General features: G+C 39.3%; 1 protein-coding gene across 1 annotated transcript; it reads left to right on the top strand.

Annotated features, from left to right (window-relative positions):
• The first annotated feature begins 39329 nt into the window (after positions 1-39329).
• On the top strand, positions 39330-47342 carry slitrk5 (SLIT and NTRK like family member 5). The gene is made up of 2 exons (XM_080876866.1): positions 39330-40221; positions 42169-47342. The coding sequence occupies exon 2, from the start codon at positions 42227-42229 to the stop codon at positions 44852-44854; it is 2628 nt and encodes an 875-aa protein (XP_080732992.1). The 5' UTR covers positions 39330-40221; positions 42169-42226; the 3' UTR covers positions 44855-47342.
• The last annotated feature ends 24747 nt before the right edge of the window (positions 47343-72089 follow it).

Raw genomic sequence — 72089 nt, 5'->3', positions numbered from 1 at the left:
ACTAAAATATGACTATGTATCATTCTGTTACCATTTAAAACAGCAGCTACAATTGTTTTTGTGCCAGCTGAGGTTTTCTTAGGTGATGCAGATTTTATTTTGATATCAGCAGAGCTAACCTTTGGAAGCTATACTCATAAAGGATTATGGGAAATGAATGAAAAAAAAAAAAGGGGTCCATGACAAGGGGAATGTCCTTTCTTCCACTATTATGACGACAGAACTCATTATATTAGGATGATAGCTCGGTGATGAATATAAGAATCAAATGTCAAACAGTGTCCAAGAATAACCCTACAGTTGCAAATTATCGTTCTGGGGGTTACTCCACAGATTGCTGAGGACCTTTGAATGTGCTGTCAAAAACAATTAATCACTTGACAGTTTAGCAGCACCAAATGGCACTATGAGGAAGATGTAATTATAAATGTAATGTGCACAGTGATTAGGTATCCAAGGTTTAAAATGATGCTAAGTTAGAAATAAAATGAACACCACCCACAAGCCAAATGCTAATAGATTTTGGCCGTGTTGAGTGAATCTCTTAATGAACTGAATGCATAAATGTGTCTGTCCAGAGTGTTTTTAGGAGGCATCTGAAAAAAATGGGTCCACTGTTTTATAGCTTTGTTCTCTGGCAGAGCCGACCAAATTTCTGACACATAGAGCAAAAGGACACAATCTAACACTGGTTGTAGGCCATGTGCTATTAAATTCTTCCCTGACTGGTATAAAATTTAATGGATAGGCACGATCACGTAAGCTCTTATGCCATCATGCTGCTGGTCATTATGCCTTGAAGTAATTAAGTCATCATAAAATCATTAATCATTATCTCAGCGAGAGGGGAAAAGTGGTTGCCAATTTATGCTACATCTAAGGGATTTGTGACATTAATGCAGTTCAGTTAACAGAGCTTAAGTCAAGAAAATAACTCAAGTATTTTTCAGTTGGTGTCTCTGATTACTTAGACTATTTTGCACATGAGCAATCTTTAATCTCTTAACAACATTCAACAGGTCACCAGTGAATTGGTGTAGGGTCAGGGTTAGGTTTGGGCCACATGCTAAAAAGCGAAGATACTACTGTTCAGACTCTTCCGATTATCTTAGAATTACAGTTGTTCGCTTATAAGATCACCACATCTACGAGTGAGGTTTAGGGTTGTGCTTCAGCCGTATGTTAAATCACCTACCATTCAGAAACTACAAGATGTTACTTTCACATGAAGTCCCTTTTGTGAAAAGCTTTTCCATTGTGGAGTTCAAACAGGTGAAAATTTAATAAGGGTAAAACACTATCCCTAACTCCAGTGGGGGTTATGTGGCTAAAATAAACATTTATTGTTCTCAGTGGCATGCAAGTTTTCGGAACAATGTTGCCTATGTGTATTTCATACACTGCCATATAGGGATACATTGGATTCATAACCACTGTGTCTTTTTAAATTCTGTATATGGAATGTTGTACTTGAGACCTATTAAACTCTGTTCCACTCGGATGCTAAACCAAATTAGCTGAGGTCTTGATCTCCACTCAGAGTAACGTGTTACCATTTACTTGCTCGATTAGTATTCTGTTAGAATGTAGATGCTATAATCAGAAATGCGCAGGAGCATTAAGGGAGCGAATGAGTGAGAGATTCCATGAATGAGCAAACTCTCACCGTGTATGAAGAGAAAACTTGGAGGGAGGGTTATATAGGAGAGGGATAAATCTCAGCAGAAACCCCTCTCCAATAAAGCTCCATTTTTTTCCTCTGTTCTTTATAAATAGAACAATTCAATGAAATCCCACTGAGACATTGGATAAATCAATTTTCTACCATTGTATCCAACGCATCTTCAGTCTTTTCTGCCACAAGCTTTTATTGCTCTGGCAGTTTTTTAAATCTCTTTATGAAGATGAATTAACATCATTATTAAAAGATTGTGAGAACATTTTTATAGTCTATTAATGAACTTTTTTTGGGGGGGGGGGAATAGAGTGGCAGAAGAGTTGAAGCATGAAATCAGGAAGTGCCCTTTCTGCACCTTCCTTTTCTTGTAGACGGGGAAAAAAATTCCAAGAAACTCACAGAATGTGAGACATCAAAGTAAATGTATAGGAAGAAAATTATTCTGAGAAACTGAAAAAAGCACAATCAGACTTTCCATGCTGTCTGATGTGATTTGCTTCTTATCATCAGAAAGCAAGACGGCAATTTTGTTTCCCAGGCTGTCGACTGTCTTAGAACTGCTGTGAATGGGTGAGTGGACCTGCCAAAGAGTCTTTGGTAGCCTGTCAGTTACAGTGACTGGGGCTGCCCAAAAAGCACATAGCCTGCCCAGCGCTTTTGATTAGACCACCACAACCAGCCAGCAATTCACATTCTCGACAAAAGAGAACTATGCAGGTTTTAATCTAATAGTGAGCTGGGGAAAAACTTTAAAGAAATAAAAAATGTCTTAAAAAGAATCCCAACTGCTTTGGCTAGACGTCTTAAGCCCTTTTGAAATTAATTTATAATTAAAAGCCTGACTTGCCAAAAGTTGATAATAGCCACTAGCAGGAGCTTCTATTTAAGTGAGGGAGAAGTCCTTTTGAAGTTTCCATGGCAGACAGTTGAGTCGGGCTCTGGAAGCCGATCTTTGGACTGCAGGTTCAGGTTTCATCAACACAGTGGAAAGCTGTTCCTATTTTAAGACAGCAGGTTATGGAAGTTTTATCAAAGAGTTGAGTCAAAGTCGATGAAACAAGAAAAGTCAATGAAATGAAACAGCAACACTGATCTTTATAGATTCATTTCTCTAACTTCTCCTCATTCCATATCTGCAATTGTAATATTATAGCTCTCTCTAGAGAGCTGTGAACAATCTTGTTTCATTTTAAGCAGCAAGTCTTTATCACCGGAACGAGCGTACACTCTTTCTACTGACCTTAAAGCTTATTTTCCAACCTCTGCTTGTTCACCTGTAAATTAATCCACAGATATCAAGGCCCAAACTTTAAAAATAACACTGATGTATTGAATGTTCATTTGCCTCTTTATATGGCACTCAGTTTCCCATACTCAAGAACCCATAAAATAAGATACGACCTATTGTTGTTGTCTTTGTCCTCATCCTTAGATTTTCTGTAAGACAAAGCGCTCTTCGTATGAGTGTCATCCATTTGCCCTCAGTCAAGGCCCCTTCTTATCTTTCCCAGCTCTTTCTCCTTCATATCCTTGGACGCACTCTTTTGCTCTGTCTTCAGATCTGTTTCTGACCCTTAATCTCCTTGTTCTGCCCTAAGAGCTTGTCATCTCACTAAGCACTGCTAACTCTAGCATGGCTTACATGACCGAAAAGGGCAATATATGGCTCTGACTTGATGAAATTGTATTGATCCAGTTAGTAAATCTAGTCCGCTGAAGAGTCTTGATGACAGTCTGGACGCTTGCATTCTTAAGTCCAGTGCAGATTTAATTGAAAAAAAGGGTGAGAGTGAAAGCTAGTAAATCATTTTCCTACTTGTGCAACCACAGCATAAAGACCAACAAAATAAAGTGAGTGCTCTTTGATACAAACGTTATGGCTTCTGCGCTGTCCTTTGCCAACGTTAAATTTATCTTAATTATCACTAATATGAGGTCTGCTCCCTCATCCTCTATTGCCCAGTGAGTCACTTGGCACGCATTATCGCCATCAATACCTGCTGTGTGGGAATATTTTGAATGTTCCACACATTTTCAGATATCTTTCTGTACAGAGAAGAACGCTGCATTATCCACTTAGTAGTAAAACTCTAGAAAACTGCTGCTGCCATCCCCCCCCCCCCCCCCCAAAAAAATAAAAATGCTTAAATGCAAAGAATATAAGCTTTTAGAAGTGAGGAACGTAATTCATGCATGGCAGAATGTGATAGCCGCAACAAGTGCAATATCATGACAATCCAATGTTTTTTTTACTAGCTGTATCACTCCAGTGAATTACTGAGATTGCACAACATTACACTTTTTGATTGAGCACCTACGGGACTGTTTTTGTGTTAAACTGTGTATGTGCATATACAAAGCCATAGAAGTGCACATAAATATATGGTCACATAATGAGAGTAATAAATTCAAAAAATTAATTGACATTGGAGACTTGCACAAATCACAAACGAGTATTGTTTTTATTCCCTCCTTAATGTTACAGTTTACTTTCAATTTCAAAGTTGTGTCATTTGCAGAGGAAAGGCAAATGACAACATCCACGATGATGAAAGATCTTTCCAACATATAATTTTGCTTGACAGTCTTTCCCCTGGCTACAGGAACTTTTAAAGCATTAGTCACTTCAGAGTCGGCAGTGTGGCAGAGACAGTGTGTGGGAGAGAAATGAAAGACAAAGATGTGCTGGGGGAGAGATGGCTGCATGGGCTTACATCTATGTTTCCATAACACACAGGCATGATACCACCAAAGGAACATATCCAAATGTACACAGCATTTATTAAAATCACCCACACACTGATAAAAATTTTAAAATCCTTTACTGGCAGCCTGTGTATAGACATTCATTTTATCTTATGTACTGGTAGTTTAATGCTGCCCTTTGTGAGCAAAGCTGGGTCTATTCAAATTCAGAAAATCACTACTCGAGTCAGTGTCACTCAAATAAACTGCTCGGGTTTCTTTTATTTTGACCTTCTCTCCAGTAATCCTAGATTTATTACAGTGTGCTGTGAAATTTATCACAACACTTCCCAATAAGAAGCTGGAGAGAGGTTGCCACTTTCATTCTCTCATTATTGTTCTGAGATTTGAATGATGTATTGTTTTTAGCATGCTAACAGCACTGGCTCTAGGGTTGTCAGTGTTATTCCGACTGTCTCTGGCCCGGTCTACACTTTGATTCTGACTGAAATATCTCGGCAAGTACTAGATGAATCACCAGCTGCCATTTTGTACACACTTCCATGCGTTCCCAGGAGAGTAAACTGTGACTGCATTGATCCACTGGCTTTTTATCTAATGCCACCCACAGGTTGACATGTCTGGCTTTTAGTGACATATCTTGACAAGAACTGGATATATTGTCCCTGAGAGAATGAATCCTGATGACTTTGTTGATCCGCTGACATTTGATGGTGGTTTGCACCTGCTAAACATCAGCATCGTAACATTGCCATTGTGAACGCGTAAGACATTATCATAGGCTTGCGAACATTGTCACGAGGAGTACTTTAGCACTGATATTTTGTGATATTGGGGCAAGAATCCTGCTTTAACCCTCTATAGTATATTATCACCAATAATTACAAGTAGCTCTAACCCTATGTTAACAGAAATTATTTGGCACCAAAGCTACTTGTGTAGCTTTACTTGTGTAAAGATTATGTCTAGTGTTTACACTGACATAGTAATAGCAGTGTAAACTGGGGACATTTAGAAGCTTCCCAGTTAAAGCTTTACCTGCTGCTATGCTAGTTATTAAGAGGCAGACGTTAGCATATTTGGACAAGAGGGTTGAGTGGAAGCTTGGCTAGCAAGAAAGACACAGAATACGGTAAGTAGTGCTATAGTAAAAGTCTAATAAAAAACTAGAAATGCATTTACCAGATCTGGAGCAGATATTTCTTGAATGATCTGTACCATGCAGCAAATAACGCAGCAAATCAGATCCCTAAATAACGACAGTTCCACACTTCCACTTCCGCACTGGCTTAATTTTACTACTTACTCTGCATGTTGAAAAATTAATCTTAAAATAATTAATAGTAGGGGTATTTGGTTCGACTTTTATTGCTACTAATGTGCAGAGATGGGCAGTAACGCGTTACTTGTAACGCGTTACTGTAATCTGATTACTTTTTTCAAGTAACGAGTAAAGTAAGGGATTACTATTGCAAAATCGGTAATTAGATTACCGTTAATTTCCCGTAGGAACGCTGCGTTACTGCATTACTAAAACCGTGATTTTTTTGCGAGAATGTCTCATGACAGTGACGTAAGCGAGTGCGCCGTTGGTTACAACAGCTGTGTGCAGGTCAACAGTGGATCACATATCGATTGTGGGAGAGAGTATGAGTGTGCAGCGTTTAAAGCGTGGAAGTACTGACCTTACTTTGAGTTTGATTCCATAAAAAGTGACAAAAACATTAGCGTCCGTTGTGCGTGGGAAGAAAACTTTTTACAGCGAAAAAAACCCCTAAACTTCCAAGCAAGCACCGAGTGCGCAACGACGTAATGGGAAACTCACAGAGAAACTCGCGGATTCTTCAACTGACCGCGGCACACCTGCACCAGGGTAAACCTCCGCCTACCCCCAGTCCTGCTTTACAGGTGAAAATAGAGCAACAGGACCGCTGAGTCTTTGACTTTATTTATTTTCTGTTGTGTTTTACTTGCATCTATTTGAAAGAGTGAGTGTAAACACAAAAAATATTTTATTTTATGTGCTGGAATGTGCAGAAAATAGGTTTAAATGTTAAACTGATTTATTCAAGTCAGAGAATATAATAAAATTTCTGCTTGATGCATAAAGTTAAAAGATTAAAACTGATGAAACAAGTTAAAAAAAAGAGACTTTTCCATTTGATTACATTTTGTATGATGGATTATGTAGAAAAAGTAGAATTGGGCTGAAAGATCTATCGCTTTATCACCTCTTCAGGTTGTAAATCGTGTTTTTAAAAAGTAACTAAGTAACTAAGTAATTAATTACTTTTGAAAATAAGTAATCAGTAAAGTAACGGGATTACTTTTTTGGGGAAGTAATCAGTAATTAGTTACTGAATACTTTTTTCAAGTAACTTGACCAACACTGCTAATGTGATTAAATATGATTCCAAGAGGTCCTGAGCAACTTGCACACATCTCAGAGACATCACTGAACTCTTCCAAAACAACAGTATTTGATGCCAAAGGAATGCAAATAGTTTTATGAGCATTATGCTAGCAATTAGCTTAAAGCAACATCAAGACTTATTTTTACCAGTTTTGCTAGCTAAATCTGTTTTAACAAGCACTGGTCATCTCGACAGCATTGTCATCTGATCCAGCTGTTCTAGAAGCAGAACAGAAATTACTTTAGTTTCGCAGCACATTAGCAACACAACAGCTACTTTATAATACATTAGGAGAGCTAGCATTAGATGCATGTTAAGGCCCGGTTTGTAGCTGTAATGCTCCCTCTGTGGCGCCTCATAACATGCACAAAGTACACTATCAATCTTTCCTCCCTTTACAGAGCATGGCTCAATCACCCTCCTGACAAGTGCAGCCATCTCTCATTTGGACACCCATGTTATCCAACTGGCAGTGCTCACATTACAGGCGTGCCTACTCCTTTCTCTGTCTGCTTGATGTGAACCTGCTGCCGCCACACAATAGCAACTTTCTGTGGGCTGCAGGACTTGTCTACAGGGGGATTTTTAGCTGAGGCTCCCTCTAATCGGGCTAATTCTGAATCACCCTGGCCATTCCAAAGGGTGCGTTCATCGTGCTGTATTAATCTTTGGGTGAACTGATGCTGAACTCTTTATCAGCTAGGGGAGAAGGGTGTATAATTGCCTTCGAGAGGAGATGGGGAGAAAAGGAGAGGCGAGGCGATCCCACCTCCCTCTTTGAATGTCTCGCTTATGCTCAACAAATATCCTGCTGCTGTTTGCCAACATCTTCTTTTTTTGACAATGTGAGAGAGAAAAATAATGTTCACTGGACAACTACTTGTCATATGCAACATCTGACATCAGCTATCATCATCACGACCTTCATCGTGATCACTAACATATCAAGTTTTAATGAGCAATATCTAGCTCTTTGTTTGCCTGCTACCTGATAAGAAAACAGGATCAACTTGATGTTTTTGTGCGTTACATTTCCTGGTGAAAAGGCCCATGAAATTTACATCCTATAGGTAGCATGTATACATGGTAACTCTCAAGCAAAACTGCTGAGCAAAATGCTTTCTGCTGATTTTGGTTACGCGTCTCCTAAAAGCCTCACTTCCATGTAGAGTGAAGGAGGGGAGCGAGGTGGAGGAGGTTCGTAGAGTTCTGTGGTAACCTAAATAATTACACGGCCTGTTCTCCCAGAGTGATTAATTATATCTGCAGAAAGGGATTTCTTATTTTAGAGCCCTCCACAGACAAGGGCTGGTGGGGAGAAAGACATGAAGAAGGGGAAAAAAAGAAGACAAAATACAAGGAGGCCCTTATCAAACCTTTCTTGACAGATTTAGGCTGTATGCGAGACTTGCAGAGTAATATCTTTTTTCCCTCCTTTCTGGTCAGCTTGCAAGAGCTGTACTGAGAACATGAAGGATTTAAAGTGAATCAGTGTTTCACAGTGAGCATAATTAACTGCATTTGAGGATCTTGACAGGATACTGGGAAAAATTTTATAGCATAAATGCCTATAGCATTTGAGAAGGATTAGAACGTCTCATGCCCATTACTTCACATAATTTCCTCATTTTTCCTTATCTGTATGTACCAGAGTGGCCCTTCCCCAAAGTTTGTGAACATACATGTCTCAGTTGGCTGGGAGGGTTTTCCCCACTGGCTGACTCCCTGCAGCCTGCTTTGTCACATTGCAGACCAGTATTTAAATTTGTTATGATGCAGCTTAACATGGCATTGCGCTGCATCTTTGGTCGGGAGGTCAAAGAAGGCTGAAAATCTCATAAGACCTTATCCTCATTGGCTCACTATGTGTTCCATATGGAAAACTCAGATTTGGATGCTATTGTGAATAGAGCTAAATCTGTGAACCACTTTAAAGAGAAAATGAGTGAAAGTAAAGGTAAACAACAGTCAACAGCTGAACACGATCATGATATGATATCTGACAAAGCCCATTCAGATGGACTCAAGAATGCCTTTATATTTCAAATGTGTTCATTTGCGTTACCGTTATTTTGAAACCAGATGACTTTTGGCTTATTAATGCTACAGTCACTATAGCGAAAACAGTTGTTGGAGATTGCAGCATGATCAAAATTAATGCACGTGTGTGCAATAAACTTGCAATCTCATTGAATTTGAAATGGTTGCTTTGAAGATGGGAACCTGGACTCGCCTCTTCAGGTTTTTGGGGGATGTTGCTAACTCCGGGTCCGATAAAAGGCACCACAGTAGATGTGCTCGGTGCGAGGTCTCGCAGCAAGCTATCAAATACGGCGCATTTCTCGGCTTTGAAAAAAACGCTATGCGTCGCCAGGTGTTTCGTCGGATTTTAGGTGTTACCTCCTTTGACAGTGTCACAGTATCAGCTTAAAGTACTTGTTGCAGGCTGCTGAGTTTGCATCCTTTGCTGTGAAGTACAGCCAGACTTTTGACCGCTTCGCCTTGGGTATTTTTAATCTGTAGCTCTGCTCTAAAAGAACGTACTGACCTGGACCCGCCTACTATCCTCGGAAACATAAAATGATTGGCTAGAATCTAAAGTGTATCACAGCTCAGGATAAAATAAAGCACCGAATTTTGCGCTGCTCTTCGGTCTGGTTACTACCGTGATGGCACCAGTTCTGACAGATTTATGAGTGAACTTGACTTCTCATTCACTGCCAGCCATTTTCAAATCAGGTAACTCCCCACTGCCAGGGTTTTTGAGCATTTTTACTCATTTTTGAAGAGCCACAGAAAGCTGTGTGTTATGATCATATAAACGCTGAACCTACCAAAATGAAGAACAGACTCTCTTCTTTCATCCAAAAAAAAAGCTTGTTTCTACCATTTTCCATTCTTTAGTAATCAGCTGTAGAAGAGAGGTGGGTTCCACCAAAAATGCCTGTTTTGACCAAAAAAAGGGAGAAAACGAGCTTTTTGTGAAAAATACATTTCAAGCAGAAAAGTGCCTTTGACACTAATATTTCTTGCTTTGTGACACCTCTAACATATAAAATAGTTTTTCACTTCTATAAAACAGAAATAACACTGAGAAAGGTTATGTTTTATCAAAACAATTTATTTACAAATATATGAAAAAATAAAATTCACTGACAAGCTGCCCGAGGTTGTATTCTAGCCCCTCCCATTGAAAAACGTAATTGACGTCTATAGACGTCAATGGCAGTCAACGTAAGTTTTTCAATTGACGTCTATAGACGTCAATGGCAGTGAATGAGTTAAGTGACTTACAGGTTTCTTTGAAAAATACTTTCTTATATCCAGGTTCTTTTTGCTGCCATCCTCCTCTCCTCCTTGCAGTTCCTGCAGCGCAGGTTTGCCGCTGCTAAAACTAAACAGAGCTCGCTGAAAGGCACAGCCAATCACATTGGCCATATTTGTCACATCACGTAGGACTCCAATAGAGAACGTAATTTAACTCTTTCTGCACCGCTAGGTGAATGAGACGTTGACAGATCGTTTTTTGTTTTTTTTTTCAATTCTATCGGTTTTGTTTTTCTTATCAAATTATTGGTGGGGAAAATTCAATAATCGCTGGATATTGGTCCCTATTGGATATTGGACATGTCCCTTCCGTCCATGCAAAATCTACGGCCTTGCTATATATATATGTATATGTATGTGTGTATATATATATATATATATATATATATATATATATATATATGTGTGTATATATATATATATATATATGTGTGTATATATATATATATATGTATATGTATGTATATGTATATGTATATATATATATATATATATATATATATATATATATATATATATATATATGTGTGTATGTATATATATATATATATATATATGTATATATGTATATGTATATGTGTATATATATATATATATATATATATATATATATATATATATATATATATATATCCTGTCGACAACGCCATCCACAGCGACCTCCCTGAATCCACAGCGACCTCCCTGAACAGGGTCCAGTAACCATCACAGTGGCAGATATCCAAGAAAGGGTCTCCAGTATGAAGAGTTGGACAGCACCAGGGCCCGACATGGTTCACGCCTACTGGCTGAAGAAGCTGACTGCACTCCACGAGCGTCTGGCAGCACAAATGAACCAGCTGCTAGTTAACGAGAGACACCCGGAATGGCTAACTGAAGGCCGGACGGTCCTGATCCCCAAGGACCCCAAGAAGGGACCGGTCCCCTCCAACTACCGACCAATAACCTGCCTCAGTACTACATGGAAGCTCCTGTCAGGCATCATATCGGCTAAGATGAACAGGCACATGGGTCAATGGGGATGTGGCGTACAACACTAGAGGCCAACTCCAAGCCCATAGCACAAGTCACCATCAAGTGCGGGATCTACCAAGGAGATACTCTGTCCCCACTGCTGTTCTGCATAGGCCTGAACCTCAGTGAGATCATTAACAAGACTGGCTACGGATACCGACTACGGAACGGAGCAGTTGTCAGCCACCTCCTGTACATGGATGACATCAAGCTGTATGCCAAGAGTGAACGAGACATCGATTCACTGATCCACACTACCAGGCTATACAGCAATGACATTGGAATGTCGTTTGGACTGGAGAAGTGTAGCCGGATGGTAACAAAGAGAGGGAAGGTAGTCAGAACTGAGGGGATTGAACTACCAGAAGGCAACATTGCAGACATAGAGGACAGTTACAAGTACTTGGGGATCCCGCAGGCGAATGGGAACCATGAAGAGGCCGCTAGAAAAGCTGCAACCACCAAGTACCTGCAGAGGGTCAGGCAAGTCCTGAGGAGTCAGCTGAATGGTAAGAACAAGATCCGGGCCATCAACACGTACGCCCTGCCCGTGATCAGGTACCCTGCTGGGGTAATAGGCTGGCCAAAGGAGGAGATAGAAGCCACTGACATAAAGACAAGAAAGCTCCTTACCATGCATGGAGGGTTTCACCCCAAGTCCAGCACCCTGAGGCTGTACGCTAAGCGGAAGGAAGGGGGCCGGGGACTGGTGAGTGTCAGCACCACAGTCCAGGATGAGACAAGGAACATCCAAGAATAGATTGGGAAGATGGCCCCAACTGACCGAGTGCTCAGTGAATACCTCAGGCAGCAGAAACCCAAGAAAGAGGAGGGAGACGAGGAACCATCATGGAAGGACAGGCCCCTGCACGGTATGTACCACCGGCAGATAGAGGAGGTGGCTGATATCCAGAAATCCTACCAGTGGCTGGACAAAGCTGGACTGAAAGACAGCACAGAGGCACTAGTCATGGCAGCACAAGAACAAGCTCTGAGTACAAGATCCATAGAGGCTGGGGTCTATCACACCAGGCAAGACCCCAGGTACAGGCTGTGTAAAGATGCCCCAGAGACAATCCAGCACATAACAGCAGGGTGCAAGATGCTAGCAGGCAAGGCATACATGGAACGCCATAACCAAGTGGCCGGCATAGTGTACAGGAACATCTGTGCCGAGTATAACCTGGAAGTCCCGAGGTCAAGATGGGAGATGCCCCCAAGGGTGGTGGAGAATGACCGAGCTAAGATCCTGTGGGACTTCCAGATACAGACGGACAAAATGGTGGTGGCTAACCAACCGGACATAGTGGTGGTAGACAAACAGAAGAAGACGGCCGTAGTGATCGATGTAGCGGTTCCGAATGACAGCAATATCAGGAAGAAGGAACACGAGAAGCTGGAGAAATACCAAGGGCTCAGAGAAGAGCTCGAGAGGATGTGGAGGGTGAAGGTAATGGTGGTCCCCGTGGTAATCGGAGCACTAGGTGCGGTGACTCCCAAGCTAGGCGAGTGGCTCCAGCAGATCCCGGGAATAACATCGGAGATCTCTGTCCAGAAGAGCGCAGTCCTGGGAACAGCTAAGATACTGCGCAGGACCCTCAAGCTCCCAGGCCTCTGGTAGAGGACCCGAGCTTGAAGGATAAACCGCCCGCAGGGGCGTGCTGGGTGTTTTATATATATATATATATATTAGAGATGGACCGATCCGATATTACGTATCGGTATCGGTCCAATACTGACCTAAATTACTGGATCGGATATCGGAGAAAAATAAAAAATGTAATCCGATCCATTAAATATCACGAAAGCACCTCACAAAACTTGCAACACGCCGTAACTCACCTCAGAACGTTAGCACGTCGGAGCAGTATGCATCACGTGATAGAGCGGCTGTGGCATGCGGGACCTGTCGGTGGTCTGGATAGCATGTGGAGCTTCGCTAGCAACCCAGCATTTCATCTCCGACAAAGTTATCCCGAGAGAAGTAAAGCAAGTGTGTAAGTTCATCTCTGAATGTTTGTAAAGCATTCCTGCGTTAAGCTTAACAAGCGATATATGGAGCGACTGCCTCCTCTTGCTGCTACTTCAATCATGAAACTGCTTAACGATCAGCTGATCGGCTTTTCTGTCGCGAGTCCATCTCTCTAGTTTGCTTTTGGCCCACTTTGCACCAGAAAGAGGAAACCAGCGGCTGAACAGCAGCAGCACGTTTAAGCTTGATAAGCTGTTGTTAGAATTTATTTAATATTACTTTCTACACCAGGATCTTTTTCTACGCAGCTGACGGCTGTAACTGTGCAGGGGCGGATCTAGCAAAGTTTAGCCAGGGGGGCCGATAGGGCATGAACAGGGAAAAGGGGCACAAAGACACACTTTTCTTTATTCTCATTTAAAATGTCTAGCTTTTAATAAATAATTATCCGAATCTTACACCCAAAGTTTTAATTTGATGTAAAAGGAATAGAAGTCCATTACTGTATATAGTAACTATTAAGTCTACGGTAATATATATACCCTAGTAAGCTATAGTACTTTTTCCTTTGGGAAGGTACCATCTGTGCAGTCTGCAATTTTGCTGAAGAAAGATGTTGAATCTATTTAATATTTCTTGAAAAATAATTGATTTCTGTGCATTTTTTTTCACACTGCATCAAATTAAGGTTGATTACGTCGATTAAGCATCATGAGGTGGAGCGTAAGGGGTGGTTCCCTATTTTTTATTTATTTATTTTTGTTGTTGCTGGGAGTTGGAACCCTATTAGTTAGGTTGCTTAATATTTACGCTAAGTACTCTTTAAAATACCAGAATAGGGAGGATTGTCACGGTGTGGCATGGCACACCGTGGAAGGAGTGGGGAAGGAGGACCCAGGCGCGGAGCTCAAAGTTCAAGCAGTGCGTTTATTTACAGAGGGTGATATCAAACAACAATAAATCCCCGTGTTTTTCCCCAGACTCCCGTGTCGTGTCCTCCAAGTGCTCTCTGCTCCCGTGTCTGCACTCCCGGTGCTCGCTGCTCCTTAAGCCTTCCACGCTCCTCCTGCGGGAAACAATAGCGGCAGTAGTCAGGACACTGAACAATGGCAGGCATACACTACACGACCAAAACCTAAACTGGGTAACTAACGTGGAGTCCCAAGCAATGATCCCGCGTCGGTGGGAGCTCCAAGACTCTCTTAAGTAGCTCCCCCGACGAGGCCTGATCAGCAGCAGGTGTGTGGCTTCGGGTGTGGCCAGTCCCCTTGCAGGGCCACACCCTCCAGGCCTGAAGGTGGCTGAGCTCCATCCTCCAAGCATCCCCGCAGACATAAACACACACACTCACATCTACAATCATGGAGGAGAGCAGCAGCAATACCAAAATACATATAATAATAATAATAATATAATACATGACTGCTCAGGGATCCTGGGTCGCCCAGTCCCAGGACCCTGACAAGGATGGTGTAGGTTTAAGTTTATTAGATTGATCAGTATTGCTGAACTATGAAACATTTTTTTTTGCATACAAGTATAACAGAATAGCTTTAGTGTAGTTGTTGTTTTAAACTTGAGTATGAACTTATACAAAATTCAGCAAGATATTTAAAAAAAAAACAGTTTTGTTGATTAAAAAACACTATATCGGATTCATATCGGTATCGGCAGATATCCAAATTTATGATATCGGTATCGTATCGGACATAAAAAAGTGGTATCGTGCCATCTCTAATATATATATATATGTATATGTATGTATGTATGTTTGTATGTCTTAACACTTTTAGTTAACTTTGAGCACTTCCGCTCAAACATATTTAGATCCTTGTTAGTTATGTACCTTTTCTTTCTTTCTTTCTAGCATTAATTACTTCAAAGAAAACATTAGTTGAGCTATGCTGTTCACCCCTGCTTGTGCTACTTGTAGCCCAGACTGGGAACTGCTGGTTTAAAAATTAGATCTTGGCATCTGACCAGGTGGGACAAAAATAAACAAAATGAGCACAAGGGTTTTTTTTCTTTCTTTTTCCCCTCACAGAGGAGGTGAATCAAGTTCAAATGTACTTAAAAGTCAGACCAAACACACATAAAACAAATGAGATTAATATTGCTGAGTAAAAAAAGAATTCCCTGATGCCCCCTAGAGAATCTAAAGCTTTCCAAAAATGCACAAAACCAATAAGTGCTGAATTATTTAACATTGGTACCATACCTGAAAGGGGAGCAAGGAGCTAATTAAATATATGTGCATTACAAGAACTCCAGTCTTATATTTTGTACACCTCACATGTAGTTTTGCGCTTTACTAAGGAGGGTGGAGTAGTAAAATCATAAATTCCAATATATTACGAACACATTTTATTCTCATTCATCACAGCAAAGACAAGGGAGGTTAGGCACATGAGTGCAAATCACTGCTCAGTGGAACTGAACATACTGTAGATCTCCATATTCTGGCTGTGTGCTGATCTGCCTGGCAAAGGCCAGTTCAGCACCGTCCCTCCTCAGCTATCCTAAATGGCACATAATCTCTGAAATTCTCTTAACCTTTTCATGGTTTCAAGGAGCACTGATGAAACGTTCAACCTGCCCATTATCTCATGAATCTGTCAGTGGTTCTCTTACTTACTCAACTCTTTGCAGGTTTTGTCTGGTAAGCCAAAATGGCTCACGGTTCAGAAACAACAGAACGTTTCTCCTCCTGCCCAATGGGCCATTCTGGCTCAGAGATGGCTTACTTGACTCTTTTCTTATTCATCTCTGCTAAGGAGGTGAAGGAGCTGCTTGTGCTGAGTATGCAGCAAAAATGAAAGGCCAAATTTAAGTGATCAGAGTATTAGAAAATGTTCAGCTCTTTTACTATGAGTCAAGCATTATTGAGTTATATAACTTTTTCCAAAAGAGCCTCTGTTTTTGATATGGGGACACATCATCATCTTTTAGTCATTTGTACTTTATTGCTCACTGTAAATCATTGTAGTTTTCCTCCTTGTAGAAATCTTTTTTAATCACCAGAAACTTAATTAAAAAATAAAAACATATGCTAACTTGTCAGATTGTCATCTTTGTCCTCAAAGGCTAAATTACGGTACTTCTTAGCAGTTGTTCAGCTGCGCCATAATTCAGACTCAAAGGAAGACGTTCATCCTCTGTTGCTTTTCTGAGGTGCACAAAGTACATCTGCTGAATCCTGACACCTCAGAGGTGGAAATGACATTTACATCAAATCTACTACTTACTGTGTGGCTTGGAGATTATTCATGTATATGTCAGTGAAGTAGAAAAAAAGAATAACATTTCTTCTCACCTCATTTACCTTTGCGTTATAACTGTTACATGAGGGTGAGCAGTTGGTTATATGAGAGCAGTAGTGTGACTTAATGCAGCTATGCCATTGGAATTGAGTCAAGTGAGTATCTGCCAACACATTTCTTTGGTCAATTTCAAACGGTTGTTGTTCACTATTAGGGTTATGCTACTGGCTTCTCTCAAAACATTCACCCCCTAACAAGACGCTCTTGGCGGTGTTTGATTGTCATTTAGTCTTCACTTTCAAATAAATGAAAAGTGCTTTTGATTATATTCTTGCATTGGCCCTGGCCAAGAATCCTCCATCTGGTCTTTGTGTGAGAATTAGACTGTGAAGATGCAAAGTTGGATTAGACCTCCTTACTGCCAAGCATCCAAGGGCCTTACAAATAAAAGGCTGTCATGCTTCAATTTTCTCTTGACAGATATAAACTTGAAGATTGAAAAGTTGTGAATGCACAGTGCATTTCCTATTGCATGATTAGGCAATACAATTAAGAGTATAGTCCAATAAATTGCCAAGTCTCATCCAAACCAAGCGTTAGCAGACATTAGCTATCCCATTAGGACTGAGCAACACCTGCGCAAAATACTAATCCAAACTCATGATTTAATAGAACCTACCATAAACAGAGGCTGCCAAATAGATAAAGATGTCCAAACTACTGGTTTGTCAATGAATATAACCTTTAATATCTTAATCAAAGAGTAATGAGCAATATAGTCATAATTCCTGCAATTTATGCCAGAAGATTACAGTATATATAATATAAGTGCTATTGTTCATTCTTGCTCTCAAGTCTTGAAATGATAGACCAGGTGCTGAGCCAGTGGCAGTATGTCAATTTCCCATTGGTCTCTCATCAAAGACTGGAGTTATATTCACAATGTCCATGGGCAAAACAACCAGGAAAAGCTGCTGGCCTCTCACCTCGATAACCTCCAGCCATTATTAACAGGAAACACTCATGCCCATGAAATGGAAACACACTACAGTTTCCAACACTATCCAAACCAAGTAAGCAACATTTGAAAGTTTTGGCTAGAAGATGACAATAATGTAAAGAATGGTTGCAAACAAGTGAGAAGTGACAGACATTTATGACATTTGAGATTAAAAGACAGAGATAGCTTTACTTTAGTACATGTACATGTTAATGCATTGTGAAATGTTTTCACATTTCACAATGCAAGCACTGATTGATGGAAGGGTGCTGTCTAAAGCTTCCTCTGCTTTATTGTCCTTATTAACTCTAACTGCCACCATAATTTAGTAATTTAGTAAAGCGCTATACAAATACAGACCATTTACCAAAAGAATATCTTGTTAAATGCACTTTTAACTAGCAATAAACCTGATTTTGTTTCCCAAGCAGAGCAGTTTTCCACAGCTGGACACTAAAAAGGATATAGGAATGAAGCACACTAGCTTTGCTTTGCCAGCCCTAAAACTACATCTATCTTTTATGTCAAGTCTATGAAAAAATACCTATATTGAGGTGGGCAGATCGATCCAAATATTAGTAGTATTGATGGGTTGCTGGTTTAGCTCAGTTGGATGAATAGGCGACCATATGCCGCATGGCTGAGAGCGGCCGGGCCAGGTTCAAGCCTGACCCGTGGCTCTTTACTGGATGTCTCCCTCTCTCTTTCTCTCCGCCTCCCTGTCAGTCTTCTCTGTATCTGTCTAATAATAATAGTAAAAAAATATTAGTAGTGTTGATGCCAGTGCTGGTTCTGGATTGATACTAGTGTGATAGGATTAATACTTTGTTCCTAACTTCCAAGTTAACTATATAGCCCACTGAATTGCATTAAATAATAAAATATATGTATCAAAAATATACCTCAAACATGAACTAATAGAAATGTACCTTTGTGTGTTGACTGTCATGTCTATTTTACTTTTACTATTTTTGGGGGTCTGTTTGACAGAAAGTGCTTTACAGACAGGTACAAATACTTTTATCTCTCCAAAAAACTTCAAACTTGGAAAAACTGAAAGCTGTGTTTCATTGGAAAATAAAAATCTCAGTAGTGTAGTGGTCATTAAAATGTGTTCAGAGTTTACAGATTGATGATGATTAATGGTGCAAATCAAGGCACACTGCTCTGCCCTACAAAGCTGCCTTTATAGGGTAAAATTATCAGTACTCTGATTGGTATCTGCCTTGTTTCTGTGTTTATACTTGGATCTAATTGTATTTATTTATCATCAAGAAGACTTGGTGAAAAGCTTTAAAAGACCAACAGCACGAAATAACCCCCCCCCCCCCCCAGAAAACACTTAGTGCCATTTAGTAGGACTCCTAGTGGTAAGACAAGAACACAGACCCAGGATTGCAGGGATACATGCTTTTGTACTTATCCACACTCTCCTGGCTTTGTGATGCAACACCTCATCCGGCTCAATGGAAAACTGTGAGTGAGTCAGACATGTGCGCAGACTGTGAACCAGACCCTGGAGAGTGTTGCGAAATAAGCGTGTGAGATAAAACACAGAATAGAAGTTTTACAATAACTGAGGGTCAAGCAGGGCATGCTTTGTTGGCAGAATGAAAAAAAGAAGAAAGAATATCTGAATTTGAAAGGGACCTCCCTTTCATTTTGTCTGTCTCCTCCTTGGCTGATATGACTGAATGAAATCTGTCAGCAGCTCTTTTTACGGAAAAATAAAGCCCACAAAGGTTTATACGTGACATGCTTCCTTAATGATTTTAATGTTTTTTTTATTTATTTATTTGCCCCACTTAAGCTTTTAAAGCACATTCCTCCCAGGCGGCCTTGAGACGCAATTGCCGTTAACATTCTGTAATAATTGTCCATCACTGAAAAATCCCCCCCCCACACACACACACACTCACTTAAAGAATGAAAATTGCACTCTTTAAGCATGGAGTGCGTCCTTTCTCACTCTCTCAAAGATTTTTTTTTTTTGTAATTTATTTTTATTTTTTTGCCTTTGAATTTGCCACCAAGGCTTTGAATGCCAAAGGAACACTTTTAATTCATCAGTGGGGTGGTGGTAGGGGTGCTGGAGTGGGGGTGGGGTACACTGAAGGCTGTTCTGGATCATTGGACAGACAGCGTCTGAAGTTTGAAAGGCAGAGAGGGAGAGTGAGGAGCGAGAGGCGGAGAAAAGGAGTGACTTGGTAATTTAAAAAGTCTTCCTTGTAGCACGAATAAAGGACTCTGCAAGCAGTAGAATCCAAAGACCTCCACCATTTAATTATCAAGTAATTGTAAAGTGCATAACAACAGAGAGCTGAAAGCAGGAGACAAGGGAAGTGAGACTGTTCCATGAAAATGTAATTAGCTGAATATCATTTCTCCTTGCTATCAACCACTGCAGAATTTAAGAGGGACAAATAAAGGAAAAAAGAAAACAACAACAACAAGCTCCCTTTAAGATAAAACTAAATGTACTGTCACAGTTTAGATCTTCAGTGACTTGGATCAATATGTAATTACCTCTGGGAGGAAGAAACACCTTCTCCCTCACATCTTTTTACTCTCTCTTTAACCCCTCTTTATTCCCATGGAAGGAAACAAAACAGCAGCTGTCAGTGACTGTCAGTGTGTCCAAACTGCACAACACACATGCGTCTTTTCTTTTTTCTATTTCAATTAAGAATTCGAATAGTCTAAAGAAAAATATATTTATCTGTTCTTATTGGTGATACTTTTCGTTTCCCTGTGATAACTCAGGTGGATAAAAGTGGTTGCCTGCAGGCGAGATTGAAAAATGAAGCGTGTATAGTAAGGGGGGGTGGGGGGTGGTGTCACTTGTCGTAGTTTAAGGAACAGATAGAGGTGGAGGTGGAGGGACATGCACTCCACTCACTCTTAGTAACAACAGCCCTTGCCCTGCGGCACATCCCTTATCCGCAGACCAACAGCTCCCGTTCAAGGAGACAAACTGGTACTACTATAGTGGTAGAGTTATTGCTTTAAGAATGAATTTAAGTGAATTCCACAGGACAATCATGAATTTTTTCACTGACATGTCCTAAAATGTGTTATTTCGGCATCTTTCAAATTAACATCAAAGACAGATAATTTGGTCACAGTAAATCCTATCTTCTTAAATATGCATTTGCAGACTATATGTTATAAATTTGGTGGTAACAAGAAATATTATCCTCTCTGGAATATATGTTTCATCATCTAAATGAGAAAAAGCATTTAATCAAGCATAGGCTTAGCAGCAGCAGATCGCCTGATCTCGATCCTGTCTCCAAATGTCTTACACAAGGAACACTGTTTAAGCTGCTTTAGCACGCACTTAGTTCCCATGGATCTGCAAGCTGCTGTGCAAGCCACTTCCACTCCAGCTCCCCGTTTTCATGCTTTATATGGCTTAGTAAGCATGATTTTTGTTTTTATTAATGTTTTTGATGTTCTATGCTAATCTCCCTCTGAAAAACAACAACAATAAAAAAAACTTTGTAACAATGTCTTTTATTTAAATGCTAAAAAGCTGTTTTTCACTGAGCTGTTAAGTTGAAAGTATTTGACCAAACAACAAATTATGGAATGGAGGATATTTTATGATGGACTAGACAGAACTGTGATTTAAAAGTGTTTGGCAAAATCATTCAGTGCTCTCAACCTCTCATTTGCTTTGCATTTTATACAACACTTGCTAACAGGCTTGTGTTTTCTGTATCTGCTAGCTAGTGGTTACATGGTGTCTGTGTATTTTTTTAGCCATTTGGACTGAAGGGTTTGACTAATGAGGCATCCTTTTTACTGCCTGGAGACTGAGCCATTATTATGTAGTTGTTAATGTTACTTCCCTTTACCCCCAAAGAGCTGGGGGCATAACATAAACATGTCAATGATGCTAGATTAGCCTACTGTGAGCAACAGATACTTGATTTTAGCTTTCCTGAACAAGCAAATGAATTTTTGAGAACTGTAGGGTTTTGTTTGATTGTTTGTTTGTTTTTTTAAGACCTTGCTGGTTCCACAAAAGTCATTCTTTGCCATGATATTCAATTGGTTAACAGCCTAGTCATTGGCGCTTTGTCATTTATTACTTACTATCAGACATCAAACCCAAGTCAAGTCAGTGAAATTTGCAGGCTGTCATCCTAATCTCTGAGAACTTCGACTAGAAGCATTCTTTGTTTCACTCAGATGACTGAGGTTGCTGCTTTTCACTGAGAACAAAGTCTTGCTTGAGTTCATACAATACAAATCAAGAAAAGCGACATGAAACAGATACTGTATTGTTTGCAAATTCATAATGATGATCCTGCTTTGTTTTGTATTATAAATCCACCAAGCACAAAATCACTGTTCACAGTTCAGATCAGGCCAAGATGATGAAAAGAGAAAACCTGGACCAAAAAGGTTTTTGTAAGTGAATCTGTAGAATGACAATGAACACCTTGATCTTGTTTGGATGGCTGGGAGTCTGTTGTCTGGTCCACTTTTAGCAGTGATGGTTTTGTTGTTACCTTATTCGACCGTTCTCTGCAGTGGACTTTGTTGGTTTCCCTTTGGTTACATGTAGGTTTTCCCACGATGTTCTTCCCCTTGCTTGTCTTCACACTCAAAAATACACCGTAGGCTAGACATAAATATCGAATGGACGACCCTGTTCTGCTTTAAAATCTCCTCATTTTTAAAACTTACTGTATCAAAAAATTGGAGCTTTACTGGGATTTTTATAAATGGTAAAATTCATTGTGTGGTTAAAAAATCCTTACTTTTAAACTGACACATTGTACCATATTTTTATTGGGCAGCTTTTTCTCCAATGTATTTGTCTTTGTCTTTAAATCATGTTTCTATCACTGTGTTTATACACCACTTTATATTTAATCTTTAGTCTTTATTTTCATATTGTCGCACTATTAAGTTAGTATGTAGACTTCATCTCCCTTTGTGTCAGCCTTCGAAAGGCTAACCAGTGGTCACTGCCGACCCCACAGTGACTTCAGTTATACTTCCTGCAGTGCAGTTTGTCTGACCCTTATGTGGCCAAACAGCAGTCCAGAGGTCATTGTATTTTTTCTGTTTTTGTCTGACTACACATTGTGTGTGACATAAAATAGCCAAACCAGCTACTGGTCTTGGAACATCATGACAGCCCTGTCCTCCACCTAGCTTCCAGAATAAACAGCTGCTCCAGCCTGATTGTGTCCAGACAACAGGGACCGAAAGCTACATACTTCGTCTATAGTGAGTCCAAGACTATGCTCTCCCCAGTGGACATTTAATGTGCATTCACTAACTGTTGCTTTCACTGAGAGAGAGCAGAAATGAGGGAGCATAAATGGAGTAGCTCTACCAGTTTAATAAAGTAAGAATGGATTTTGAGAGATCCCATATTAATAATATGAATAATACTCCTGGATTTACCAGATTTTGCCCTGGGGGGTTGATGTTCTTTGATTAGTTCTGCAGTTTGCAAACTGTTAGACAGACATATTATCAAGCCCATTGTAGTCTCTTAAAATAAAACACTTTATGAAAGTTTCAAGGTCATTAGTGTTGACTAGGGCTTTAGAGTAAAGCAAATTTCACTAAATCAGGCAGTATATACTGATATGATATTACATATATACACTGATATGATAAGATTTTAAAAAGATGACGAAAGTAATCTGGTCTCTTTCACTTATAGAAGCATAAATTGAGTCCTGGTGCAACATATGCATTCATTTTATCTCAAGTGTTTGAAGGGGTAACAGGGTACTCTGTTACGTTCCACCACTGTGCATGATCTGGCCTTCAAAGTACTGCACTACATATGCCTGATGGTTAACAAAAAAATGTGGGCTACATGCAAAACATTCATCAAATATCATGTGATGATGACACTTTTGCTGCATGCCTTTTGCAATGTGTGCCGTTAATTTCAAATTCAAAGCTGAGCAGATCAACGCTACTGTGGGTTATTTTGTGTAGGTAAGTAAGTAAAGTTTCTTTTTTTAGCACTTTTCATAGACAAGCAGTCACAAAGCGCTATACACAAAAGGCTAAAATAAACAGAACGTTAGGTACCAAAATAGACAATGTATACAAAAAGTGAAACACAGGTAGGTAACAGGTAGTTTAAGATAAAAAATAATTAATCAATTAAATAAATAAAATAAAATACATGCATGATTTTTTTTAAGTTATAAAGAAATAAAATAAATAAATTATTATGAATAAATTATTAGCCATAATTCTTCGTTCTGTTACTTATACAACACTGTGGAAGCAGGGGAAGAACAGGGCGAAGTAATTATATGCTAATAGAATTCGAAAACAAAAAAAAAGCAAAAAACAAATACAAAAAATAAAACAGGTTGACGGCGACCTCACAACACAAACAGGACGCACACACACACACACACACGCACACACACACAAACACGCACACACACACTCTCACACACACACACATGTTAAAAAAATAAAAATATGAAAGCTGACAACACTGTTTCTTCAACAAAGCTTGTCATTGATGTTACCATTGAAACACTAGGCTAAATATATATGACATTGTTTGCTGAAGTATGTCTGGGGGATGCACTGCTGTATATATATATATATATTGACAAAGCTGTATAAATTATTCATGCCAGATAATCTGTTTGTTGCTGCAGAACGGAGAATTCTTGTATATAAGTATTATCTGGCTTAAAGATTCCTTATCATTGCTAGACTTATGCGCTTGCATGTATTTGACAAAAAATGGAAACATTTGGGAAGATGTGAATTGAGGTTTTCTACCAGGAATCCAGTTAAAGCTGATGGAATGTCTATTTGAGCCACCATAAAGCCAAGGATGGAGAATCAAGCCATCCTTAATAGGTTTTCCACTGTTCACTGATTGTCTGTTTGTGAGTTTTAAAGACCACTGTGCTAAGATATGGACTTGACTAGAACACAACTACACAGATAGATATTCATAGAGACTAACAATGACTAGTATCTAAGGTTACTTTGAGTCAGCATATAAATGCCACATTGGTAGACCAATGGACAAAATGTGGAATTGAATGTTATTTATGTGCGATCACTGGCCAACACATTTTTCGAATGCTAGCAAAGCTATGAATACACATTAAAGGTATATATCAGATATGATGGACTGAAAAAAGTAGGATAAGGCCATTATGAGGATATATGTTGACTTTTTTGTTCCTGTTTAATCTCTGTGGCATTCAGGGACTAGGTTAACAGACATTTGTGAAACATAAACTGACCAACACTTGTGAAAACAAAAAAGGGGATAATCTTGTGTCTATTGTTCCAATTTGTTACGGCCCTAGCAGGGCCTCTCTCTCTCTCCTGAGGGTGCCTGTGTGGGCGTGTCCCACTACCTCCTGCCTGAGGTGCCACCTTTCCCTCCTGTACAGCTGACTCCCATCAGCAATTAAGGGTATTTAAGCCCAGAGCAGGGTGAGCTCTGGGCCAGAGTGCCATTTTGTGTGGGTACAGCTAGTGAGCTGTGTAGTGTGTTGTCCAGCTAGTGAGCTGTGTAGTGTGTTGTCCAGCTAGTGAGCTGTGTAGTGTGTTGTCCAGCTAGTGAGCTGTGTAGTGTGGTTGTCCAGCTAGTGAGCTGCGCTTTCCTTTTGACTTTTTGCTTTATTTGACCAACGCCTGAGTTTTGTTTGTGTTTTGTTGGTGTTTTATGGTGATAACGGCTTGTCCGTCTCTCTTAGTTGAGCTACTTTAATAAAACTCTTTAATTTAACCCTTTTGCCTCCTTGACTCCTTTTTCTGACCTGGACACCTTTTGTTACTTCCCCCTCACCGCCTAGACCCCTCAGGGGAACGTAACACAATTGCATACACCTTGGATGTATTTTTTTTTTCTAAAGCAAATTAAATATTGTTGATCTCTCAAATTCCACTGGCACTGCAGAGACATTCATAAAGGTGCTTTAAGTTTTTATTTTAGGATACTAGAATTCACAGTTCAAGAATATTTATATGGTAATAGGCCTTGGCGCAGCTCCTCAGTTCATCAACTCTGAAACAAGCCTTTCTTTTAGCTCATCTCTGTGTAAGGCCACCATCCCCTTAAATCAAATTTTGGCTGCTCCTTGCAAAAAGACCGGTTGGTACAGCAGGTCGTTGGGACTTAAACATTGGATGTTTTTAATATTTAATCCAGAATTTTTTATTTTTGTTTACATCAAAAAGGGCCAAGAGTAGAAGAAACAGCTCAAAAATGAATGTTTAGAGCAACGTGAAACCTTAGGCTCACAAGATTGCACTTTAATAAAAAAAAAAAAAAAAACCTTACCCATGTTAGATGTGAGCATCCACTGTTGCAACAATACAGAGATGAGAGAAATGTTAGTTCTGCTTTAAAGACCAGCAAAGTCTGCATATGGAGAATGGAGAGGCTGAGTAAAGCCAGTTTGTGGTTCATCCATTTTCACACTCTTTAAACTTTTGATTTTAATCATTGGTTAGGTTTTGACATCGAAAGTACTTGTTAAGGATTAACCACTAAAGCTGAAAAACAAGACATGTGGAAAAAATGATAATCATAATAAATAACATGTTCAATAGGGAATAGGAAAACACAAACTTATTTAATTCCACCACTTTCCCTCTATTTAGTAACTAATAATCATATTTTTTTTCTTCCTGACCTATCCTATCACAAATCCTTTCTTCCAATTTTTTTTATATGGATTTGGTTTTATAAACCCAGAAAAACTGAAATTACTTGGTTAATTTTAGGAAAATGTTGGGATTTAGGTTATAATATCCTCTTTCACTACATTAACCGAATCACTTTGTCATTAAATATCATTGCTTGTAAAGGATACCTTGGAGTCACGTTCAAGGCAAGCTCTCAAAGGTCACATTGTTTCTATCATCGGCACAACATTGGCTTTAAAAAAAACAGCTGTATTTGACAGTTTAGTTCTTAGCAAAAATGAAAAAGTAGTTTGAGATCCACATGTATATAGGACAAAATTGCACAGTTTTCCATAGACAAAGGCTCATGTCTGTTAAAGAAAACAGTGTATGATACAAAGCCACTAATGTACTGAATGTGCAAAATTTCTTTTTCTAGGACATAGGAGTTTTATTTTGTTTGCAGTCGCCTTCTAGGCCATCCGGGAGTCCACAAGGGGCCAAACAAATCCAGAGTCCACATACATAGGCATACTGATGCACACAAATACACACAACCATACATAGTAGCTTGGTTCCAGTATGAAGCAAGTCAGCAAGTCAGTGCACCTAGGGGATAGCTTTAGCCACCAGCCACCAGGCCCAAATCCACTGACTGATCCAGTGCCCAGACTGTCAGGCCCTGCCCAGCCACCGCACAATCTTTCAGCCTTCACTAGCTGCTGCGAAGCCTCTGGTACTTCACACTGCGTCAGTAAAGACAGCACTGGGGTGAAAAAACAAAGGGATAAAAAGAGAAAGAAGGAAGTGCTGTGATGCACACAAAACCTTTAACGTTACTTGAGAGATTTAAGGTGGAATACTTGGAACAGACAGATCTGATGGAACATCAAGCTGGTTAATCATTAAAGCATATGGAAAAAAGTGGTTTGGCACCTGAATCGTCTCTGAATTCAACAACACAGTTGCTTTTGTTGTTAGTCTAGCTTGAATAGTGGAGCACTGAAACACTGCTAATTGTTAGGAAGTACTGTTTTTGAGTTCATGTCAAAAGGTTGGAGCCAACAGCTTCCTTTTGTGCTGTCTCCCTATTAGAGGGAAATGTCAAAGCATCAAGGGTGCTGAAATATTGAGGCAGAGAGAGCTGGAAACCAAAAGACGCCTGTGTCACTTCATCTGACTTCTGATTCGACGCATATGAAAGAAGGAGGCTAACTGAATTGATTTGTACATGCTGATATTCTCATTCGTATTTTTTGAATAAACTGTAATTATCTTGACTATTTGAATAGAGGGCAAATGGTTCCTCTAGTGACTTGCAGATCCATTATTGCCTGCCTAATTGGCTTGGCAAGCCTTGCCCCCTCTTTCCCTCGCCTGTTCACTCAAAGATTAAAATCCAGCAGTGATTTTTAATTTGAAATGGAAGAAAGTGCAGTCAAGATGATTAGCCACAACTTAAAAAAAAGACAGCCTTGTTTTAGGTAATACACCTCATATGCTGCGCACCAATGAATGTGGCCCCTGAATTAGCAGCATGGCACCAATTATTTATTTCTTAAGAACCACAATTTATAATTTTTTACTTTGTTTCTCACTTTGTTATTTGTGAAATAATTGCACACATCACAGCGTAACATTCAAAAAACCTGAAATTTTGCAATCTTTATTAATCATTTGTAAAGTATTTGCAAGTGAGCAAAGATGGAGCATGTGGAAAAAAAATGCTCAGTCAATGGCTGTTTTGATAATGAGGAATAAAAATAGACACTGCCAGCTTTTTAAAGCCCCACGTGGCTTTGCATCTACCTCTTTCACCAGTTCTTTTTCTTCAGGTGTTCAAAAATTTATCCTACATTCTCTATTACTCAGGGTAAAGTCGATAGATATTGTTACCCTTATAATAATGTTTAAAAGTGTTCTTAATATTTTGTCCTCCCCATGCAGGAGTTTGCTAGTGTCCTCCATGCAAGCTACTGACGATTGTAGCAACATGTTAGCAACCACTGCAATCGAAAGAAGCTTTTTGATGTAGTACCATGTACCTCTTTGTCACCAATTTTACACTAGTGACTGACAGCAACCTTCAACAACCACCACACACTTTCCCCTAGTGAATAGCAGTATCCACAGGGTCAACCCATATGGAAAAGATACATATAAATCTTATAAAGTTTTTATCTGTCTTGTGTGAAACTTGTATGAAAAGCATAAAAGAGTGAAAACAGATATAAGATCCCTTGAAAAATTATATAAATGAAACTTGTATGTTTTGGATACTTACTAAAACAATATATGAAAGTAATGAGAAAGTGGCCACTTTCATGAGTAAATCATATAAGTTTTTACTATTTATTTCAATATGGGAGTGTACAGTTTCAATGGCTAAGTGAATGAAGCTTTAGTGATGGATTTTATCTTGACTGCTAGCACCCTCCAGCAACCACTTGCTAACCACTCATGGAATACATATTTTGTTTGGCAACTGGTAGTTGATGGTTGCTGACCAGTTTCAGTCTCTAGGCCTGACTGACTTGAATCTAAGCAATACCAGAATGAGACAGGTGGTAGTTTGCTGTTGCTAGTAGGTGGACTAAAGCTGACCAAAGTCCAAAGAATCACAGTTTAATTATATTTAAGCATTTATTTATGTATATTTTTCCTTCATAAATAAATAGTTCTAACCCTAGGCAGATTGTCTCTTTCTGTTTCTGGGAATTTGCTGTAGAAATTATCATGACACCAGATTCAGCTAAATGTAAAAACTGTAAATCATACTGAAATGTTTAAAATCATGAAGAAGAGAAATTGGTGCATGGCGCGGAAGGTATGCCTATCCCTACACTAAGGTTTTACCATTTGATAGCAAGTTGTCTTGTACCCCCTCCTACTTCTACCCTCCAGATAAAGGAACAGAGTGTGTTGCTTTACTATCAACAAGCAGCCAGGCTGTCCTTGAGGAATCCAAAGAAGCAGAAGAGAAGATGCCAAACAGAAAAAGGTCGTCATGTTCCAAAAAAGGCCTCACCTAACCTGATCCCTCCAGGTCTTCACATAATAGTGGAAAATGCAAATAACGCAGTGTTGAATTTCAATTTAAAATAAAAATGAAACATTGTAACATAAAAACAAAGTTTATCTCTGGGTTTAAACAGCAAAGGCAGATTTATTTAAATGACTAGCTCTACAGTGTGGTGCCTCATCTTATTGCCACTCTTCAGTGTCACTTGTTCATGTCTCTGTTTTATTGTTGGACTTTTTTAGTCACTTAGTCTTCATTCATTTCAGTTAGTTTTACTTTCTTATATCCTGCCCTCGTGTGTTGCCCTGTGTCCTGCTAGCTCCTTGTGTATTATTCCTGTGTTCCACATATAAGATGTAAGTCCACTGGTTCCAAATGTGAACATTGTGACATACGGATGAAATGACAACTGCCTTTCCATCAGCTTCACTGTAACAGCCAAGTAATGAGGGCTGTATGTAATGATCAGACAGATCTTAAACCATTCTAGCAAGTGAAGCAACTATAAATGTGAGTGAAGACAACACATATATGCACGGTATGCATACGAGTGCATTGCTTTTTAGTTGGACAGGTAGATGTGTGTAGAATACGTTTAAAAAAAAATAGGGAGCCACAATCTGACTATGTTTTTATCTGCGGTAAAAAAAAAAATGAAAAAAAAAAAAAGAAGGAAGAAGAACATTCTCCCTGCACAGGGTGAAATATTTACTTTACTAAGATATATTTGCTTTGCAAATTCCAACCATATCTTACCCTGACTGGTAGTGGCTCTGATAATTTCCCTTTTAACTTGTCTGTACCTGCTAAAAATGACCAGCTCCCAGGGAGTTTTTTAACACACCGCTGTGCAGACTTAGAGTTTATATAGTGTATTTGCTGGACTGGAAATACTGCTCCTCGTAGCTACCCTTTCAGAGTGAAATAATAATGATCCAAGCATCTTAAAAGCACAGACGTGGATTTAGCTTGCTAATGACTGATTTCTTGACAGAATGATTAACTGACTGACTAGACAGTTAAACTTACAAAGGCATAGTTTGTTGCCTGTGCATCAAACCCTAAAGTGCTCCCATAACCTTAAATGCCTTCATGCTTGCTGACTCCAGTCAAATGAATGGACTAGACTTGGTTATGGTTCACTGCTTTTGTTCCTCTGTGCGGGGAGCTAATAAGTCAATCCCATCCACTCCCTGATACATGGAGGATGCACTTATCGCATTGTCAGCAGCTCATTTCATTAAAGCCTCTGGTTAAGTTTGCATGTTACCGATTCAACATTTTTAAATTACCTTGCTAAGGCCGGCTCGTGCCAAGTCACGGGGAAAAACAAAGGAAAGGGCTCCCTGTGCAACCCTACCATGCTGCTTTGGCCATCAATCATGTCTGTCAGAGCAGCTGTGCTCCCGCTCTTTGGTGGGAACTCACACCAGAGCTCTACATCATCCGGAGCTGTGATGAATGCTCAGGCTTTAGCTCCAATGCCTTTCATTAGAGACCGTGCCATCGACAGGTAACGTTGCCACAGAATAAGTGCAAATGATATCAACTGTCATAATGGCACTGAAAATATTTCATTTGACTGAAGCCAATTTTAATGCAGTTATTACCACTATAAGAGGAAAAAACTATCACTACATGACATTTAACAATTTCTAATACTTTCCCCACCTTGTTAGGAGAAGAAGGCCCACAGATATATAAGGATAAAAAAATTACATCAGCTTCTGAAAAGTAATGCCTGAAGTTATGCTACATCAGTTTGAAAATGACCAATAAGAAAATCTGTTTTGTGGAGTTTTCCAGTTTTTTTCTCATTCTTTCTTGTAGAATTTATAAATCTAGTTTGACCCCATGACGAAAAAAACATGCTCAAGACACAAAGGTGAAAGTCTGATATATCAATGTGAGCATAAAAGGAAATTACTGTAGATTACAGCGGGTTCAGGAGTCCCCCTTTTTTTCTTAGAAAAACATTTTTTTGTCCTCAGAAAATCCATCTGAACATGCCTATTTAATATCATATAATTTAACAATATGTACTGAGACCATATTTGCTACTTTTAGAAGCAAAACAACGTTTTTAAGTTTCTGAGACTCAGTCTCGTGTTGCTTGAAGTGGTTCGGTACTCTAACCCATTATTTTGCCAAGGTGAACTTACAGAAAAGGATGTGTGAGGCAATGTTCATTACCACTCAGTAAAAGAAAACACACACAGTTGTAACCTGTTTTTTCTGAGGTCCATTATTGAATCTTGTGCTTCAGTGTGAGCCCTACACTGTTACGTGGAAGCCATATCTCCAGATGCATGTTTCTGGAGAGAGGAGGTCTGTCGGCTATTGAATCGACTTGCTGAATTATCAACTTCTCAAGCAGTTTGTTTGTTTAGTGACCTGACTCATGAAACAGAATTTCCTCACCCTTGTGGTTGGAGGTATTCTGTGATATCAGGTGGATATTCTCAAACAGCAGAACAGCTATGGCGTTTTATATTGCCTAGACCACATCACTGAACCTAGACACAGTACTCTCATATTAGACATCAGTTCTGTCTGGAACTATGAAAAGTTTGGATTCCTTTACAGTACTGTGCAAATTTGTGGTTCAAAACATCAGTAGGAGAACGTCAGCTCAGCTCAGAGGTACAAGAGTCTACAGCAATCAGTAAAACATGGCGGAGGTGGTGTCTTGTACTTTGAAGGCGATGTTGGGGATTAGAATTAATAGAAAAAAGAGTTCCAACTGTGCTATGGAAAAAAAAAATATGTAGTGGTCGTGACAAATTAGCATGATTTTTTTCTTGGAGATAAAATGTAACTATTTAAAATAACTGGCTACCTGAGAATTAAGAGTTATCCTTGAGTTTTTAAAGCCAGTACTATTTCTGATAGTACTGCTATGTAATTTTCACTCTTATTTATTGCATGCAAACTGCAGTTCTTGCCGCCATCACATCAAAAGCATCAATATAAAGTTTATCAGCTGTAAAACTGTTCAAGGACAGCTTCTAAAATGTCTTCAATTAATATATTTCAGTAAGAAACATCAAGAGGCATTTTGTGGGCTAGCCACACATTATTAATGTTAATATGTTTTTTGTATATGTTAAATATAGCTTCCAAAAAGCAGAAAATGGGCTTGTACTGTAGCTTTGATGGCAGTTGCATTAAATGTGGCACAGCAAGGACTGAAACCATTTAGTGGTGTGATTGGTGGAGTGACACTAGCAGAAAGCAACAAAACGCTTTTGCTTCCACATCCTATCCATCCAAGCTTGTCTCATTAGCCTTCGTTCCATTACAGGGCCAAAAACTACATCCAAGGTTGTTTATGTAAAGCAATTTCTGGACTGCATCTTGTTATCAGCAGAGGAGATGTGCCAGTTGGATTGTACTGTCAAAGTGAAATTGTTTTTTTAATTTCACATTATCAGGTTTTTGAATGGATCCTGGCCCCGAAGACCTGTTCTAGACCTACTGGGTTATAACGGAAATTGCTAGCAGCACCAATTGGCCTCTGGACATGCAAGTCAGATGAGACTTCATAAGTTAATCATACCACAATCCATATCAGGCTCTCTGCCGACAAAATAATTTGATTTCTATTAAGGGAAACAGTCAGAATTGCCTTAAAATAATGTAAGCCTAAATGATGAGGTTGCTTTAATGTTAAGCATCTCACTCGTTTAATTTACAGCTATATTGCACATAAATGCAGTATTTTATTACTTAGTGTTTGTCTGATGTCATGTACTGCATTAACAAATCTCCAGACCCAGAAAAGGAAATTATTCAGAGTTAACATCCACTTGTATACACTGACAAACAAGTCAGCACATTAAAACACTGACTGAAATCTTTTTCTTTAAATGGAAGGGGATAAAATGTAAAATGTCAAATTGGAAAGAACAACCAATAGTGTATATCCCCAAAGAGATGTTTTCTTTTAGGCACATTTCATTATTTCCTCTACCCACTGCTTTTGGCTCATAGCCTGACTACCAGAAGGCTTTTTCTCTGATATCACAGACAGCCAAGTCCAGAACACAGTAAGACTGAAGTGTGTGAAGTGCATAAAAACACAATGAATTTATGATTATTGTGATCAGCACTTCTTTGAATAACCCCCTCTTTTTTTGGTCCAATGAAACAAAAAGTTCAGTCTTGTTTCCTGGAAAGAAATATGCAAAGCTCAGTCGTTATAAATCTATGTCAAATTAAATATAAGGTAGCAACATTTCTTCCCATTTTCCTGAAAGATTGCCACACCGTGTCAAAGATGGCATTTCAACATTCAAACTGAGATCTTTTTCTGTTTTTGTTAGAAATAAACTTTCATTTTGAAGGTTGTGGACATTCAGTGTTGTGAAACACATTAGAAAAAAGTCTAATATCCATTTGGATTAATTACTAGTATGATTTGTTATAAAAAAAAAAGACCAATATTTCAAAAGTAAAGATAGGGAGGGTTTCACCTCTCTGTAAAAGACATTCTGCCTGGCAAATGTTTTAATAATTTATGCCTCAAAGGTTTAAATTCTCATCTAAGATTAAAGATGATTATGTCCCTCCCAACAACATGATATCTTTGGCTTTTGAAAAGTTCTCTCCAAAGTCCTGTCAATCAGGGTCCCAAAACAGCAACATAAATACAAAACCAAGAAATATTTTTATTCTTACTTTCCTCTATCATATAGAGTTATGGATAGTTCTCTAGGACTAGCTTGTGCTTTGACCTTATAAGATTAAGAATATCATTAAACTATTTTTGGAAATGATGACTGCTGCATACTCCAGCTAAAGAGAAGACTGAGAACCCAGCCTGTTTTCAGCACATAGTTCAACTCTATCAAGCATTATGTGGTGACAACACCAGCATGAGTAACCTGCATAACTGTGAAGGCACCATTAATGCTGAAAGATATGTATACAAGTGTTTAAGCACTCTATAGAGAGGAAAGGCAATACAATGCTAAACCCTATTCTGTTCTTTACTTCAGCATGGATAACAGGACCTAAACTGCCATACATGTAGTCTGGACTTGTTAGCCATTGAATTTATTCTGGCACATTGTGAAAATAAAAAAAATAAAAAATTAAATTAAAACTACATCTACTAACAATGGCAAATTTTTGATGTCAAATTGAGCTTCTTAGTTATCAAATGTTTACATAAGAAAGAAGAAATGAAATGACACCACGTAACTGGAACATGTTGCTTACACTATTAAACTGATCAAATTGTTTGATTTTTATCATTTTAAATATAAAAAATTATGTCAGCACAGCTTTGATTCCAAGAATCAAAGCCATCATTATGCCCTGACCTACAATATTACCAAAGTGTTTTAATCTGTATCTACTACCAGAATATCTGATAATACATTAACTTGGCAGGAGTTACAAATGTTCTTATTAACCAGATGTAGTTCATTAGTCTGGGGTGTGCATTCACAGTCTAAATATGGGCAGCAGCAACACAAGATGATATCCAATGCTGTGCTAAGATTTAAGTTTCCAAATCTTTGTTCCATGTGAACCCACTAATGAAAATAATGTAAACACATGAAAAAATTATGATATGGCATCTTTTCTTAAACATTATTCATTATTTATTCCTTGTGAATCAATATTTCAAGCATTTGTGGGCATCTAATGAGCAAAATTATGTTGATTTTTTTTTTGCATTTTTCTGTACCATTTTCAAATAGATATTAAATATATTAAATGTGTTTCTATAACTATTTACAGCATGCTGACTATACACAATAGCGTGAACTTTAATTTGCATTTGATATCTTGCCTATTTATTCCAAACCTATATTACAGTACAATGTGCTTTATGCTGCAGATCTATGGTAATAGCTTTTATGTTTGTATGAACCCCATTAGCCTGTGTCAAGCAGCGATTAACAGCCACACACACAGATGGTAACATATGTGTTTGCCCACAGAAATGTTCCCTGACACACGCCGGTGTGTGCTGATGAAAATGTGATCATATTTAAAGATACGTCCACACACATACTGTGACCACCATACTTTATTGAAGCTATCTAGCACTCTCCCTCTATCTAGCTCTCCCATCAGCGATACACAAAGTCATTTAAGGCAAAAAATAATTTAGGACAGCTACACCCCCTTGCTATGATGCCATGATGCCTCTCAGGGGAGCCTGCCATAGTCCTTTCCAGAGGGAGGAAGCAAAAACCCTGCCGCATTAGTTTTTTTTCCATCGTTGTATTCCAGCTGGGGTTCCATAGATACTGATTTGTCTATCCCCACAGGATAGACCACTCTTAATACGATTACAGAGCTAGAGACTTTAAGATAATTCAAAGCATCTCCACGGTTAATTCTGAGAAGGCGGCATGGATGCCACATCCGCTTATTGTCGTTCCCTGCATGCTAAAGAGAGCATAAGAGTTGACTTATTACCACACAATACTGACTAAGTGGGAAATCTCTTTGGACATGGCGACCCACCATATGCTAGATTTAATTCGATTTTCTTTTTAGGCTTTAGTTAAGTGCTTCTAAAGTTTCTTGTTCCACAGCAAGAGGGTAAGAGGGCAGCTGTGGCTTTGACTTGAATTGCTTCTTCAAGAAAGGGCAAATAAGCCACGAGTTTGCTAAAATACAGAACACTTATAGCGACACAGCAGCATTAGCGTATTGGGTGCAAAACTGGATTAAACCTAATCCTAGAGTAAATTCATTTCTTTCAATGCAGATCTCTTGCAAATGTGTGATTTCTAGGACTAGGAGCTTAATCCAAAGAAGGGTCCATAAAGAGATGTGATGTGTTTGCTTTAGCTGAATTGTCTGCTACATTTTTAATACCCACTTAATCTAAGGTTAAAGGTTGTCTTAATGAGGAATTTGCCCTGCCATATCAATAGATGTTATAAGATGTTATGGTGATGGCTTTTAAAAATGCAGGTAGTTCATAAACACTTTATATAAAAGAGAAACACGGTCAGCTTGATGTCACCCAGTGGATTTGGGTTTTTAAGTCTCAGTGTTTGCATTATTACTGCTTCCATGTTATTGTTTGAGGAGCAAGAGGTCACTGTATTTAGAGCACAGGATGGCATGCTATAGGTTGTTAGCAAAATGGGTGCAGGGCACAAACACTGATGACAAGCAGATAAATATCAATATTTTTTCCTTTTACTCTGAATGCTTTTGATGGGCTGTACCTCTAATATGAAAAAGCATAACCTGCTTTAACCTTGTTCTTGAGTCTGAGGGGCAACTTTACTTAAAAAATTAACATTTAGTTGTATTCAGCATTAAAAATGTCCTTTTCAAGCCAGACATGTTACTCTACCTTTAACTAAAAGGAAATAAAAATATAATTAGGGTATTTCTGCATCGACCTTCCAATGGGTGCTGGTAAAGCCTAGCTGTCTGGAATTTGTATGGTGGCCTTAAGAGGTCAAATTCACTCAAGCTTAAGAAAAGACTAGCAGACAGAAAACCATTGCAAAAGCACACAAAATACAGCATAAGTTGAATAAAACATAACAGAAATAACAAAAAAATACTGTAAAAGGCATCAAAAAAACAAACAAAACAAAAGTGAAGTGTTTTTGGGGACACAGAAGTGACAAGCTAACAGTAACAGTAAGGCTACGTCCACACTATTGCGTTTTCGTTCCATTTTGGCCTCCCGTCCACACTGAGACGCCGTTTTCGCTCATGAAAAACGCAGCGTTTTGAAAACGCATACATTTGAAAACGGTGCTTTTGCGTCGCAGTGTGGACAGCGAAAACGGAGACTTTCTAAAACGAGGACGCATGTTACTCATATGATGCAGTCATGTGACCAATTAAACTAAGATAGCGGGGGGCATTATACAGCAGTTGTTTTGTTTGCTCTCAATTTTGACAGCCCTATTAAAGATTAACATCAGTCTGTACATGCTCCAGATAACTTTTCTTCAAATTCTTTAACTCTCACTCACTTTTGCAACTTTGTACTTTTGTGTTACTCGCAGCAACAACTCCACCTCATTGTTAGTCCATTTAAAAAACTTGGTGCTTCTCCTCAACATTTTGCCGTGATGTTTCAAAGAGCTGGAAAGTAAATAAACGGCAGACAGAAATGAGGCAGGCGGAATCTTCTTGCATTTCACGCATGCGCAATACTGGAATGTAAGCATTTTCGGCCATTTCAATGTGGACGCACAACTCTGTGACAACGACTGAAAACGCTAGTGTGGACGTCGAGCGTTTTCAGACAAAAACGCTGTTTTCAAATCTATCTAGTGTGGACGTAGCCTAAATGTGTATTTTCAGTATTATATGTAACAAACCATGTTACTATGCATTGTTTTCCGCCTCACTGATGAACACTGCTTCTCTTAAACGTGTCTGTCTCACAGCAGTCCTTCTTTAGCTTTGGTTTCTGTCACTTCTGCAGCTGGTCCATCATGTTATTGTGTCCCCACAAACACTTCTTTTTTGTTTTGAGTTTTTAATTATGACTTTTACAGCATTTATTTTCAATTTTTTGTGATTTCTGTTCTGTTTTATTCAACTTTTGTTGTACTTAGTGTGCTTTTGCTGTGTTTTTCTACTTGCTGGAATTTTCACGAGTTGCAGTTCATTTGACCTCTCTGACCCACCGTAAATTTACCTTTAGAGACTATAATTCCACTGTAAGAAACCTCGGAGTGTTCCTGGATGGCTCTTTTAAACTCGAGAAACAGGTGTCCACTGTGGTAAAAAACAGCTTTTACCAGTTGCGTCAGATTTCCAAAGCAAAGCCGTTCCTTCCTTTAAAGGACCTTGAAAAGCTTATCCACGCATTTATTACATCCAGATTGGACTACTGTAACTCCCTATACTCGGGCCTCCAACACTCCTCTCTTTGCCGGCTCCGGTTAATTCAAAATGCAGCTGCGCGTCTTTTAACAGGTACGAGAATTCATGAACACATAACTCCAATTTTAGCCAAATTACATTGGCTCCCTGTTAAATATCGTATAGATTTTAAAATTCTTTTGTTCACTTTTAATATTTTGAATAATTTAGCGCCCAGTTATCTTTCTGATTTACTCCATTCATACAATCCCAACAGAGCACTTTGATCGTCCAACCACAGGCTCCTAGCACAACCTAGGACTCGAATGAAGTCGAGAGGCGACCGGGCCTTTGCATCCGTGGCACCCAGACTCTGGAATAACCTCCCCGTTCATATTCGCACTGCCGAGTCTATCCAGTCTTTTAAATTACGTCTTAAAACTTATTTTACTTTGGCTTTTGATTCTGTCTAGTTGGCTGTTTTAGCTTGTTGCGTTGTTACCTATTGTCTGTTGTCCTCTTTTATTGTTTGTTTTAACTGTCTCATGTTTTTATTGACTGTGAAGCACTATGGTCAACACTGTTGTTTTAATATGTGCTATATAAATAAATTTTGATTTGATTTGATTTATAATTGTTCATGTATACATAAACACTTACAGCTGCCCTCTTACAAAAAACTTTAGAAGGCTGTAAAGATGTTAAAGTTGGGCCTTTTTAACATGGGGGTCTATGGGGGTTGACTCACTTTTGAAGCAAGCCTCAAGTGGCATTTGTGGTACTGCAGTTTTGGACTTTTCTGCTTTGAGTTCACTATAACTGGCTGGTTGATCAAGTCCAGTACAAGGAGGCAAGGGGATAACAATGTGCAGCTAATACATTCCTGAAGTGCCAAGAATTCATATTGATGGCGCCTCAAAGAATGTTCTTTTCAGCAGTTCAGGATGGGTGTCAGCCATCTTCTCCCAACTTCTCAAAAACAGGAAATCAAGGGGGGTACTGTGGCCATTTAATGACAAATGAAGAGCTCCCACTGTGTCCAGCTGTGACTTTCAAAAGCGTGGAGGAAGGCTTGGTGGATAACAGCTAAATGGCTGCTGAGTGACAAATCAAATGGTTGTTGCAGCTAAATCAAAAGACAGCGAGTTACAAAGTGCAGCCTGAGAATGCAAGTCCTGCCAAGAAACCTTTTTCATCATTATGCTGCCCTCTACGGGTCTTCTTCCTCCAGCCTCCCTCTTTTTCCACCCCCCCATCCCCAACACACACACACACACACACACACACACACACACACACACACACACATCATCATCATCACCCCTCCCCAGCACCACCAGCCCGCCTCCTCCACATTACCACAGCTTGCACCCCCCCCCCCCCCTCCCCCCCTTCCTAAACCACCCCCCTTAAAGACTATTGCGCGCATTAAATTGCTTTTCATTTCCGTGCTGTGACAGTCTCTGAGATCGGGGGGGATTTATGCATTTTCACGAGTGACTTTCACTGCCATGCTACGGTAATTATTTCATAATACGTCCTTCGCTGCAGGGCACGGGCTGGTTTGCACCAACCAACCGAGATCAAGTTCCACTAGTTGACAACGCTGGGTGGAAAGATGAAGCGCGCGCGTACATAGGATATCCTATGAGCAGGAGCAACAGAACTGCAGAAAACAGAAGAAGAAGAAGGAGAAGAGGAGGAAAGGGGGGGGGGGATCGGATTCTCGCATCCGAGGAGGCAACTGGAGGAACATTGATCTCCGGTCGATTTGGACGCACTGGCAATTGAAATAAAGAGACCTTGGGCAGATCTATACATAAACTGGTAGGAGCCGCACCGCTGGCAGCAGACAGGGGTGGGGGGGATTCGTGCCTCTCTCTGAGCCGCTTCCTTCGTCAGTGCGCATGGATGAAAGTCACAGTTAAAATGCATGCGGCAAGTCCTGTCTGATGTGGGATTACCGCGTTTTTATTCGCCCCCCTCGCCTCCCGACCATGTTCCAACTTTGGTTTTGGCTCTTTTTCCGAGATGACACTGCTAATTTCAGTCGGCGCTGGGAGAGCACCGGAGCCCGTTTCGCCGCGCAGGCTGTCACATCATCGGCGTGAATGAGAACGTTACCCGCGCTCGTCCATGCCTGGTTTATGGAGCTAAACACCGCGGAGACTTGACTTGATTTTTTTTCTTTCCTCTTTCTTTTCTTTTCTTTTCCTCCTTTTTCTTTTATTTTTTTAACCATCCGGCTGAAGGGCGGACAGTGAAATCACGAAATCCATGTTTTCACTGAGGCTGGGGGGAAAAGACCGGACACAGCCGTGATTGTCAGCATGTTTTGGCGTTTACCGGAATCAGCACGGTAAGAAAACCCTGATTTATTTTCTTGCCCCCCCCCCCCCCTTTCTTTTGGTTTAACTGCTTGTCTCAGCTGAGACGTTATGCCTTTTTAACGTGTTCTTTTTTTTATTGGGAGGAGGAGGGGTGAGTGTGTGTGTGTGTGTGTGTGTGTGTGTGTGTGTGTGTGTGTGTGTGTGTGGAGGGGGGGGGGGGGGGATCTCTCCGTGGTGCTGAAACCTGCTTCCACCCTCAGTCACATTACTGAAGTTGATCCCGGATTTAAAGGTGCTTTTAAGAAAGGTGTCTGCGGCCGCTGTGCCAGTAACAAGCACAGAGCCCGCATTTCTGCGCTCCAGTTAGAGCATCCCGTTTTTTTAAAAAAGCCTGCTGCATCCGCACACGGATGCTCTGCAAAGACAAGGCGCGCTGATGCACTGGCGTTCCAAGTTATATCTCCATTATTTCCGTGAGCCTGGCTTTTAGAAACAAATATTTATTTATTTATTTATTTGAAATGGTGTTAAACTGAAACATTTCAAACATTTTGATTGACACCTCAGTGGTGGAGTAGGCTACCTGTGTGCGTGCGTTAAAATTGCGCTTATTTATTTTATTTTGATTTTTGGGAGGAGGGGGGGAATTTATGGAGCGATGTGTGGGCTTTTGTGCTCTTTTAAGGAACGCACACAGACCCAAATGTGTGCGTCTGCTGTGCACGCGCGTGTGTGTGCACGCGCGCGTCTGAGGCGGAGAGAGAGAGGGAGAGAGAAAGAGAGAGAGATCTGTAACCTTCTATATAGCAGATGCCATACATAATACTTGATTATAGAATTATCTACTCCACGTCAAAATGTAGTTTGGATCAGAGATCCTCCGCGAGATTTGCCTTTGATCAACTCCTCTCCTTTCTTTCTTTTCAATCTTTCTTTTCTTTTTTTTCCTCTTTTTTCCGCCCGTGGGCAGCAGCAGCAGCAGAAGGAGAAGAAGAAGAAGAAGAAGGGCTGCGACTGTCGCCTTGTAGGCTCATATTCACATTTTCTATGGCAGGTCGGATATATATATGTGTATCCATTTTTCTACAGAGATGAGGACTGTCTGCTTGTCCCTGTCGATTGGTATCAGGGAACCGGCATTTTATTTTTATTCGCACCGAGGACGGTTTTTAATCATAGCACAGGAATAAACACCCCCCCCCCCCTCACCCCCCCGTCTTTCATCCTCATGTTGTGGAGGTGGAGAGAAGGGATCCGACAGTTTCCCCAAGTCGTCGGGTATGAGGGGTGAGTGAGGTATCTTTGTAGTTCGGAGATAGGAGTTCATCCTCGAGGTTTTAATGTGAGTTTGAATCGTCAAAGGAAAAGACAAACAAACAAACATTTACACATACAAATAATAATAATAATAATAATAATAATAATAATAATAATAATAACAGAGACCGTAAATGCAACAATCACCCATCTCACAAGGAATGAGACTCGAGATTACCTGACAAGAAGTGTCGTTTGTCGTTTTTCCACTGTCATCTGTTAACAAATACTGGAATCTCCGAGTCTGCAAACGGTGGATGGCGATAGCTTCTTCTTTTTCTTCTTCTTATTCTAACAAGATGGATTGGAATTCAGGCGAGCTATCAAAAAATGCGCAGTGACCGTCCAATAGCGGATACTTGTGTTACTTTAAATACAACATTCTTTATGCATGTAGTTGTTAAACACGCAACTTGTTTTCTGCCACTTTCAAAATCAAAATGATGCCGACATAACACATCTGCATATTGGAAAAATATGTGTGCGTGTGTGTGCGTGTGTGTGTGTGTGTGTGTGTGTGTGCGTGTGTATGTGTGTGAATACATCTAATGTTTGCTCTTTTAGGCTCTTCTGAGTGAGCAAATTTGCATTTCTGTAAATATTGCACCTGTGCCCATGATGTGTAAAACACAACTCGTCCTTTTCTCTCCCCTCCTTAGATGACACCTCATACTGGTACTGCACTTGAGTGAGCTGGGGCATCCTCTCCCAGGAAAAATGCATATCTGGATCCTAAAAATAATACTTCTGATTGCATCATCTCTGAGGCTGGTTGAGATGTATGACAATTATGGGGAGATCTGCCGAAACCTGTGCACGTGCGAGGAGAAGGAAGGGATCCTGACGGTGAGCTGCGAGAACCGGGGGATCATCAGGCTGACGGAGATCAGCCCTGTCCAGTACTCCATGTACCACCTCCTGCTCACGGGGAACCTCCTGAAGAAGCTGTCGGTCGATGATTTCATCAATTACACCGGGGTGACCATCCTGCACTTGGGGAACAATGATATCTCTGAGATAGAGTCGGGTGCCTTCAATGGACTCCAGGGATTAAAAAGGTTGCACCTGAATAACAACAAGATAGAAGTTCTGAGAGATGAAACCTTTAAAGGACTTGAGAGCTTGGAATACCTACAGATTGATTATAATTTCATCACAAACATAGAGTCCAACGCCCTGAGCAAACTACACCAACTAACAGTGATGATTCTGAACGACAACCTGCTCTCTGCCCTTCCTCCCAACATCTTCCGGAATGTCCCCCTTACGCACTTGGATCTGAGAGGGAACCGCTTAAAAATGTTCCCCTATATTGGCCTCCTAGAGCACATGGACAAAGTTGTGGAATTACAACTGGAGGAGAATCCGTGGAATTGCTCCTGCGAGCTCATTGCTCTGAAGGCTTGGCTGGAGAGTATAGCTTACACAGCTCTGGTGGGAGAAGTGGTGTGCGAGACGCCATTCAGGCTCCATGGAAGAGACCTGGATGAGGTGTCAAAGCAGGAACTCTGCCCACGAAGACCCCTAGAAGACACAGTCAGGCCTGCGCCGCCTAGCAGCACTAATGGATACTATCAGACCACACCAGCCGCTGTCACAGCCTCTGCCACCTCCTCGGCTGTTTTAAGGTCTTCTTCCAGGCCTACCAAGGGCACACGGCAATTGAACAGAACCAGGTTAAAGCCCACCTCCCGAATACCAGGCGGCAATCCATACAACTATGGCCCCATCATTGCTTTTCAGACCAAATCTCCTGTGCCTTTGGACTGCCCCACTGCTTGCACATGTAATCTGCAGATATCTGAAATTGGGTTAAATGTCAACTGCCAAGAGAGAAAGATTGAAAGCATTTCTGACCTAAAACCCAAGCCATACAATCCTAAAAAAATGTATCTCACTGGAAATTACATCCCTGTGGTGCGGAGATCAGATTTTGTCGACGCCACTGGATTGGATTTGCTTCACCTGGGAAACAACAGGATAACTCTGATCCACGACCGGGCTTTTGGGGATTTAACCAACCTGCGTAGGCTGTATTTGAATGGTAATCTCATGGACAGGCTCACAGGAGAAATGTTTTTTGGTTTGCAGAACTTACAATATCTTTATTTAGAGTACAACAAAATCAAGGAGGTCGATGCGGGCACTTTCCGCTATCTCCCTAATCTGCAGCTGCTTTTCCTGAACAACAACCTCCTGAAAACTTTACCTGTGGGCATCTTTTCCAGCCTCTCCCTGTCTAGGCTTAATCTGCGTAACAACCATTTCCAAAACCTCCCCGTGAGTGGTGTTTTGGATCAGCTCAAGCTGCTGTTGCAGATAGATCTGTTTGAGAACCCCTGGGAATGCTCCTGCGACATAGTGGGGATGAAGATATGGCTCGAGCAGCTCAGTGCAGGCACTGTGGTTAATGAGGTCGTGTGCAAGACGCCAAAACGCCACACAGGAATGGACCTGCGTTCTGTCCCGTCAGAGCAGCTCTGCCCAGATTACTCCGAAGCCTATGTCTCGCCAACTCCACCTACGGAGGAGCCCATGGACGAACACGTTGTCACCACAGGTGCTACTCGGAGGTTGGAACCCCCTGGCAGCACCGTCCCCCTCTCCGTCCTCATCCTCAGCCTCCTGCTTGTTTTCATCATGTCTGTCTTTGTGGCTGCGGGGCTCTTTGTTGTGGTCATGAAAAAGCGTAAAAAGTCACAGAGTGACCGTACTAGCACTAACAACTCCGACGTCAGCTCTTTTAACCTGCAGTACAGCCTCTACAGCAACCGCTCTGGACCTAAAGTTAAGGCCCCGGCTGGTCATGTATATGAATATATCCCCCATCCAATGGGCCATATGTGCAAAAATCCCATTTACAGGTCAAGGGAGGGGAACACAGTGGAGGATTACCGTGACCTCCATGAGCTCAAGGTCACATACAGGAGTACCCCAGATGATGAGAGGGACAGTAGTACAATGAGGAGCCCTTCATACAGTGTTAGCACCATCGAGCCACGTGAAAACCCTTCCCCTGTGCAGGATGCAGACCATTTCTTCAGAGGGATCCTTGAACCCGATAAGCAGTCACCCCACCAGTCCATCCCGTCAATCCCAGCAGGGGCCAATTTAGAGTACAAGTATACGGGTCCCGTGTCGTACACGTACAACCCAAATTTTGATGTCAGACGTCAGTTCTTGCACCCGGAGAGAATAAGAGAAACAGTGCTCTATGGCACAGCACCCAGTACTGTTTATGTCGAGCCCAACAGGAATGAGTATTTGGAGCTAAAAGCTAAACTGCAGTCTGAGCCTGATTACCTCGAAGTTCTTGAGAAACAGACCACCTTTAGCCAGTTCTGAGCAACAGAGTCGTGAGCATAATGAAGCATTTTCTCTCTCGACCCTCCTTGAAACAGTGGCTCAGTTTCTAGGGTGCCTTGGCACAAATACAAACAAGCGAAAGAGAAAGAGTTGAAACGGGGTGTGCCGAACAATCTTATTCTTATTTCAGAAACATGACATTACAGGAATGGATACAGCTTTCTCGAGACATGGATGAACAAAATTGCTTAACTGATGATGCAAAATCTATTTTTCTATGGTGAAGATTGAATAACACACAAAAATGTAAGTGTACAGGTAAATCTTACCCAACTTCATTTTCAGGAATATAACCATACATACGATATATTGTGAATCAGAAAAAGAAATGTTTATAAAAATCACACCTGGACATACAAGAAAAAACAAACAAACAACAAAAAAAAAAACCCAACACATTGTACAGCAGATCATCAAAACTGTGTAGGACTATTTTCTGCTGTAGTCTGTAAGTAAGTATTTATTGATATAATCTGCCATGTCTTTTCAAAACTTTTGATTCTTCATCAGTATTACCTGTGTCATCATACTCCATCATCCTCCGGAAAAAGGCTTATGTTTCTAGTTTCATTTACTGTAGCTCTGCATTGTAAAAGTGGCTTTTCTTTTTCCTTTTTCCTTTTTTGTTTTTCTTTTCTTTTGTTTCTCGGAAAGTGGCACACCCCAATGTCCAAAACAGACTGCGTCATTTGAAGAAGATGAAAAAAAAAAAAAAAAAAGAAGTGTCTTTGTATGCTTTCTGCACTTTTTGGAAATGGAAGGCAAGTTAGCCTTCAATGAGCTCTCATAAAGGAGATTATTATATTAAAAATGAATATGGCTATTCATTCTTAATATGTAGGATTGATATGTTATCAAAACAAAAATTCATAAATGATATTTGAAGTATTAATTATGTTGTGTAATACTGGCATTTTAATCAATGTAACACCTATTTTTATACGAGCATTGGCAAATTCTCTATCGATTATGGGTTTCTTTTGTTTTGATTGCTTTGCACTTATTGCACTATATTGACCAAACTATGTTATTGTCATCAAATAAACATGATGTCAGGTTCATATAATGTGCTTATGCGGAAACTGAAGGTGGAATGAGGCCATTTGGGTTTTTGGTTCAGCATGTGGGTTTTAGATGTGAAATCAAGAGAGTTTTCCAACAGCTAAAAGTTGTTTTATGCCATAATCAGTTAACAATATATCGGCTGACCAGATCAGACTATGGTGGGCACTCAGTTAAAGAAGATAAAGACAGTGTATACGTGCTCCACTTAAAGTGGAGGTTGCGTCGTCAGTGAGAATTGAAATCAATGGGTATTAATCAATGACCATTATGTAAGGCTGGCCTTCTGCAATTATACCGCGACAACATAATCCAGATTGTCGTCTGTCAATGGATGAGCAGGTGTTTTATATAAACATCATTTAACATCTTCGCAAAGTCAGCGGGTATGAAACATAAAGATGTGCTGGATTATGTTTTTGGTGTCGAAACGTAATAGGTTTGTTTGATATGCAAACAGTTTTGTAAGTCAAGAAGTTTAAAAATATAAGAAAACATGTTCAAAATCTGCTTTTTTTCTCCGGTCTTTCAAGTGCTTGTTTGTTAATTGACTTTTCACTTGACCCACTTAAATTCAATATGCAAAGTAGATCTATAAAAATGCAGAGGATGCACTGTGCCACCATTTTCAGTGTGCAGCAAGCGTCACCATTTAGGAATTCAGTGTTCCAGAACTGAGATGGGCACGGATCTTTCTGGAGAGGAATCAAAAGAATGGAAGAAGTGTGTGTGTGTCTGTCTGTGTGTGTGTGTGGCGGGGGTGGCGGGTGGCTGTGCCACATCAGACACCTTAATGCGACACTTAATTCTGACCTCAAAAGGAATAAATATGAATTTATATTATTTTAAATTCATAACCCGGTATTTAACTGTACTGAGTTTTCTATGCGGTGCCAGCTGCCTTTTCTCAATGACAAAAAAGGGAAAAAATCCAATGCTCTGGGTCCTCTTCTTTTGTTGGAGCTTTTCATAGAAGCCCAGAATGAGAACAGAAGGCACCATTTGGGAGATGAGGAGTCCTGGAACTGAGTGTAACTGTGGATGTGTCATACATGTAGCAGGGGATGTGAATCATAGCCAAGAAGTGCATGCAGTTGCCCAGTATTAGTGGCCTATGGGATGTCGCAGTACTGACAATTTTTGACATTATTTATTTTTCTGATGCCAATGTTGAAAGAGGAAATCATTTATAGTTTACTGAGGTTCAACAAGGATCTGAGCAGTGCGTTGACAAATTGTTTAAAATGCGGGCAGATGGCTCTTTTTCTTTTTATCTGTTTTATTATTATTATAATACTCATAGTATTGTATTTTTCAGGATGATTTGGCTACGTTCAAGAGAAAAAAGAAAAAAAAACCAAAAAAAAAAAAAAACGCTTTAGCACAATTACATAATCACTGAATCATGTATTCCAAATGGGCTTGTTAATACCATATGCGTGCATATGCACATCTCTCTAGCCCAAACTCCCAGTGTGGACGTTCATCACTCTGTCCTGGCGTAATTGGGGGATGGATGCACTGAGAATCCCACTGCAGGAGGCTTTAATGTGCACGTGTGTGTGCGTACTGATAGAGGGGAATGGCGGGGGGGGGGGACTACTTCCAGTTGAAATAATGCTTTTAACCAGCCAATGGCCTCTAGGTACACAAATGGATGCATCAAGGAAGGACAAAGAGTTTATTATTATTATCCTTTCCCGGATTATTTAGTCTATAGCCTTCTATCAGGCTTTTATATAGTGCATTCAGCGGCTGTGGAAGTTTTTCAGCAATAATCCCTCACACAAACAGTACGATTTCTGCAGTGGTCAATATTTGTATTCAGATGAGGAATGAAGCTCTAAGGTGAAATATCTCCAAACTTGTTGCTTCATGCTACACACGAGCCCCCATGATTTATGGCTAAAACTCACCGTGTGGAATCTGATGCAGGGCTGATGCAACACAAGGCGTGATGTAGGTGCAGATGTAGCTGTCACAGAGGCCTCACTCTTTTGCTTTGCTTGCAGCAAGGAAAGTTCAGAAGACACTGGTTAAGTTTGTTTAAAATATTTTTTTTCCTCAGAAAACTAAAAGCAGAGGGAGAGACACTCTCCTTCTGCTTTCACACCATTTGAGAGTTAATCAATGTTGAATCAGAGTGGGACAGCGCGTGAAACCCGTCCAAGCTGCGTGAAGTTGTTGGCTCATCATTCTGCTATTTTCGGTACATGGACTTTTAGTTGGAGGCAATTATTTTCTAACAGTGTATGAAAATACCCGGCTGATTAAACATTTTCTGGATTTGATTTAGCAGACTTATGCTAAGATTATATTTCATAGCTGATCAGATGGCACTGGCAGAGTTTTGTGTTTATGGTAAATAAAATCAGCTTGATGCTACACATACACAGGGCCACGTTTACCTACTACAGAGCCCAGGGGCAAAAGAAAGCTCAAGGCCCCCTTCAGTTCCAGTTCCTCTTTGTGTACTGCACATGTATCATGTTGCCTTTTAAGTGTCCATAATGCAAAATATGTACTGTTTAGTTTGCTTCTGAACAATTTTATTGACTAAATCATATAAACAGAAATTAAAGTATTCAAGTACATTAAAGCCAGGACTTCAATAAACAGTAAAAACTTTGATTATGCATTATTAGTTGTTGTGCATAAGAATAATTTTTCAAGATGTTTTATATATTTACATGTAAGCAACAAAAAATTCAAAGCATTCCACAAATTCAGGATTTAATACAAAGTAAAATGAAAGCATTGGCTTTAAGCCCTCGTACTTTTTATTGTTTTTAAGTCTTTTTTTTATTTGAAATGAATCAAATTTACAACAAAGCAATTGTCAAAAACAATGAAGACAGTCTTGATTATACATAATTGCTTATACATAAGCAATGTGTGTAGATTCACATACATAACAAAAACAGTGTTCAGTAGAAATATTAGGTTTCAGTCCTTTTACCTGTCGTATACTTTCATTTTGAATTAAATTTACCACAAAGTAATTGTGAAAAGTTATAAAGACTGTCTTGCTTATGTGTTAATGAGCTCTTATGCAAATGAATGGCTTGTCAAAATGTGTTGTGTTAAAAAAAGCAAAAAAAGATGTATTTGCTTTTTTATTTTTATTTTTTTTGTTAGGCCAAAACGGTGTAGAAAATTTAAATGAATATGTAGCAAATGGTGTTTTAAAAATATTTAATATTTGAATGGCTAATGCTGAATCATTTTGTTTCAAATCCTGAGAGCTCTAACAACACAAATTCACATCAACTTTTTTGATGATACATTTGATGATTTCCTTCTTTCTTTAACATTTTTTTCATAAGGCTTTTAATTTGAAGGATTGTATTATTGAATTGCTGGCCTGATGAAAAAAACATTGAGAAAAGTGATTAAAAATAAGTGTTATTTTGATGAAATTATTATTTTTGTTTCTTATCATATGAAATGGGGGTTTCAAACTCATGTCCACATTGTTTTTTTAAACAAAATTAGCAAAAAATTATTCAGTTAATCAATCATTACGTCTCTTTTTTCACATTAATGTAATGTACATGTCATTACAGGTACATTACATTTAAAGGTTTTGTGCCTTTATAAAATGTAAAATTTTCACAAATAAACAGTAGTATTATTTGCTTTTATTATTTAAACAGTCACTAGATCTGAAGGCCATCCAGTTGGCCTGAATTGGCCCCCCTGGAAGGCCACATATGGCGCCAAAGCCATGTGTTTGATACCCCTGCAAGTGCTTCATTATTTTAAGCTTGTATGCATTGTCTCTCTTTTAGTTTACCACCTAACACTGCAACAACATGTTTAAATGATAATTAGGCCAATGCGCGGCTGCCCGCTCTATACGGAGACAAATAGAGAGGGTGGACATTTTCCATATACTCGGGCGAGGCCTCGCCTACCCCCTGCTGAAGATACCTCATCCTCAGCGCTGCCTCACTGCATTCCTGCCACTCGGTCTCCCTGATGATGTGAGCAATTGAGTTCAAGGAGATCTGGGTAATTGAGAGGGCAGGGATGGCATCTGACAGGCACCGATGGCTCCAATGATTACTTTAATCAGAGTGGTTAATGGAATTCCTTCAGGCATGTAGAAATGCTCAAATGTTCATCAGCATTGAACCGATTTTTACCCCCACTACTACACCTCCTCTTCTACCTCACATTGCTATAATTACTGATCAGTTTTCTTTCCTCTTTATGCCTTTAGTTGCTGTTTAACACTCAGCAGGTGATGAGGTGTTTGTTCCTGTGGTCTTGTGTGAATCCACAATGGAAGTCACTGGGATGCTTTATGGTCAGAATGCATTATGGATGAAGTGTTTCTAACATTGGTAAATGTGTTAACATTAAAAGGGTCAGTCAAGCACCCAAACACAGTGAAATCTGTATACAGACAAGCGTGTGCTCATAAAAATACAGAGCACTTTAGGCTTGTGTATAATGACTGCTCAAAATGAGACGTTTATGTCTTATTATCCAAATAAAATAATTGTTCTGTTCCATGAACACTTTACCAACTTTCAGGGCTAATCAGCCTCTAAGTTAACAGCCTTACTGTCTAGCCTGTGCTGAATAAACTTTAAGAAACGATCCATTGCACAGTCTGGATCCAGACTCCGATGCCATCTGCCAAACAAACCAGGCTACTTGTTGTTTAAATTCTGTTTATATAATTGGTTTGAGAACATTTTTTCACCCTTTTGTGATATGCATGCTGGCAAAATGTGACAGATATATTTATATAATTTTGAATTGATTTGTTGGTTCTTCTGTCCATCTGCAAACTGTCTGGCTATGTAATGTTTGTAAGAAATGAACAATGATTTTCCTTTGGGGCGTGGTAAAATCACAATGTTTTCCTTGCACGCTTTCTTTTTAAAATAGCTAACGACATGAAAGGCCAGAAATATTATACCAACTGTCACTTGAACAATGTGTTAACTTGTTTTATGTTGTGTTTACTAGCAAAGCAAGCAGCTGTACTAATTAGCAGAACTTCACCTTACATAATTTTTCATCCAAAAGATTATGGTATTCAATTTAGGATGTTACTACATATACATACACTTATTACTACCAGATTAGGCTCATTTTGCCTTTAAAACTTCCATAATTCTTCATGGCACAGCTTTGACAAGGTGTTAATGTTCCTCTGAGATTTTGGTCCATTATCATATGATAACACATAGCACCACACAGTTGCTGCAGATTTGTCATCTGCTGATTTGTGAATCTGCAATTTCCCCACATCCCAACGGTGTTCTGCGGAGGCCATTTGAGGAAAATCAACTCATTGTTATGTTCAACAAACCGATTTGTGATGATTTGAGTTTTGTTACCATTTGGTGCATTCTCCTGCTGGAAGCAGCCGTGAGAAGATGGTCATAAAGTGATGAACATGGTCAGCAAGCCTACTCAGGTAGGCTGTTTCACTGATGTTGTTTATGCCAAATTCTGAGACTAGCATTTGAAAGTCACAGCAAAAAAAGAAATTGTAAGTCTTCTCAATCTACTGTTGTCCAGTGTTGGTGAGCTGGTTGAACAGTAACATCGGTGTCCTGTTTTTAGCTGTCAGGAGTAGTGTCCCATCTGCTTCAAGTCTCGATGCGTTGCGCATTCAGAAATGCTCCTCTGCATACCTTGGATGTAAAAAGTGGTTATTTGGGTTACTGTAGCCTTCCTATACGCTCAAGCAGTTTGGCTGTTGTCCTCTGATCTCGACAAGACATTTTAAACAGCTGCTCACTGGATATTTTCTCTTTTTCTGACCATTTTCTGTAAACCCTAGAAATAGGGTCAACATCAACTAGCTGCAATGTCATTGACTGATTAGATATATGCATTAACAAACAGTTGAACATGTGTGACTAATCAAGTCTATATAAAGTAAAAATATAGGAAATGAAGCTTGAATTCGTGGAATCACAGTCAGAATATACTGACAGGCCTCTGTTTTTCTTTGGAAGATTAAAATCTGTGCCCACATCATGTGCTTCAGGTTCTGCCTGAATGTTATTTCCACCAACATGTCCCTAAGGAATAATGCATAATATCCTCTCTGCAATGTTTTGTTTGAACATGATTACTCATGAGCACAAATAACATCCCACTAAAGGAAATAAGATCCCAAGGCTATAACCTAAAGGCTATAATGACAGGGATGAAACTACAGAGCACAGATTTCTACGGGTTCATTCAATCATGTCAAAATTCCATCAGGATAGTCTGACTTTCATTCCCTGTAGTCAGATTTTAGGCCAAGCATTCAAGTTTGATTTCATGTGTTTTGGAATTAGGTCTTTATTTATGTATGCATAGTTTATTTATATAGAATACTTTACTATTGTAATCCTGTGTGTGCATGTATGTCTGCGTGTGTGCACATGCATTAATGTCATCATGTGACATGGCATGACATAGCAGTAAATCCCTCTTTTGCTTAAAAAACAACATAATGGAAGTCATTCTTATTCTGCTGTTACCATTAGAGGCACCCCCACCCCTCTCAATTCAATGTGAAAGGTAATCCTGAATACAGAGTGGCTTGCAATTATGCTGAGAGCCAGTGTGGCATATGTACAATACTCTAAATAGAGTACCATATATTGTTCCCATGCTGTGAGGGGAAAAAAAAGAAAAATCGAGGGATAAGCTGACACAAATGGAGTTTGATACTTACCAACAGATATGTGTGATCAAAGCTTTTAAAGAGCTGCCTTTATATCACTGACTATGTGTATTTGAAGAGATACGAAGATGTTGTTTCATGTTTTATTTAGTCATTTTTTGCACCCTTTTTTTTCTCATGGTTTCATTTTCTTTCCATAACACGCCTGCCTCCCCCTTCCTTCCGTCGTTTACCCTATCCTCCTTTTCAGTTCCCACCGGGCAGCCTGGTTGTATTCATCAGGCCTCCCGTTTTGTTTGTTTGTTTATGGCGGCTGCACCCGTTGATCCAGAGCTGCAGTAACCCTGTTGTTTGATAAATGGCAACCATAGCATTACTGACTCCCCAGCCGAGCCTGGTGATGCCTGGCCAAAAAAACAACAGGTTGATGTATGGCTTCCTTCAGAGTGTCAAGTCATTTAAGTAGAGTCAGTCCAGGTACTGTGCTTCTATATACATCTGTGTCTGTGGGTGAACACCTTGGAATCTTGCCCTGTCCTGGTCTGGCTCATGTGTGTCATCAGCTTGAAAATTTACTGACAAACAAAAAAAAAGAAGGCCTATCTGTGATCAACAAAGCATGAGAAATGCATGTTTGTCAGGTTATTGTTAGGGAATTTTGTCATGCAAGTTGACAGCAGCGGGAAACAAGGTCAAGCCAGGGGACATCACTGTTATGATCTAGACTTGTTTTTCCATCCGGTTTGGAATTGCTTGAGATGTTTGAGAGGATGAAAGGGTTACTCAAGTGACTTTAAAGTTTTCCCTGAAGACTTGTGAGAAAGATTTAAAAAAGAAATCTGTCAAAATTGAGCATGAATTTTAGGACTCATGTGGGTAAAGCTCCACAGAAACCAAAAAGCTCACAAAAGCAGATATTCATTGCAGAATTATTATCTCAAAAAGAATTAATTTCTCAACAATACTCTTGTAGTAGCCAGTCTTAGATAGCTGTTAGCTATTTAGGTATTAGATTTATTTCTTGCAGAGATTTGTGGATCAAAATGTTTCACTAACAAGAAATGGGAACTAGGTGGGTGCAGGGGGTTTGGTTGCAACTGGCTAATCAAATGAGTAACTACTATTAGTATAACGCCAGAGGACCAACAAAGACAAAGGATGTTAAACAAAATTCCTAATTGAGTACACCATACATGGGTGAAACAGAGCCTGAAGGATGGATGTGAACTTTGTCAATCAGGCCTGCAACATCCTAAAAGGGAACACAAATCAATCCTCCAAAAAAATCAATAACAGACCACATTATGAGACTGTACTGCCTTTACTCTATCCCAGTGCATTTAATCAGTAACCCTATTTAGTAGCTTGTATCATAAGAAAAACTGTAGGCTTGTTTAAATAACTGTACATATAGCATTTAGGTGACTTGTAGCCAAGTTTGAGTTGAGTTGACTGAAGTGTGGCTCTTACTTTATGTATTTTTTAAGTCAGTATCGCCCTCTATACCAGAAGATAATTATATTAGCATTTCCCAGATTCCTGACAATTCCAAAAGAAAGGGGAACTCTGATGAACATTTGAATCACCTAAATTTGGCTAAAAATACTTTTAAAAAATGCAAGTTAGTTTTAATTTAAATAATTTAAAGATCACAAATAACTGATGACAAGCTGGCCAAAATAGCAACAGGCTGGCAAAAACAACAACAGCTAAGCTAGCATTAGGGCAGCTAATTTTAGATTTGAGTGTCTTGAAAATTATAGTTTCCTTGTGAAAAACAGTTTGATTACATTTATTCACTCATTATCTAAGCCTGATAGCAGCATTTCAAAGGAAGTTTGTGTAACTAACACAGGCTAAACGTCCTCAATAGCTCACCTCGGTTCCGCAGTGAGTTTTGACTCACCATCCTGTATCAGACTCCTTTCACAAAGTTTTACTGTCTGCTCAACACTAAATAGATGTGAAGACTTTACACCCACTATTTTGACAGCTGAGGTAAACAGCGGGCTGACAGACTACATTTAATATATACGAACACTAGCCAAAGCATTTGAGGTGACTCAGGAGTAGGAACATAAAATACTGCATATTTTACTGACATGCATCAGATTTTTTTTATTCCAGATTTAGTGTTAGGTTTTGATATTAGTTAAATATGTCAGAATGTAATGTGCACAAAAATGTTTTAATACACAAACAGTAGCAGAAACCTGCTGGCTATCCATCACTGGGACGGGGCATAGAGCGTTAATAAGGCTAAAAAATTGCTTCCGTAAAGTAGCATAAGCAGAATGTCAGTGATATATGAAGAACCAGTTTTTAACAGCTTAAACAGAGCAGCCCACTACAATGCTTCAATCAGGCCCACCACAAACTGTTGATACGTCATTGCATTAAGGCACAGGGCAAAGTGATATTATTTGGCATTTCACATTAGCTAGTTAGTTAGTTAGTCCGCACCAATGCACCTTTTCAGTACTTTATTCAATAATGTGATACACTCTGACACCAAATACTCCTTACACTGGAAATTAGCTGCATTTTTCAACACAACTTGCCTGTTCAACAGCCCTGCTGTACATTTTGTTTTGTCTAGGTCTAAAAATCAAAGGGAAATATATTGTCTCATATATGCTTTGTATCCTATATTTTCTGCTGTGAAATCACTTTCTTTAAAGCTCCTTTTAATGCCCGTCTTAAACAAGTGCACTTCCTCCACCTGGGTGATTTGTTTTCTTTGAAAGACCTGCTATCCGACAGCATTTTAAAGCACTGTATAAGATTATTTGCCCTACGGGTTCACTTAATTTTCTTCAAACAGAAAATGTATTTACTTAGTATGAGTTTGGGTCACAATTATATTTTATTGTTATTGGTAAAACTGGGCTCTCTGGAGGTATGCTTCTAATAGTGTGAAAGGGTGAGATAAGCACCGCATGTGGGTGGCTTGCGTCTTTGTGGGTCGGTCTCTGCAGCACACACTTTACCAGGTTTCTGATTTACTGTAAAATTAGCTCTTTCTTTTCTTCTTTCTCTCTATATCTTTTGCTCCCTTTCTCTCCTGTCCCCATTTTGTTTCTATCTCTGTGGCTTTGGAAGTGCAGCGAGGAGTCGGCAGAAACCGGGGCCTTACTAAAGGAATTAGACTGCGCGCTGGGAGATTGCTCAGATAATGAAATGGTGGGAGGTAGAAAAACTCATTTTCTCACTTGTGAGAGAGAGACATACTAATGTGGCTATTGAAAATAGCACTGAATAGTACTGGCAAGAAAGAAAGAGACAATTCCAAAATCCAACAGTGTTATTTGATTTCAGCTCATGAGATATGGACCTGCTTAAAGGATAAAGTTTGGCACTGGTTTAACTATCTAAAATGGAATTGTCATGATGGGAAAACTATTGTTTTCCAACTGTGTCCTCCTCCCAGATCGCAGGGAGTGACAGTTTGCTTGTATTTGGACAATAGCGAGGCTGAAGTTGGCAGAGTGTGGGTGTGCTTGTTAAAAAATGGCTCCCGTGGAAGGGCTCTGAGAGCTCTTACAACACTATTGACGTCAGCTACTTGTGATGTTCTCTCTGCTGTACCTGCGAATATGTGTGTGTGTGGTGTGTGTGTGTGTGTGTGTGTAGGCTACATGCATGAAGAGCAGGGAGTTAGAGTAGTTTAATGAAATTCACAAAGGCTGAATGGTGAAGAATAAATAGCAAATAGAGGTGACGAATGATGCAGTGTGCAGCCGTTTTAAATTTATAAGAAGAATTGCGAGCTGACTGGTGAATAACTGTTTGTCATCCAGCTTGACGTGTACATGTAAGGAAATATTGTATCTTCAAAGCTGCACATGCCTCCTTGTTATTTTGCTCAAATATTGTCCACTATGCATCATCATTGGCATTGATCCAGACACTGTGCCAAAGGGGGAAAAAATCCAAATAACAGCTAGGTTTTATAGGAGGAATCAGCCTGCCACTCACAGAAAGAATGAACAGGACCACAAATACAAATAACTGCAATGGTGAGGCTTTTTTACTGAGATGCTTTGGGTTTGGTAGTTTTATCTTCATTTCACATTGCTTCACGTATTAATTGTAGCATTTCACTTTTAATTGCAATTTGAGCATTTTCATGCAGATGGTGACATTTTGGTTTGGCCTGTTGCCGCTGTGAAGGTCCCAACTCTATCCTTGCTAGTTAATCTATTTTACCTGTTTTTGGACTTAATTAATGTGTTTTATCCTCTTATTCTAGCATATTTACATCAAAGATAGCAAAGAGCAAGCAGCAATACATAGAGCAGAAGACATATGAGTATGAGTGAAAAAAGGCTTTATTTAAGTTAGATACGACATGAAAAGAATTATGGGGGTTGCAAATCAGCTTGCAGATATGCAGCACCAGTGGTGAGGCTAAAACAATGCAAATTGGCTGATGTAGGAAGAGCAGCAGCAAGAACCCTCAAACAGATAACAATGACAATAGATATTGGATTAGTCAGAACAGAATGACAAGAAGGACCTGTGGTGGGCTGCAAAGTGGCTTGCATTGCACAGCAACTGTATACTCTGTTAAATAAAACCCCATCATCTCATATTTCATGATTTCTCCTAAAATGGTTTCTTCTTCATATAGTGAATTCTGGGGTATGGAGGACAAAAAAATACAAAGACTTATAGCTAGAACCATTAATGAATCAATTCTGACCCCTACAGAAATCAATGTGAAGTGCTCCCCTTAACATTCACAGTATCCCTGGTTGCTCGGAACACATAGTGATGAAGGCTGCTATAATGTGAGCCAGAGCTAGCTAGATGTGATTGGTAGACAAATATATAGCTGACTGTAGTGAGATGAACGGGTCACAGATGAGATGTTGATCCAGGAGAAAGCGGGACAGAGTGTATGGAATTTATGGAATATTAATACTGGCTGTGTAGAACAGTGTGGAAACCGTCGTTGAATTAGCGTGTAATGTGTGTAATGTGTTAGTGTGAAGCAGTAATCTGAACAAATAAAGAATGAAATTAAGAAGACCAGCTGAATCGAAAAGGTTCCGGCCTCAGGAGTAGTGCAAAAGCAGCTTTATTTAGATATGCTAACTGGATGCATATGTAACATACAGTAGGTGTCAAACTCTGGCCCGCAGCCTAATTACATTTGGCCCGCGAAGCCATACCAAATTACTATCAGAGCTGGCCTACTGCTATTATACAGCTAATATATATATTGTTTAGTATTAAGCTTTGCTTGTTCCATATTCAGTTTTTCAGCAAAACGTGTTTGAGTCCATAAGAAAAGATTCATTCTTATATCTGGAGGAATAAATATATTTCAATAAATATTAACGTTAGCCCGCGACTTTGTTTCAGTTTTGAATTTTGGCCCACTGTGTATTTGAGTTTGACACCCCTGATATAGAAGCTGAGCCATCAGCTGAGATATTTTAGTATTGAGGTTATCTGATCTACAGCACCTCTACTACTGAGGGTTTGCTCAACAGAACTATTTATTCACATGTACATTCTTTAGGAAAACCTATTTTAACTGTTTTTCTGCCCTGTGCCACCCATCAAAGCAGCCGACTTTCAGTTTTACCCCAAAACTCCAGGGATTTAAACCCTATGTTAAAATGTTCAATTTCTACCTTGTGGCCACTAGACGAGTTCAACAACTGATTCACAACAAGGCACCATGCAAACAGTAGGAAGAAATCATTGCTGTGTATCCGATCTCATTTGCCATGTTTAAGTGTGTTAACAGGAGGAATTAGAACCAAATTAATCCACCAGAGATTCCCAGCTCATCTCACTGTCAAGATATTATTATAGACTCCATATAAATGTGTAAGGTGTCATGGGAGAATCTGGTTATTGAATTATGCCAAAATTAAACCATTAGCAGGGAGGAATCAATCTGACTAGAAACAGCGTGATGACTCTTCTCAGCAAGAAAGAATAGTTTATTTTTCACTGACATTTTGAAGGACATTGTAAAGTCTCTATCGCTTTTTGTGCTGACACTTTGCAACAGTATTTTATGAAAAATGACTCAAAAAGCAATATAAATTGGTTTACACAGTGACCTGTGGTAAAAATGCATTCCATGGGTGCAAACAATTTCCTCCTCTGTAGATATAACCTCAGTGAGGACTTTTTCCACATAAAAAAAAAAAATCCTTCCTCGCTGTAGAAAATAAAGAGGGGTTTAATTGGCCAGCAGTAAAAGGTCTGTCCATTTTTGCTCTTGGGGTTGACATTCTCATTTTTACACTGCCTTTGCTGCTAGCAAATGTTAAAGGCTGTGAATATGACTCTGTCAGCGTAAGTGCACCAGTCTCTAACTAGAGATAAGGACCATATGGATCATGAATGATAAGATAATATCTATAGGTTTTCATTATGCTTGAATCTGGGCTTTATTGCTCACATTTGCAAGAAGAGAACCCACAGAAATTGCTTAAATGCACAAAAAACTTGCAAAAAATGAATTCTATAAGTAAATCAAAGCCTGTTACGCTTCTTCTTCTTTCTGCTGACAAAATGTTAACTGCTAATGGCTCCACAATTGGCCAGTTTGCAGCTGGCCAGTTTTTAATGTGATGATTCCAGCCTATAACCTCTGTGCTCTGTAAAGGATCCAATTTAAAATGGAGCATGGGCAATATTTCAGTTAAAGTACACTTAAGCAAAAATAATTTTAATAATAATGATGATAAAAATGAGGTAAACAACTGTTAGGAAAAAATGGCACTTCATTGCCACATTTGTGTGCATTGCTTGTCATTGGAGTATAAATTTCTAAATATGGACACAACTGTTGATGAATAATACATAGATTTGATCCAAATGTCAAACATCAGCACCATCATCTTCCTCCTACTGTCGCCTCGCAGTCCTTCAACTGAAGCTACTGCATTTATTCATTTTACAGCGTGATGAAATTAATAATTCATATCAAGATAATTACATACTACTGTGCCTTAAACATTCATTTGTGTGTTTCCAAACCCGTTAATAGCTTTTAAATGAAAACTTGATTTCAAAAGAGGATAATGTTCAAATGCTGTGGAAATTGGGGTCCCTGTAGGTTCCAACTTAATGTGAAAAATTCATATAATCAATTTGTGCCTCTGAGATTACTTATGTGGTAATAATTAAAGCCAAGAAGGCTATTATAAACACAAGACCCGCCATAGCTAGAGCGTTATCTCGGAGACCTAGTTTTTGATCTCAGGTCTTAATATGTAGCTCTTTTTTTTTTCTCTCCATCTCGTTATGAGATTTTCTTGTTTTGAAGCCACTCATCAAAGAGTGTCATCACTCTTCATGTCTTGGAGAAGAAGTTAATTCCGCAAAAGGCTTTTTCATTTGGAAAAACAGAGAGGAATACTAGTGTCTGGACTGGTAGGTGCTGATTTATAAGGAATAAGTGAAGGAACATGCACACACAAAAAAGAAGTTTGTGGTTTCATCTTTGATTTCTTTCAATCACAATTGGCATGTTGGTGATTTTCCTTGAACACTATTTTACCTGAAGTCTGATCATGTTGGGAATAATGTTATTTTGTGGAATGCACAGGTGAAAATTCATCTAGTCTTTTTTTTGAGCAAAATCCTGCTTTGCATTCACAGTTCCCCACTTAAAGCAAATTGTCGGTACCATCTTGCTCAAGGGCATCACATAAGCAGCATCCATCGCCAAAAATTGTTAAACCAGATCTGATGAATCTATAACTACTTCCACATATCCGCCCCCGTTGGCATGCCTGTGCACTCGCTGCAATCATACAAAAGAAGGCAAAAGGCTGACTCTATTTATATTACCCCAACATTGGCAACACAAGAAAAACAAACAACACAGGGAATGTTTTCCTGTCACAAGGTGATATTTCATGATGGTAAAAATGCTTTGAGAATTTGAAATATTCAAATTCATGTTCATGCATACATGTTAGTAAGAATTTTCTCCAAATGGTGATAAAAACCTTCTGAAAACCACATTATAGCTGTCTAAACCTTACACTTGCAGATTGTTGGAGCATACGTTAGAGATTTAAAACAATCCAGTAGCAAAAACTAGATAAGATAGAAAAAGTATTTTTGCCTCAAGAGACTTGAAATGTCTTTTTGATGACCAATTCTGAGTATTTTCAAAGTAACATTGGGTGAGTGTAGGGGTACTTTGTGAAAGTCTGTAAATATATTTTTAATAACAAAAAAAGAGAATAACTACAATAAGAATAGCATTTCTTTCATTTTAAAGAACTGTAGAGACATTGGGTTTTTTCACATGATCTATGGAATAATCAATGGAATGTGGAGAAGTCTCCATATTCAGACTTGATTCACTAATGGAAATAATTGCAAAGGCTCATGCTCCAAGTGAACTTCCAGCATGTAGCTAATCAGTGATCCCAAGAAAATTATTTGTAAGGATATGGTTTGACAAATTCCTGGAGTTTTACACACTCAAATACTATTTGATCAGGGGTATGCTTTAACACTCCTGAGTATAGAGTTAAGGCTGGATCTACAGAAAGACAGAAATTTTCCCCAAAACTCTGAATGAATTTAATAATAATCTTCCTCAGTTGGGAATTTCTCATCTATAGCATCACTAAAAGATTTAGTCATCAGAGAAATCTCTGTATGTACGCGGTGAAGATGGAAAATCTGTTTTCAAGACTAGTGATCTTTAGCCTGTAGAGTATGTTGATTAGGAACACTTATCAAAACCACATGAATACACTGTGCTGCACTATTTGGCTAGGTAATGATGCTTAGGTCATGCTTAGTCCATAAAATCTAAATTACGCAACATAACTTTTATATAAACAATGATTTGGACCCAGGATTTGCTGAACTGTTCAGTACATGGACATTTGACCAATAACATTTGGGAGACATGTTGATTTAAAGCAGGTTGGATTGAGGTTCTCCCCACTTAAGTTCTTGCCACAGTGTTTTGGGTAATATGTATAGACCCCTGGTAGAAGTTGATGACATGTTTAAATAGGATTGTCGGGACTACTGTCTATATACTGCAAGAAGGAGTTCAAATAACAGTCATATTGCCAGACATTAGCTGTGAGCAGGCCAGCTACACTGCCGGGGGGGGGGGTCCTGTTATTATTTTCATTCTTTTACTACTGTTATTGTTGTTATTATCATTGTTTTTTGTATTTAGTTTATCTTCAGTTGTGGACAAACATATCTTCACTATAGTAATGCTGCACTGCTGAAAAAAAAAAGCTAATTTAACTTAAGCCCCATTCCCCCGGCAAAAAGGAGGAGATCACGTTTAATCGGTTATAACGCGGGTTGAGAAATATAAGTCCAGATATGTGTGGTATCCACAGAAACCTTAGACTCTCAGCTAAAATATCATATAAACCATTTCTACAACCACCAAACACACCAAAAACAAGCCGTGATTAAACGAGCAGTTACGTAAATGCGCAGAAGTCCGCTAAACAAACAAAACCCAACCAGAAATTCTTCAGACTTCATGTAACCAGCTAAAGACAGGCTGGTTAGCTTCCAGAGCTATCACTGACTCCACACACCAGGTTTCACCACGATCAGACCAAAATTCACTGAATGAGCCGCAAAAGAAGACCACAAAAACACACAGCGGCGCAAATGCGCTAAGACAGAAATTGGCTTACCGTTCCGATTTCCTCCGTTATTTTTGCCGGTAGCCGGTAGCCACATGATTATCAGTAGTAACCATGCCTACCTCGCCGCATCAGAGCCGCTTTCCGTCAACAACCTCCATTTTAGACCCACCTTCAGACACCTGACTGGACAGACGCCACATGCAGTAAATTTGGGCCCACGTGGGTTTTGGCATTACAATGTCTTATTGGTTCAAGTGACGTGAACTTCAACCAATAGTTCACGTCACTTCGTTACTGTGAATCTATTGGCTCAAACGATTAAAAAGAGGTGTCAATTACGCAAATTGACCAAAAGAAACCAAAGTTATAGCCCCTCGGAGTTTGAAGGGCCAGACCAATTAAACGCTCCATGCGCACTGCAGAAAAGGGCCATTACCATGTAAATGTGTGGTTAAGTCTTCTAAAAAATATTTTTAAAAAAAGCATTTTTAGGCCTGTTAATAAAATTTATTAATGTCTGCTCTTTTAATTTCTGAAAAAAATCAACTGGCGTGGTGTCCAATTGTGTGCCAAAATTGGACATTTTTGTACAACGTCTGGATATTCATGTATTGACAGGGCTGTAATTTTTCCACTGTTTCACTTTAGAAACATAAATCTTTGCACAGATGATGTTTATATGTTGGTTACTGAATTTCTGGAACCAAATGTGATCTGAGGTATATTTTTAATATTTTTTTTTTTATATGCTAAAAATTTAAAAATAAATTAGGTGAGGATAAAATCTACTTACTTCTTCTGTGTTCCAGTCTCAGTAACTTTGACACAGTAATATCTGCTTCAATATTTACACCTCTGATGAAATATCACAAGTGTTAGCTTTATTTTGATACCAAGATTGTAAGGACAGAGTTTGTAATTGCAGAGAAATAATCAATTAAATTTGGGCATTACATTTTCGAGCAGGAAGCTCAGAAACCCCCTTGGGGCTTAAGAGGTTGAAAAAAAAAAAAACAGTTTAAAGGCCCTTTCTGTTTGCCTTCCCTGCTCAGTCTACCATCACAGACGCTATCTTTAGAGGGGATATTTTAAGGAATGCCTGGAATTTAACATGCTCAACTGTAAGTGAGTCTAGCAGAGATCTGTTACATCTTTGTCCGTCTAAGGTTAGGGAAACATGATCCACCACTGATTTATCATTTATAGTCATTGTAAAGGATCTCCTTGTGGAATACTGGTGAGTAAAAGACAAAAAGTGAAAAACAATGAATCTGTTCACTGTTTTAATCAAACACTGTATGTGGATATACAATGTGGCAAAAAGAAACAGAAAACAAAGAATTTTTGAAGAGGATTTTAACATAGGCCAAAGTCAGTCACTGCTTAAATTATGACCTTTAAGCCCTACTTAAGCCCTAGTCAAGACAATCAGATATACATGCAGCAGACTATGGCTATAATACCACTTCAATATAAATTCTTATTTTCTGTTATAATCCACAGTCCAGAATTGTTTCCGTCTTTGTATCTGACCCTTACTTCATGTGTGTTTTCCTGCAAGTTTTTCTTTGTCCTTTTCCCACATAGTTCCTGTTTAATTTAGTAGGTTAGATCTTTATATGGCTTTTTTTTTCTTTACTTTCTTTTTTCTCCCTTCTCCCATCCTCATTACTGTCTTGATTGAGTTCACCTCTGACTTACTATTCATCTCCCTTGGGTGTATATTTAGTCTGTGTTCTCCCTTGTTCTCTGCCATCTAACCTGCCTTCTATTTCTGTGTATTTTCATGGTCTGCCTTAGTTGGTTCCCCCTTTTGGTTCTTTACTGGATTTTGTTGCCTCCTGTATCAAAGTGCTTTTATTTTCACCACCTGGCTGTTATTTTCTATCTTGTATCAGCTGTTGGGTCAGTCGTCAAAACTTTGCCCTTAATAAGGAAAAGTTCTGTGCTCTTAAAACCATGTGATCAAACAACTACTGTGATCATTCTGTCTATCTAATGGGATGACCCTACAAAGTATTTTAAGCTGATCTGGCTGCAAAATTATTCCATTAACCTTTGAAAAATGGAAGTTGCTTAAATTAACGCCTTTAAATAAGAAAAAAAAAAACATGTCTTTTGTCCTGTCTTCCTCCCCTCACCCCTGCCCGGTCATGGCAGATGGCTGCCCCTTCCTGACTACGGTTCTGGTCGAGGTTCTTCCTGTCAAAAGGAGTTTATTCTTCTCACTTTCACCAAGTGCTTGCTCGTAGGGGGGTTTCTCTGTATTATTGTACCTTGCAATACACTTTGAGCTGCATGTTGAGGTGTTGTGATAAATCAGCACATGTGATAAATTCCATGATCCTCATGCTCACATGTGTTTAAAGAAAAGTTGTGCTGAACAAAAAACAACAAAAAAACCCAAAAACCATTTGGTACTCTCTAACTTTGAAATAATTGTTCTGTGAAGAAGTTAGTTACAGTATCATGGTCAGACCTGGGCAGCAGAGTGTGCCTAAATCATTCATGGCATTTGTTTTAACCTGCCTAGAGAACCAGATGGCTGGGATTTACCTTGTCAGATCATGTCAGGTATGGTGTCAATCACATGCATGTACAAAAGTAGCTGCCAAATGCTTCCCCTTAAATATACAGCACTGTGTGTGGTGAAGCCTTCACAACACAGAAAGCAAATCAAAAGAGGTTTATATCAGGATTTCAGCTGAATATAATTTCCTAAAGAAAGGGAAAAAAAAGAGAGATAAGATAGCAATGAATAACCGTATATTAATATTCTCTCCAGTACATCTTTGGCTTTTGATATATAGATTTAATAAAGGAAAATGTAAAGGAACAGTGGCTTTTTCCATCTCATCAGTGTATTTTATCAAAAGTGGTTTTTAAATTTTATGCATTCACCGTATGATTTATGGTTATAATAGCAGAGTGAATAGAAAGCTTTAACCACAGCTGTCCTTCATTTGTGCCACATGACTCCGAGTGTAACTTTTCTGTGGGCTAGAGCGTCGCTGCATCAGCAGGGCTGCTTAATTTAAAAAGGAGGTCGGAAAAAAAAATCTGAGCTTCCATTACTGTATATCCATTCTTTCGGTCGACATGATAGATCTCCCTGTTGTCCTCGTGTCACCCCTACAAGATGATGGTCCTGCACTGGATGCCTGAACCTGTTTTCCCCATGAACAAACTCTTGGCAAAGGGAAGAAGGTATTGATCCTTTGTTCCTTTTTAAGGCTAATTATCCACTCCACCGCCAGTTCCTGTTATCGATGTCCTGCTCTTCATCCCTGTTCATCACACTGAGGGCTAACTCTTAAAAAAACACTTCTGATGGTCAGCTGCCCAGAGGAAAGAAGAAGGCTCTTCAGCCATTTCCGCACTGCAGCTATTGCCTCTGTTTACGTCTCGTATAACGTAATATCATGCTTAATATTGATGTGAAAATGCATGCTGACAAATCTGGTGAGTAATGAGCAGCCAGGCCTGCAGTTATAGAGTCTGTGTCTTAAAATGGGGGTTCTGACCTGCAATTAATGAAAAGAGAGCCAGCGGCTGTCACATTCATCATGACGTGCGCTTTTTGATCATTCTTAAATATATTTATATCCTGCTTTTGGAAAAAAAAAAATAGGCTGAACATAGTGCAATGTCATTGAGGAGAGACAATGGCATGATTGATTCAGGATGTCAAATAACCTCACAGCTATAAAGGCACATATGGTCAAAACGTCCTTGACACAACCTTTTTAGCAATAAATTGGCAAGAGCTTTCATAACAAACAGCTGCATTATTCACGGAAAAGGTGCGCTGTGAATTCCGACGTGACCCTGGCACAAGAATGGACTGGACGCTGTTTATTGAAAGTCCAGCCGTGATAATGAAGGAACATTCATCTATTCCAATAGTTTGATAAAGCATAGCCAGAGCTCGCCAGCCACACTAATGGATTAGAATTTAATATGGGGCCTGTTTTTATTAAAACAAGTGTCCCTCAGGAAAATCCTTGGCAGAGGGTTGTTGTGGTAAACAACACCCGAAGACTGACGAGCTTTCTCTCATGTCACATCTCTACTTCCCTCAGTTTCTCTCTCTCCTTGCCTCCTCCCACCCAGCCAATGCTATGCAAGGGAAGTGATTGATTTGCTTTCTCTTGTGACTGATGATAAGCTACAAACTCATTAAGATGGCTGCCGCCACGTCCTAAGAGCATGTTGCACAAGATCCAAATCATACACACTCCATCCTCTTTATGCACAACTTCCTAAATTATTATTGAAGGGGGGTTATTTAACTGAACACCTGGCCTGTGGAATAAATAGCACCTTTAAAGTGGTGGATCGGGACGCACGTTCATAAGAATTAAAATGTTTTGATGCTTTTTGTGCTAGAAAGAGTACAGAACATAGATTAAATCCTCAGGGGGAAACGATGAGTGGAATCTCTGGGGACTGAGGGAGAATAGGTGGATGCTGATATCGCACATTTAGCAGATTTGCTAAATTCACAGAATTTTCACAGTGGCCAGTGATGTACCTATGGGGAACTCACTATGTGTTTGAAAAAACAGAAACAAGATAAAATAAATAACCCTACCTTCAAAAGAAGATTCTAACAAATAGGTATCTTGGTGGGAATGATAAGGGAATATGGCAGCTAATAAATTATCTAGTGAAAGTGACAGCATCTGGGGTTGGAAAACGAAGCTGCTGTCAAAGTGCCAAAACTGCAGTTCCTACAATGGCTACCTGAGGCCAATTCCGAAAGTAAATCAATCCACACAGAATCACATTTTAAAATGCACATCTTTACAGCTTGGGGTGTGGGTGCTTTGAACGATGGGTGTCTTGACACAAGCAGCTCTAGTCAATCAGCCAATTACCTAGTTCTCACCTCTGCTAACTTTCTCTGACAAATAATGTAGTTTTGTTTGTGTTGTTTAGACAATTCATAAAGTTCCTTTAGTTTAGTGTCCTGTACACTAATTAAAAGGGATGTGTCTCTATGCTTTGCACCTGAAGAGTTCTTAGAAGCAGCTTGCTAGCATTAGCTGGTAACTTGGACCTTCCACCCTCTAGTCCATAGGTGTCAAACTCTGGCCCGCGATGCCATACCAAATTATTATTAGAGCTGGCCTACTGGTATTACACAGCTAATATATATATTGTTTAGTATTAAGCTTTGCTTGTTCCATATTCAGTTTTTCAGCAAAACTTGTTTGAGTCCATAAGAAGAGATTCATTCATAAATCTGGAGGAAGATTTTTTTTTCAATAAATATTAATGTTAGCCCGCGACCTTGTTCCAGTTTTGAATTTTGGCCCACTGTGTATTTGAGTTTGACACCCCTGCTCTAGTCCAAAGTGTACCTAACCTGGCTGAAATGCTGATGTTTGGGTTTTAAAATGCCAAAACCAATGGAATTCTTTTTACAGGCCATGGTCTGTACACAGCCTAAAGGTCCTTTTACATACAACACAACTGTGATTTCAAATTTCTGGATTACTAAGTGTGGGGATTATAAACTTTTGTAGATCAATTCCAATTCAATCAATTTGAAACTTGAAAACTAAAAATCACAGGTGCAATCAAATCATATAAGTCTGGACTTGGAGGGTAAAGTAAGGTAGAATAGTTTATCAGTCAACAACGCCCTACTCTTTGATTAGCTTTGCTGTCAATTCATTGGTTAGGTTTAGTGAAAAATGTAGCTTTAAAGAGACAACAGAGGTTCCCTCTACAAACATGCACATGTGATGTGTTGGGACTGAAAGCAGTGTTTTCACAGCCTGATGCATCATGGCATTGTGATATAACCACCTTCATAAATGATAAACTGGTGAGTCAGTAAGTAAGTGGCTACAACATATCCTGTAGTTTACTGTTTGGATTGTTTTCCAGATCACCTTCAGCCCCAGTCTACTTTGCCAATTTAAACATGGAAACTAAAGCATAATCGTTTCACTTGAACATAGCACTGACAATAGACCGACAAAAGAGTTTAAAATTGATACAGCAGACCTGAAATCACTATTCTGACACTCTTCCTGATCATCAGTTCAGTTGGAGATTCCAATATGCCATGCATCTTTCTTCTAGCTCCATACCCCTAGATTTTCATTTTCATTTTCAAACTTGTAGTCTTCCAGTGACATCCCTCTGGAGCTTTAGAAGGCTTTACACAACTTTGTTCACATACGCAGTAGTACTATAAAAGGACTTTAAACAGACTTTGATGTGTAAACTCAGATTAGTCAGGTCCCCATTTTACCTGAGTGGCTTATTCATATGGATGTAGCATGCACTGCTTTATTACAATGCAATTATGTTTTATCAATCAGCTCTAATTACAAAAAATTACAACACAAAATCAAAGGCTCTGCAGTTGTGCAATAATAAAATGCTCCCCAGGTTACCGTATCAGTGTCATCTCTTTGGTCGATTAAGGACTTAGAGTGCTCTTGAGTAGAATATACTATAAGTCTGTGCTTCCATTAACATATGCAAATGTGATTAAGTCAAATTTAATCACACTAGGCATCATTCAACTCAGTATTCATTGTGTCCACCACTAAGTCGGCATCGGAATACACAGAAAGAACCACAGAATCCAAGTCATTTGGTAGACTTTCATCGGAGATGACATCAGTGTCAAAGGATTCGACATTCCCCATGGTTACTTTCCCTGATGTTACCTCTGCAGGTATATCCCGGGATCATGTGTCACCTCTTTTATGTAACACACCATTACTCCTGAACAGCCTGTTGAGGGAAGTAGCTACAGGCAAAATACTTTGAGACTCTTCTAACATTCTTTTCCCATTTGCACCAAGTCAAGCATGATTATTGAAATGGCATGGCAACTCACAAGGAAATGCAGCGATACAGACACAAAATGCCACTGTAGTGCACTAGTACATCTGAACCTGGACTACAAAGTATGCTTCAAAAGAAGAGAAACATAAAAAAAACAAATTGCACAATTTAATATTAATAGTGAACAGAAAATAACAACAAGAAAATCCACCAATTCAGCTAGTGCTGTTCCCATCATTAATTTTAACAAGTTACCACACTTGCCCTGCTCCATAAGGGTTATTTCTAATTACGTCTGTTTTTAAAAAAGTAATCTCCTTTTGCTCTATCTGTGGATATGGCCTTCCAGAAATGAACGTGTTCACTCATTCTCACTCTTGTATTCCCTTGGTGATCTAGCCAGCGAAGATTATCAAATATCTTCTTAGAAGCATTGGTCGAATAGCCCCTATTGTCAGAGACAATCCTGTGCTCGTCAGTTGAGTAAATTCATGCAAATCCTTCAAGAGTTTAGGACATCTGAATTCACTGTATTAAGGTAATTTATTGGGCACCACTCGACTTTGGCCTTACAGCTCTACAAGCAAACAAACCTGAATGGTGGTGAAAGCAAGTAGTAGCTTCAGCGAGATGCACTGCTGAAGTGGTAAATGCACAGCAAAAGCTTGGGAATATATCGACCCTGATTTGAATATTTCACAAAATACTTTGGACACTTGATAATAAAGACGTGACTTTCAACACACTAAGAGAAACAAGGTAACCTCCCCATGTAGCAGTGTTTCAGACTAATCTTCACTGCCTCCTGTGGAAATCTGTCAAGCAAATCACTAGTCATTTAAATTTTTCTATCAATTATAAGTCAAATCTCACTATAGGAGATATTTTAGTCTCTTTTGTGGTCACGAACAATATGCTAACAAGCTTTTTTCAAACTGCTTGGTGGCCCTGAACTTTTCTAGACTTTATCCAAAAGAGATCAGAATGCAAATGCACAGTCATCGCTCTTTTCTATGCAGTCTTTGTGGCGTCTGATTGGGCCTGATTGGGCCTAGAACATAATAGAAATTCACATGCCAGTGTACTGGCATTGTGTTTCTTGACTCCTCCCTGTTCTCTCCAAATATTCCCCTTCACCTGAATCTAACTGAATATTTCCAGCATCAGCTTTCTAAAGCTGATTTCTGTCTCCTATGGAGACAGGTCCAGAGCTGAAATTTCATTTCAAGTTAGTACATTTTTTCCAGCTTAGCTTTAAAGCTTTTTCCAAATTGCTGAACTTAATTTGAACACTTTTTTTCTTCTCTACTGCTATGCTGGCTGCTTTGAATGACTGCTTTGAGTTACCATGCCAGTGATTTAGCTAGCAGAAACAGCTGCTTGTATAATAAATGTGCACAAAACAGTGTACACTAAAACAAAAGTTTATCAAAACACTGAGTCATTGATTGGAATGGCAGGTTCATGTGTCCCAACGTGACAGATTACAGCATAATATAACACAGTCTTTATAAGGTTTTTCATTGCTGAACATATAATTGTTTGCTTGAACAGATTGAAGCCCTAAGTATGGTAAAAAATACATCTCCTAGCTGAATCCCCCTCAGAGGCCTGTGGAAAGACGCAGATCTCTTATTGCACTGTGTAATTTAGGTAAATCAATGCTCAGAATCCCTAAATACCCAGTGATTGTGATTACTTGTGAAGTTTGCTGCTTTTTTTCCACTTGTGAACACCCACGTGTATCTCCATGTGTGGGAGCATATAAGACAGAGAGACAAGCAGGAAGATAGAGGAGGAAGGCATGCTGCTATATGCATGAAGACACTCCAGTAACGTTACTTACAGCATAAAAAAACCCCAAAACACCTGAATAATGACTGACCTTTACCCTTTACATCTGCTTCCTCCCTACCTCCCTACTGTCTTTGGATCAGTGCGTATATGGGTCTGCAGTTTCAGATCATCCCATAAGTGCTGTGTTTTAAAAGTGAAAGGGCTGGGTGGTATAATCTCACTCTGGTGGCTGCTGAACATTTGGATAGGTTAATATGGTCATAGGTGCACATATGGCTTCATGCTCATAGCACTGCACTCCAATAAGGCACGACTCTGCAGGAAATATTAGGCTACTATAGAACTAGCAAGGCAGGACTGTTTGCTACAGCAAATTCAAAGATGTTAGGCCAAACAAACACCATGGTGGAATTGTAGTATGGCCTTATAAGTTTCTAAAGGTCAACTAGATTACAACTAAGGGCTTCAGGCGTTCATTATCTTTTCAGTTAGATCTTTCCTTCCTTCACCAAATCTAGCCTTTGTGATCACACTCACTACATATTCTAAATGCATTTCAAAAATAATAAGACATCTGTTACAGTTAAAAAACTCGCTATGGCTTAATTGCTATGGGGCTTAATAACACATATTAATAGTCGTACAATTAAAGCTTAGATTAAAGGGGACATGAAACACTATGGATACAAAGGCTAATTTACACCACTCTGCCCTGCTCTCAAAAACTGACATAGATGTAATACTGTCTGTGAAGCACGATTTCAGAAATAAATGCTTAAAGTCAAAGTTTTTAATGCCATCTTGTGTCACTACTGAACGTTATGTCATTGGGTTGGTTGGTTGGTTGGTTATGATCAATAGACTTAAATGAGTTTATGTTAGCTAATTAGTAACAGAACCAATGAACCAACTTAACTATGAGCAACAAGGAGTTGCTCATAGTTAAGTAACATGGGACAAGACCTACTATATGCAAATTTCTGTACTTTACTGATCATTTGAAACCAGTAAAGAATTTATATTTCTCACTGCTCATCGGGGAAATGCAAATCATTAGATAATAAAGAAAACAGTGTTGATGCTATTGAAAAACCTACTGTGCACAGAAGTTCAAGGATTATGGCATGGTTAATCCTGATGCTAGATGAAATCCTCCACTGTAGTACAGACATCTGGTAGGAGCGCACTCTTCTACAGTAGTTTTGTTGTTCAGTGGTTGCTGGCAAACAGCCGCTGGGTGCTTTAGCTACTGTCACATCTGCAGGGTTTAACCTCT

The sequence above is a fragment of the Rhamphochromis sp. 'chilingali' genome, assembly GCF_963969265.1.
Source record: "Rhamphochromis sp. 'chilingali' genome assembly, chromosome: 3".
NCBI classification, from domain to species: Eukaryota; Metazoa; Chordata; class Actinopteri; order Cichliformes; family Cichlidae; genus Rhamphochromis; species Rhamphochromis sp. 'chilingali'.
This window is presented reverse-complemented; position numbering and strand designations above follow the sequence as displayed.

Coding starts and splice junctions, on each gene's coding strand:
- slitrk5 (XM_080876866.1), top strand. CDS start 42,227: ATGCATATCTGGATCCTAAAAATAATACTTCTGATTGCATCATCTCTG.